This window comes from Ursus americanus, chromosome 10, assembly GCF_024610735.1.
Source record: "Ursus americanus isolate L20-20 chromosome 10, mUrsAme1.1.p, whole genome shotgun sequence".
NCBI classification, from domain to species: Eukaryota; Metazoa; Chordata; class Mammalia; order Carnivora; family Ursidae; genus Ursus; species Ursus americanus.
Window position 1 is genome coordinate 54,355,447 of NC_142136.1, and position 54,293 is coordinate 54,409,739.

Consider the following 54,293-nt stretch of genomic DNA (forward strand, 5'->3'; position numbering starts at 1 on the left):
CTCCGCTATAAGCTCACCCTGCCCCTGTTTATCACTTATCACACCTGACGGTGTATTGAACTTGATCAGCGGAGCACAAAGCCTGTCTTATTTAGAGGCGTATTTCTAAAACCTTGCACGATATTAGGTGCTCAGTGCGTGTTGGCAAATGAAGCTATTAATAAGTTATGCTACATTCTAACAGAACTTTCAAAAGGAAACATCCAGAGACATCTCATAAAGGGAACATTTTATTTGGAGAGATCTTGAGCATTATTTTATCTTCATTTTCCGTTAAGGCAGTAACAGTCTTCCTCGAGGCAGGTGGGGGAGAATCAGCTGAGGCTACATTAAGTTCAGTCTAAGATGAAGCCAACTACTTTGTATTCAGATGCAGCAGAAATACAGATTATGGGCTAGGAGAGGCCACATATTGGCGTCTTGAACCTGCTGCCAAGGAATAAATCCAGGGCGAGGCACTTCAATTGCTTTGAAAAATGGCTAAGTTCCATTACATGCCATCCCTGAAGAAGATACCTCGTTGATGAGCCCTTTTACCGTAATGGTGGGAGTCTAGTGTTGGTTCACAATGCTCTGTTGCTTCTCAGCCTTCCGTAGGTTTTCATGGAAATTGTATCATCTATTAGGGCTGCTCAAATTTACACTGCTCCTCTGGTGTTGTTTCAGAATTCTTTAAATGTCATATGTATATGTGTGTATGTTTGTGTGTGTATGTGTGGCAGAGGGTGTGGTGGGGGTGCTGTTCATTGGCACATACTGCCCCCTTGATCTTGGGGGTGGCATAAAGCTTCTACACTACCAAAAAAGTAAACATTGATAGTATGACCTTGCAGCAATCAGATGTACTAAGATCTAAGAGCAAATGAGAGCAGAGCCGAATTGCTTCCAGTCCCCAGACAGCCACACCATGACAAGGAGATCTAATATGCAGGGCTAAATGCATGGAGAGGCAGCACCCAGGAGGATAGATGCTTTGTTGTGGCTCCACACTGCCCCTTAGTGGTGTGATGCTCAATTACACCCTCCTTGGATGTAACGGGCCTAGTTAAGAATCTCTCTGAAGGCACAGTATTCAAGATGTTAGACCTGGTCTGAGCCCAAATCCTAGAGTTAAAAAACAGAAGCTTCCTATTGGCTGATAAAACCAAAACTTACGACATTTGGGGCTCTTGTTCTGAGGAGAGGCTCTGATGATGTCTTACTTCTGTAAGTCACCAGAGACTCTTGGGACCCCAACAGCCTGACTAATCTGTCAGATGCTCCAAAGGGCCCAGACACGAGGGAGGGCAGCAGAGGTGGGCCACGGAGAAGGCACAGTCCTGAGAGAGCGTAAAGCGAAGCCACAGGAGACAGAGTTAGGAGAAGGGGAACAGAAGAAGAGGCTTATAACAGATCAAAGCTGGCCTCCAGAAACAGGTTTTAGGACTGGTTTGATGATTCCTCCCCCTCCTGGCTCTCACCTTGAACAAAAAAGGCAACCAAATTAGGCCAGTCTGAAATATTGTTAAAATTAATAACACCACAGCTTCTACACTTGACTAATGGCAAAAGAAGGAAGGATGCCTGGAAGGTAAGTTTTTTTTTTTCCTCTAGATTTTCAAAGAAGCAATAAATTCAACAATAAAAAAGATTTGTAAGAGATTGGGTTTTGTTTGTTTGCAAAGAATGAAGCATTTTTGTTAAATACAGGAGAGGCTACCTGGCTGAACAAACATAGACTTTTTGGAATCCTGTATAATGTCACCACGTTGAAAACTTTGGAATGGCTTGAATCGTCCCCATGCTTCCTGTAGGCATCCCATGCTGAGCAGTCAGGAGTGGGTGTGTTGCCTCCCCATTGGGATTTACACCCTCTTCATTCCTTTCCCCATGAGGCAAGCGAACACTGTCATGACCATTTTGGGGTTCACTTCGACCAGGTCTTCTGGAAGGGCATACACTCTGGCACCAATTTTTCGGGCCATAGAGATGGCATATCTAAAAGGGAGAAAAGAGGAAGAATGAGGAGAGCCTGAGCAACAAAGTGTGAAGGGGACCCCTCAGGATCATAGTTATTGTCGTTGCACGTACCACACACCACATACCCTATACTAGATACTACACAGAACTCACTCTTGGGATAGCCGGGGTCGGTCACGGCATCCTCCCACATCTGCAGGCCGATCTTGGCTCAAAAAGCTCCTGACTCTTTCAGACTTGGTGTCTAGACTCATGACAATTACCACATTTATTATCTCTCTTTAGAGACCCCCTTAGCTCTTGCCACTTTGGATGCCTTCACCAAGTGTATTCTCTTGGGCTGTAGAGCGGCAGAAAAAAGTCACAGACGTGAACAAGAACATGTGCTGGGAAAAGTTGGCAGACTCCGTTTCCACCATAGAAACATTTCCACAAGGAAGAAAAGAGGGGTCATGCATCTGCCATACTTCGGTTTTATTCTTTGTTCCAATCCAGTCCTTGCCCACATAGGCATGTATTTATTTATGTTACTGTAGTACTAGAAGAGCCAGAGTTTCATATTATACGTTTTTCACATAAGGTTATTATAGCTCCACTGGAACATTTTGCTCAATTTTTAATTATATGAAGATAATTTTTATGACTTGTAATCTATTTTCAAATGAACCCACACTACTACCTGGCAATTCTTTTATTCACCTCATTTATTATCTAGCAACCTCTTAGAACCACTATTCCAGAGATTCTCCATTCTACCCAAGGCCCCATTACTCCCTCTGCCCTGTAAACTAACTTTATTCTTCCTCTGTTGATCATATTAAATGAAGAGCATCAGCCATTCTTTCTCCTTGCCCATTTCTTGATCACTTCCTCTTTATTAATTATTAAGGAAATAAAAATGTACTTTTCTATAATAAAATATAGAGGGAAGTTGTTGAAAATTAGAAATAAGAGCTTCAAAAAAATCATGCAAATCTTGCCACCAAAACATAACCATTTTTAGCATTTCGTGTAATTCCTTTTATCCATTTTTTCTAAGGAATTTTGCATCATGCCCTTAGAGACTAGTGCGTGGGAGGCTGGGCCCTGATGCCAGACTTTGAACCTCAGCTGAACTACTTAGTAATTGTAAGACCTTGGGCTCTGTAAACTAACTTAAGGAACTTTAAGTTCTTTAAACCTAATCACATTCCCCCTTCAACAACTAGGCCCAAGTTTTTTTGTTTTTTTTTTGTTTTTTATTTCTGGGTCTTCATACAATTCCTCCCTCTACCGGGAGTATTCTTTCTGCCTCCTTCACCCGTCTACCTCTACCTCCTTCTTACTTGTCCTTTCAATTCATCTCATCTTAGATGTTATTTGCTCTGTAGAGCTTCGTTTCCCTTCCTGCCCCTTCCATAGCACCCTGAATCCCCCATCTATCCCATCCATCCGTTGTAATTACCATTTATAATTCCAGCACACAAGGAATACAGCCCCCCACACACTCCCAAATTGGGAACAGAAAGAAGAATACTATTGAGGTTATATATATACAGGGCTGCTGGGTATCATTCAACTTGTTAATTCTGGAACTTTCTGATGGATTGAATTGTGTCCCCCCCACCCCATAAAAGATATATGGAAGCCCTATCCCCTAGTAACTCAGATTACGACCTTGTTTGGAAAGAAAGTTGTTTCAGGTGTAATAGGTTAAGAGGAGGCCATGCTGGAGTAGGGAGGGGCCCTAATCCAATGTGACTAGTGACCATAAAAGAAGAGAAGAGACCCAGACACACACACAGAAGGAAGACAGCCATGTAAAGTCACAGACACACAGGGGAGGTCATGTGGAGAAGGAGGCAGAGACTGGAGTGATGCATCTATAAGCCAAGGGCTGCGGGCCATCACCAGAAGCTGGGAGAGGGGCAAGGGAGAGTCTCCCTCACAGCTGCAGAAGGAACCACCCTGCCAACATCTCAGTCTTGTGCTTATAGCCTCCACAACCGTGAGAGAATACATTTCTGCTGTTTTAAGCTGCCCTGTTTGTGGTATTTGGTTATGACAAGCCTAGAAAATAATACAACCTGCTCCAAGAAAGGCACCACTCCAGAGAATAGGGCAGCAAACTTTCCGTAAAAAAACAGGAAGTAAATATTTTAGGCTTTGTGGGCTCTGTCACAACGACTCAACTCTGCCCTTCTAGCAGGAAGCAGCTAGAGAAAATATATAAATGAATAGGCATGGCTATTCCAATAAAACTTTATTTATAAAAGCAGATTACCATCCAAATTTGGCTCATAGACTGAAGTCTGCTGACCTGCACTCTACAGGGTAAAGCTGCCCTCAAGCAGCTGCTCCCAGGCTGGTAAAGACCCTGGTCTTGAACTCCAGTCCTGCCCAGTCACATCCATGGATAGTCACCAATGGGGTGTTTATATATGGGCCTGGCATGTACTTTATTCAGGAAGTCTCGCAGAGATTACAACTAGGAAATGGGTTTTATGAAAGTATAGGCTTGCTTATCAACGGGAAGAATATTCTAAATGTTCTTTATCTTGCTCCCATTCTAACACTAGGAGTCTTAAGCTCCTATTGTACAATATCTAAAGTAATGATGATGGGACACAGTAAGTAAGGAGAAGAAAAAGCAATGAGTGCAATAAACCATTTGCACAAAGGCACAAGCAATAGACTTTATAGCTATCCATTGCCAGTTGGGCCCTCCCCTTCCCGGGCTCAGATTTATTTACATACTTTGCATTGTTGAGTTTCTCTTCATCATTCAGGTTTTCTGTCTTCAGAAGGTCATAGTTGATGGAACCTGGTTGAATGGCATCAATGAGATCCAGAACAGGCAGACTTGTGCTAATCTTCGGGTCCTGCACAGAGAGAAAGAGTTAGTTTCATCAGTATGCCCCCAAGTTACTTCTGTTCAGCTCAAGGGAAGTGGGTGGCTCTCTCCTCTTAAGTACATAAGATACACAGCCTGGTCTGGGAAATGCCACAGCCTTCCACACGGGGTTTCAAGTCAAATTTCCACACGGGGTTTCCACACGTAGTTTCAGTAGGTAGGGGCGTCACCCACTTCCTCGTGGCTCTGTAAGTGGAGGAAACCCACTGCCTGCCAACAGGCAGGGAGGGAGTCATTCTACATAGTGAGTGGAAGGAAGTTTGTAAGACATCCCAGAGCTGACTGGCAGGGATCATGATGAAGACGCAGCTGGGCAGGAGCTCCAGCACATGCGCCTTTCCTGGAGACCTCAGGGAAAGAGTAGAGTCCGTAGGTCCAAGGAGGCGGTTACGGCAGATGTGTGATTAAAGGCAAGGACAGTAACTAGTACCTGTCGGTGCCTCATGGCTTGCCCAGCACTTCTCATGGGTCACCTCACTTGTCACCACCAGCCTCAGGTCTAGGCATCGCATCTTAATGGACAGTGAGGAAAGGGAGTTTCTGAGGTTAAGTGACTTACAGGTAAGGGGTGGAGCTGGCATTTGAACCTAGGTACTCCGACTTAAGATCCTGGGCTCTTTCTTTGGCATTGTAAACATTCTCATGTTCACACCTAGAGCTGTGACTGCTCCCATCTGCTCTCCCCTCTCCTGGGCACCTGTGAGTGTGCGCATGGAGAGGCGACGGCACGTGACCCTCTGAGCACAGTCAAATCCAAACACTGCACACCTTGAGGGTCCAAATCAGAATGCATTCTTAGCAAGAAACAAGCTACAGGACCCCTGCAAGATGCTAGGTCTCTAGCATTGGTCCTCTGGAGAAGAGGAATGATATTTTAAAAAATAGAATGGGTCCATTTTTATTTACTCCTTGGTAACGTGAGGACTATTACAAAATTAAAATCAATAGGTCATCGTAATCCAATTTCCAACATTAGCCTAAGCTTCTACCTCCATAGAACCTTTTGAAGAGCCACAAAGGAAGCGAAATGGAGAGAACTGAGTTTGGCCTCCTCGCCTGCTTTCTGCCCACACTCTTGTCAAAGCGCTGACAGGCAGAACTGGCTTGCAACTGGCAGCATTCATAGACGAGGAGGGGACCAGGACTAGTTCCAAAATGGCTAATCAAGAGTGAGTTGTGTTCATTTTTTTTTTAAGGGTTTCACTTAAAAGGAATGTGGGGCTAATTGACATTTTCCTTTTTTTTTTTTTTTTCTTAATCGATTCTATAATGACTTTGTCAGAAGACAGGAGAAATTAGCCCAGAGCGACACAAGGAGTAAAAGAGCTGTCAAACGTTTTCCAGAGTGAGTCCCCACGAGAACACCCACAAAGCCACAGGGCGACATAATGGGCTGCAGTGGCAGCTGTTTTACAGAGAGATTGCACCCCTGGGCTATCAACCCGATTGCTACACATAATGCTTCAGTGACCTATAGATACACGCTGCTCTGTAACCTCACCTCGCAGGTAAAGGCGCTTTCTGCTCACTGATGGATCATCTCCTGCAATTACTAGCTGTAACCTCAATCACTTGAGCTCCAGTTTCCTTACCTATAAAATGAGGTAAACAATAAAGCTGCCTTCACAATGTCTGTGAGAGGACATGAGGCATTACACACAAGGAGCCCCTGGTGCTCAGGGCACATTCCATATTCAGAGTGCTCCCAGATTTGGCCTGTTGTCTGCTTTTATAAATAAAGTTTTATTGGAACACAGCCATGCCCATTCATTTATATATTTTCTACAGCTGCTTGCTGGCTACAACAGTAGAGTCCAGTCGCTATGACAAAGTCTGCCCTTCCAAATCTTTTTTTGGAAGAACTTGCTCACGCCTCTCACCAGCCTCTGCTCCTATCTCTGCTCAGCTCTCCAGACTGAAGGGTAAGCTGGAGGAGAGACAGAGATGGCCATTATCTGTGACGAGCTCACAGGGAGTGGACGCTCCTGGTACAGCGCAACTCAGAAATACTGTCTGCTCTTTTTGGTGGGGTGAAATTTCAATTTTTTTCCCTTGATTTTGAAGCAGAAGTCTGAATCATGACAAACTGCCCCAGAAATCATGTTAATACAAACTCTGAAGGGATCCCTCCCCTTAATTCCTGACCTTTAAACCCCCCCAAAACATAGTTAAGACAGCACAGACATTATGACATGAATCAAGTGCTCAAGTCCCTAGAGGAAGGACCCAGCTAATGTACGAAACATGAGTTAAGAAATTTAATACAGTATAATGCTGTTTTTAATAAAAATGGGATTTGGATACAAGTACACAACTGCTTTTCCCCAAAAAACACCACATGGGGGATCTTTTAGCATTTTACATTCCACCAACATTATAATAATCTGAATCATGAAGCTGTGTTCATTTTAAAAATATTATCATATTTTATGTTACTTGGAAGAAAAATGCCTACAATAATGTGTTAAAAATGATGGGTTTTTAAAATTAATTATTACGGGAGAAAGTGACAAGAAATTTGTCAATGAAATGGCCTGTGAACACCAAAACAATAATGGGTCATTCAAGCAAAATCAAAATTGGAGGGGGAGCCTCAGACAACTCACACTGAAGGTCACTTCAAAATAGAGTGAAAACAATAAAGATAAGCATAGAGCTCGGGGGGCTGTGAGCCGCAGACTAAGACTTTTACCTTGAAACTAGAGATGGATGAACTTTTCATCGCTTCCTTCAATGTTTCATTCACCCAGTTGACAATAATGTCATCGTTGACCTTCTGCCCGCCTCCAATTTCTTCAAGAATATTCAGTGTGTACCTGAACAAAAGCAAGAACGATTTCCGGAAAAAAGTTGCTAAGGAATTCAATAACACAGAAAGTAGCCCGGTAGAAATGTTCTTTTCTTTCTAGGTATGCCTCGGAAGACAGCCTGGACACCATCACGTTTGTGGGAAAAAAGAAAATAAAAACATGATTTCTTTTTAGAATAGAACTTCAAATGTAGCTGTATGGTTATTATTGTGAGATGCAGAGCAAATACCTCCCCCTAAGCACTGTCATGGCTCTGGGTAGGAAGGGAAAACAGAAGAGAGGGAAAGGAAAGCAAAGCAAAGGATTCAAGCCAGTGAGACTTTCCTTAAAGGAACCATAAAGATGGAGGGATAAGTCAATGTACGAAAAACCCAAGGTGCCAACATAATAAATGAAAAATATAGAAGAGTTTCCTTCTTATACCATAAAAGTAGAAATATTAGGAATACACAGACCAAAGTTCATCTTTAGTCTGAGCACTTAAGAATCACCTTAGATGCATACTGTTGTAAGAATTGGGTTTTTGGGGACAAGATTTAAAAGATGCCTCAAGCTCTAGTAAATGAGAGAGTAGAGTGGTAGTTGCAATAAACAGAACAATTTCTCCCACGGAAAGCAAGGAGAAAGTCAAGATGAGAAATGCTTAGTCTGGGCCCAGAGATGGGACCAAAGGCTAAGGAATTAATGGGTATGAATGGGATAAGGCTCGGGTAGATTTTCAAAATAATCCTATCCTGGAAAAAGGCACTCATTTTGATCAGTTCAGAGAGATGATGTTTTATGGCATCACTGGCTTCTTGTCTCCTGATGGTAAGCATGGGTATTGAGTTACGAGGATTTACCGTAACAGGGGAGCATTTCCGTCTGGTGAACGTGGTGAGAAAAGGCAGGTGAGTGCACACTTCATCCATCCTGTCTATGTACAGCCTCATGGGACAAATGGAGTTTGGTCTGCTGGAGGCTCCACTCTTCTCAGGGGTGAATTCCCACTTCCCTTTGTCAGGACGCCCATACTGCTTTGTTGACAGTATAGGGGCCAAGGGCATAAAAATTATTTTGAGTTGAAAGCAATCAAAACCCAGCAGATTCGGGAAAAGCTCTTTACCTCCCTCCAGACCTGCCAAAAAGAATTTAGATAGAGGACCTACTCCAGGAAGAGAGCTATCAACATAGGTAATTGCATTCTACTATGAATGAGGTATGGTAGACGGGGGGACCTGTTTGATCAAAGGCCTGCTTGTTCAAAGTCCTCTATGTCCCATGTTTCTGAGTGGCCCACCAAACACCCGTTTACCAAACATTTACTCTTTTCATCTTCCTGTGAATTACATTCCTTTCCTTTGAAGTCCCAGACACTGCCCCTTCTCCTTTGTCCGGAATGATGTACAACTTCATTTTGCCTGACCATCTTTGGAATTTCCATGTCTGTGTGGATTCCTGTTCATACAAAATTATATTTGATTTTCTCCGATTAATCTGTCTCATGTCAATTTGATTCTCATGCCGGCTAGAAGGACCCTGAAAGGCAGAGTAAATTCTTCCTCCCTGACAACACTCTCAAGTGGACAGACGCTAAGGAAGAAACCGGTAGACACAGGCTCACCTCGATACAAAAGTCTATCTGTGCAAACACAAAAAGCCACTGAGGAACAGGGAAACTGAGAGACATACAGAAAATCATGGAGGCAGGTGGCTGCATGCAGGGGTCTGAGTACAGCCCCTGATGGTGGCACAGAGTTCCGGTGAGTACAAAATTGCCCGTCCCCCACCTCAAGGGAGATGTGGCGGTTTAAATGGAATCGTATACCCCCCCGTAAGTACAATGGTAAAAACAAAGGGAAGAAAGGATAGAATTAGGTTAGAGTCTCAGCTGTGGACAGTCCACTAAGCACTCACTGCAGATTCTAAATTTTTAAGCAAAAATCAGTTTGGCCCATGTCTACCTAGGATTTTCCTTGTGAGATAATCACTCTATACCATCAAACACGTTTTGGGGCAACAGTGCTTTTATTAACTGGAACCTCCAGACAGGATCCCAGTATCACTGGTGCTTGCAAACTGCACTGGGCTGAAAAACCGTCTGTCACAGTGAAAGGGTGTCCGGAGCCCTCGCTTCAGCCAGTGCCTGATTCAACAGAAGAGGATGGATGAGGTGTGCGTGCGCAGCGCTGGAGGGGCTGCGATTATTACTTGCTTGCTTTCCTGCCTTCCAATGCTTGTTTGATTTATTTAACATGTGACCCAGAGGGACAAACCGTGGTGCTTTGTTTTGCAAGGACCTAACCCAGATTCACCATCCACAGCCTCTTTGATTTGGGGTGAATTCCTCATTTGCCTGCCTCTTTGTTCATTTGCTGGAGTCTGACGTTGCTGTCCGTTGGCAGCTTACTTGCTTCCAGCTTTTGTCTCCAAATTAATACATACACAATTTGCCAGCTTTCTAATCTGAGAACGATTTCCAGGCTATTGAAGGGGAAAGGGAGGTTTAAGCACATATCTCTCATTTGTTCTTAGAAGGGGGGGAAATGACATGCCATTTATTGTCCAGATAAATGACCAAATTAGCACATCCATGCAATCCAATGAAATAAATTCCAGCTAGAACTAGCTCTAAATTTAATAGATCTGTTAATGTGTGGCACAGAGAGAAAAAAGATCCCCTCTGGTGGCATTTACATAATTATCAGTCATTCCACCGCCTTCAACAGTAATGTATTTCTCTGTCCACTTTCTTATATGCACCATTCTTGAGTAAGCACTCATGAGAAATGTGATTTATTAGCCAGGTGGGGATAAGCAGCTGCAGTCTAGACCTTACTGTATATATATATATATACCAGCCATCAAGTACAACATTGGGCCATGTTTCTATAAGATATACAGAACAAAGATATTACAAGGTGATTTTCAGGTATTATGAAACTCAAAATGGCATAGAGTTGGCCTGAGTTTTTTTTTTTATCATTAAAAGAGAAAATATCAAAGATTATCTCATATTGAAACCCAAAAGTCAACTTACCCATTCCAACTAAAAAGATTTGTTTTGCTTTTTAAAGCAATCAGTAGCCCAAGTCAGTCTATTAAGAATTAAAAACACACATGAAAGACAATAAAGAATAGGTCACACATGTTTCTGAAAACATGCTGGTGCGGCAGCCCTTAGGGACTTTCAGTGACATTCTTTCTAGATGCATGCAGCAAGACAGAAGATGGAGCTGAAGTTTCTTTAGCTCCGGAGTTTTCTGTGCCAGAAGAGCCTTGTGACATCTGCCTTTAAACTTCAAGGAGGCCCCAGTTTAGAGATGGGGAGTAGAGTACTGTACTTGGTAAAGCAAGTGTGAATCAGGTAGCAAACTCCATTATGATCACATTACTTGGAAACACTAACACACTTACTTTGAGGACCATCATGAATATCAGGACCTAGAGGCAATGACTTGGGAATAAAGCTTAAGTGCCTAGAGACACTACACACTTTGGCTTTGCCATTCACTTGTGAGCCATCATGTCATGTGACATGTGATTTCTGGAACTTCCTTCCAGGTAGAAAATGAATGAAGTCACAGTAACATAGGTTCTAATAAAGGGATGTAAGATTTCTGCCAGGTCAAGGCCACCAGTATAGGGGGAAGAGTAAAGCATTTAAAAGTAAACTATTTTACACTTAAAGGTTTGCTATCTTAAATTCTTCCCAAGCTCATGCTTTTGCACCAAAAATTGTTCACTTTTCTTATATTTTCTATTTATATACTACATTCTACCTTGTTCAAACAGCATTGCCACATGGTTCTCACATTAATCAAGTTTATATTCAACTCTAAAAGTTATCTAAAACTGTCTCATGAAGAACTAGCAGGAAATTCTGCTTCTGGCCATGGTGTGGTAACAGGGACCAACCTTACTCTTCTGCCTTAAACACCCGAACACAATTAAAACACATGAAACAATGGTGCTCAGATACTGGACAAAGTAAGCACAAAACAGTGGTCCCTGAAAGAAGCAAAACAAACCTGATGAGGCCTAAGACTGTCCCAGCTTATTGTGTGAAGAGTTTCCCGGCTGCAGTGCAGAGAGAGAGAACCCAAGCAGAGCATAGCAGTACCCCTGAGTTGACAGGACAGGATTGAGAATTCAAGGAAGCCAAGGTGCTAGAAATTTGTAGGGCAGAATACCAGAGAGGAGAGAGCTGCCTGGAGAGGAAAGAGTCATCTAGAAAGAAAGCTCCAGACATCTTCAGAGGGTCTGCCGTAAGTCTTTAGCTGAGTATTACTCAATGCATGTGTGTGAGCAAACTACCAGAGACTGGGACAAGAACTATCAGAAACAAATGGGCAGAATGATTCTCTGAACACACACAGCACTGGAAATAATTTGGTTCCCACCAGAGCAGAAAAATCTCATGATACCTGGAGCATCAAGTTCAGTACTCAGAGGAGATTATCTCAATATTGAGAGACAAAATTAGCTCAAGACTAATTAAACTTTTAATAAGCCTCAAAAGAATCGGACTGTATTTAAGTAACTTAACTGCATCCCAGGACAAAATTCGAGAATATTTAAAGGAATACAGAAATCTCAGCACACAGCAAGGTGAAATTCACAATGCCTCACATACAATAAAAAATTAGTAGGCATGCAAAGAAGCAGTAAAATATGACCCATAATGAGGATAAAAGTCAATTAATAAGAAACAGACCCAGAAATAACAGCCATATAATTATGTTCTATATGTTCAAGAAGCTAGAGGAAAGAGACACGGGAGACACTGAAAGACCCAACTCAAATTTTTATACTTGAAAACTGTAATGTCTGAGATTAAAAAAAGAAAACATATACACTGGATGGGATTAATGTAAGATTAGACATGACAGAAAAAGAGATTAGTGAACTTGAAGACAAAGCGACAGAAATTATCCCAAATGAAACATAGAAAAAAATGAAACAGAGGGGAAAAATGAATAGAGTGTCAATGAACCTTGGGACAACTTCAAATGACCAAATATCTGTGTACCTGGAGTCCCCCCAGAACAAACTGGGGTGCGTGGTACAGGAACTATGTTTGAGGAAATAAAGACCAAAAGTTTTCCACATTTGGTGAACACTACAAACCCTCAGATTCAAGAAGTTCAACAAACCTCAAGCATGAGAAAGACCAAAGCCCATTATAATCTACTTGCTTAAAACCAGTGATAAAGAGAAAATCTGAAAGTAAGCCAGAGAAAAAAAAAGACATTATATACCAAGGAGCAAAGGTAAGAATGACAACAGATTTATCATTGGAAACAATGCAAGCCAGAAGGCTAAGAACACTATCCTTAAAGAACTGTAAGAAAAAAACTATCGATCTAGAATTCCACAGAGAAAATATCTTTCAAAAATGAAAAATGAAATAAAGACTTTTTAGACATCTAGAAGCTGAAATGCTTCCTCCCCAGTAGATCTGCACTGTTAGGAATATTTCAGATAGAAGGCAAATGATAATCAGCAGAAATCTGGATCCACACCATGGAAAGGTAAGCACCGGAAATGGCAAATAGGTAAGTATAGCACACATAGCACACTTCCCCCATATTTGGAAAGCCTCTTTAAAGGATAATTGACTGTGATTTACACATATGAAAAACAAAACGTTGGAAAAGGATATGTCATGCTAAAATTAAATCCAGAGAAAGCTCGAGTGGCTATATTTACATCAGAAAAAGTAGATTTCAAAGAAAATATTACAAGGAATAAAGAGGGTCACACCATAATGAAAACAGGGTGATTCGTTAAGAGGACAAAAGCATCTAAAATGTTTAGGAATCTAAAAAAAAAGTTTCAAAATATCCAAAAGAAAACTTAAAGACCTGAAAGGAAAAAATAATAATAAAAATAACAGGAAAATAGCAAAACATTCCTTTGGTTTCAAGTTTAGCTTAAAATACCATTTTGCTGGTTTAAATCACATTCCTGAATATATGCTAGTATTTTTCCAAGTCAATAATATACTCAATAAAAACTCATTTCCTTGAGTTATGTTACCTTCTCATTAACTGCCAAATCAAGGCTAATGTTAGAGTGCGGTTTCCTTCATTGAGATCTTGTCCCCCGATGCCAACGAGGGAGAACTTAGCTTGATTCTTCCCCAACTCCACTGCATAGTTACAATTTTCAAGCTGTTAATGAGCAAGAAGGAAAACATTCTAAAGTCATCATCTCTATGATGAGAAATAACGGATAATAAAAATAAAGACACAAAACGAAATAAATATTGTCGGACTGCATGATCTCTCAACTCTTGCCTGGTTCTGCAATGCTAAGATTCTAAACTAGTCAAAGAATTTACATCTTTTTTTTTAATAGAACCCCTCACTTCCACCAAAACATATTCATAGTGTACTGTAAGTATAAAACCAAAATGAATTTATCATTATGAACACTGTCATGGCTATATCATACTCCAGAAATAGAGGGCCATGCTTAGTGACCTGTCCATGATATTCCTAAAACAGCTGAATTCATGGAGATTGATTGTCATGGAAAATCTGGATTCTCCATCCTACATGCACATAATGGGCTGACATGTGGACAGTATTCCCGTAGCTACACTTGGATCATTAACAGCCAAAGGGACAAGGATTGGTGAGAAATATGTGTGCCAACCCCATCGCTGCTTTTACAGAACAATGTGTTCCCACTGTGTGGACATTAGACAAACTATTCGTACAAGTCAAACTGTCAGTGCAAAGCTCTAATTCTTTAGGAAATTAGAATAAGGATCCTGCTGGTGGAAAAGCGACCCTGTGGCTCTGCTTGTTCTAATTACCTTAATTAGAATTTTTACATCATAATGTTTAAAGACATCCAACATGGAATTATAAATAAGTAATCAACTGAAATAACAGACTCACTTTAATGCAACCATTCAGGCTTCTGATTGCTGTGCTATAATTTAATCCCTGGATAAACATTACTTATCTAAGTTTGGCCTCCTAATAAAGTATTCACAGGGTGCACCTGCAGGCTTGTGACTTCACCTGCCTGTTGGGACATCTGGAGAGTCACTGTTTACCTTCTTCATGTTGCCCCCCAGTTTGGGGTATGGTGGTTTGTTTACTCTGTTCCAATCAACAGGGACTTTAATCTTTTCATAGAGCTGGAAGATGACCAGGGCATCTGATAAGTCACTGAACAAAAACAAACACAAAAGAATTCTCAGATAGCCACCATTTATTAAGGGCCTACCGTGGGCAGGCACTTCCTTACACATCAGCGCAAGGAATATTTGCAACAGCCCAACAGAACTGGTATCAGTAGCTCCATCTGTAAAGGTAAAGAAACTCTGACTCAGAGAAATTGAAGAAACTTACGCAAGGTCTCTCCCAGGTGTGACGACCTATGCCCCTGGAGCAGGAGAAAGGTGCCTCCAGGAAAAGAAATATGGCTCCAACAAATGGCATAGGAGACACGTCACCATAAACTCAACATTTTTTTTTGTTTGTTTGGCCTGCTTAGGAGCAGATCACAGGCTTACAACGTGTAGTAAATCTGTCCTTTTGCTGGGTTATGATTTTGTACTGAACACACAGCAAGGATGGTGTACAGAAGGGAGTTTCCCAGCTGAAGAGTCAACACCTGCAGCTCCATTTGGCATGAGCCCCCTTCTCGTCAAGGTGCATGCATTTGTGAAGAGAATTGCACACCATACAGATATTTGAAATCCTGGGGATCTTCCAAAGTCTCAGTGTCTCCCATTAAAAATGAGTCCCCACGTGTTCTTACCTGTACAAGTGATTGACTCGAGGGTTAACGCCCAAGGAATTCATCCAGTTCCTAAATGTCCGCTCTTCTCTCGTCTCACCTAAATTAATGAAGACCCGTTATCTTTCAGGCCCCTAGAAAATATGCCTTTTTTATGATCAAAGTTTAACTATAGAGGCTATAATAAAAATTGAACTTAGAATGAAAAAGCTTAATTCAATAAACCTTAATGGATTTGGAGGATTGTTATTCTGTGTTCGTTTTTTCTTTTCCAATTCAATGAGTGTTTCTATGCCAGTGTTTCTATTAGTAAGGCACAAGCTCCTGTGTGGGGAAGCAATTCAGAGTTGGCCCCCAAAAGCTTACATTCTTTCAGGAAAAACAAGACTTTCAGGCATCTAAGTGAGATCATGCAAGCCCCAGGGCTAACACATGAGGTAAACACATTTGCTAGTTGAATTGACATAGGAGAGAGAACAGTTTGGGAGGGAGTAGAGTTTGAGCTTCACCTTCTAGGGCTAGAAAAACCTGGACCAGAAGGAAAAAAGAGGAGAGGACTCGAGGGAACAGGAAGTGGTGGGAAGAGGAGACAGCATACACAGGGGCATAAAGGGAGCGACAGGCAAGGTCTGTATTAAAACCATTAGGAACTCATTTTTCAGGGATCTGTGTGATACGCGGAGATAAGGCCGCTTGGTGGCTGGAACCAAAATTGGGGCTCTCTGAATGCCAGCCACCAGATTTGGGTTGATACATTAGACAATGCCGGTCATTATAGGTTCTTTTTTTATTACGACAATAAATTCTTGCGCAAGGCAGAGATATAATGAAGGTGATAGTGTGATGTGCCTGGCAGCCGTGTGTAAAACTACTGAAAGGCAATAATTTAAATTAAACACGCAGAGGGGATGGTGTGTGCCACCCACGCATGGGCACGTTCGAATGCTTGATAAATGGAGGAACAGGCCCCTAAGACCTATTGAAATGGTTGGTGTATGATTTAATAAGAGTCCACAAAGCAGGAAGGAAAAAATCACAATCTAAAAGCTGTTCTGCAGGAAGAATTATTAGTATTTACTAATTCAGGAGATCTAGGGGTGAAGAAGAGGAGGAAAATATCAAAGTGGGACCTGGGGTTTTGGTGACTGAAGAAAAAAAAAGTGGTATGATTAATGAAAATGGAGAGTGTCTAAAGGAGATGGGTGGCAGGGGGGAGGGCTGAAAGGCACGACAGGGAGGAGAAATGATCAATTCTGTTTTGCATATGCTGAATTTTAAGTGATAGCAAAGGAACCAAATGGGGATGTTCTAGAGGCAGCTGCAAGTGGGTGATTAGAGGGGTTGATGTATATACTTGGTTGTCAACAAAATGCCTGGACCCCTGGCCACAATTTATCAAATGATACAAATGTAGCCCTGTTGGAATACGGACTGCGTTTTGCACTTCCAGTTCGGGTAAAGCATTGCAGGGAGAAAAAAAAAAAGATCAATCAATACTTTAAATCTGGATTTCCTTTCTTTAGCGATATTCATTTAATATTAATTTTGTCTTGATTTCTTTTGTCTCAACATTGAAACTAATTCATGATGGAAAAAAAGAAGTAACTGATGATAGTTACACGCTTTTCATCCGATGTTAGGGCTCTAACCCCCAAATACAACTTAACTCTGCCCCACCCCACCTCCCAAATCCAAATCCAAGAAACAACCCAAAACCTCACTAAGCACCACTTAGCATGAAGTTAAATATTTTTAGATGATGAGTGGCCGCAAGCTTTTGCACGAGGAATTAACACTCAGTCCATTAGGTACATAAATTAGGTTTTTGGAACTCGGGATTTATTTCGCCCGATAATTAAATGCATTGTCTTCCCTAAAACATTTAATTCTGATAACGGATGAAGCTTATGTATAATGGATGTGATATAATGGTATTTGATTATTCCTGCTTGGCTGTAATTGACTTGATTAATCTATTTATTCTCTTTGTTATATACCAGAGAATTGATGACCTGTTTGCAAATCTTCCCCAACATGTAAGGGGTTTATATTTGCTTAGCAGGTCATTTCAGACTGCCCTTGAATTAGAATGGTGAATGCTTTTCCGAAGCTCTAAGCAACAGGTTTCCAGTTACCTTCAAGAGCCCCCCAGTCGATGTCCTGGTTCTCTGGTTTGTGCAGGGCAGGGTATCTGTTAAAGAGGTTGGCGATGAAAGCCAAGTTCAACTTGGGGTTCCCTCGGACAACGTCAGTGGCTGTGACAAACTGTCGGCAGCCCAGCCTCTCTGCCTGCTGCAACATGCATTCTGCCCTCTGGATGTCGTCCTTCTCCTGCAAGGAAAAAGGACACGTCAAGGTTGGGCCAAGGCTGTCCATGCAGAAAGGAGGCAGGCGTAATATGAATAAGAAATGGGAATCTTACTGCCAACCTCAGTGTTCAACCTCAGATCGCCACTTAATCATAACATATGATTACTTATATTTGCCTGAACTGAAATTAGCAAGTAAAAGGTATCTCAGAAATAGAGAAACTGAGTCTCTCATCTCTATACAGAACCATGTCAGATGAATGCTTGGTTGCCCTGTTCTTAAAGAGATTCAGTAGATTCTATAATCTGATCATTTAAGTTGATCTTAATTATTTTCAACGATGAAGCTTCTTTTTTATTATTTGCTTACACAGACTCTGTGAGATTTCATCTACCAAAAGGGTTCGCTTATTGTCATAAATAATACTCCTATTGTCAGCTCATCAAAGACATTTACACCTGTCCGTAAGAACTTCTGATTCCTATAGCCACCTTCCCCACACGGAGTTGGTGTGCGTGTGACTCAAACACAATGAATGTGATCAGTAAGTTGAGCTACATACTGTCATTGATGAATCTATAGCAGCAATTTGGCTTTTGCAGACTTCAGATTGAGGGCCTGATATGTTAAAAGTCTATTCAAATAGTTCTAGAGAATTTCCAGTCATTTTTAAGTAGACTCTTATCAGAACATAAAGTTTTTTTGAAATGTGGTCCACCATTCTTAAAACTCTTACGAGTCTATGAATCCACCAATTTTCAAAACACAGAATTTTAAAGTATTTATTAATATAATGCTTACTAGAAGACACTGCACATTACACAGTTCATGAACTTGTCATTCGGGAATGAGTTGACTTTAATATTAACTCACTGGCTTTAGCTCTAAGGATATCAAATGAGGCACAAGAATGGATAAGGCAACCTTTCAAGGTGAGTATTAAAGTGTTGGCAAAACCAGTTTTAACATCCAGACCCATGTGTGCTGTTTTTAAGAACTCTCAAACCAGGGACTTCTAAGAACTCACACAATCCCACGCAGTTCTTCCTTCCTATTACTCCCCAATGATGTAGGGAGGTAAGGTTGGGGCTGGGTGAATGTTGGAGCCATACTGGATTTAAATCCTTTCTATGACATGTACTGGCTCTGTGGTCATGAGATGCTTACTAGCCTCTCTGACCTTCAGCTTTCTCAACCATCAAATAGTTATTAACACTTAGCTTAGTGATGTTTACAAGGTTTAGAGGCCATGTATGCAATGTGCCTGGCATAGTACCTTGCACATAGTACCAGCAGGTGCGGTGTTGTCTCCATATTACTACCAGAGGAAAAGGACCCCAGCCTTGGATCAAATAACTTCCAATAATCTCTCATATTAAGTAACCCATCTGAGACTCAGTATTTCATTGATAAATTGAGAATTTATTTATTTGTATAAATATCTCACTGATCTCCAGAAATAATACTCAGGCACCTAAAAATAACATAATAATACCTCCTGGTGTCCTTGAGTCTCTTAAATGATGAGACACACAGATGTGCCTAGCATGGTGTGTGGCATTTGACTGGCATTAGTTTCTTTCTTTCCTTAATGTCTATTTTCAGATGCAATTTCCCACGATTATCATCCAAAACCATTAACGATTGTTAACAATTTTAGCAGGGCTTTAAGCAGAGATATGCACTCATGGAACCCCAGAATCAGGGTCACGTGGGGCCGTGGAACTGCCAACACAAAGGCAGCACCACGTTCTCTAAACACAACTTGGGACATGGCCTTACCCTTAGTCCTGACATGTCAATGACAACAGCAGGAATACCTTCTTCATCTCCTTTTGGAGCCACCTGTTCAAGCAGGTGGTAATAAGCTTTTGAGTCCTGCGAGGAATTAAGAAATTACAATTTCAAAACAGCACAGCTAATTACATACTTAGCACGACAATAATTTCCCAAAAGCAAACATATTATATTTCTTATCTGACTGTCACTCAAGAATGCAACTTAATTAACAAAGCTGGAAGCATTCACTAATTTGAATTTTCTATTTCTGTTTACATATTATACTGGACTTTCTTTTTTAAAGGAGTATAACAAATATAGGATATACACAGAAACAACCCAAAGAAGCAAATGCTATTCTGTTGTTCTTAGGGGAGAAAAATAAATCATTTGTAGGTATTAAATTGTATAAAGGAAAATACATATACCTTTATATTGCTGTAGAAGTCAGTCAGCTAAGATTTAATTAAAAAAAAAAGTGACAGAAAAAGGAAGCAGAAGTTTAAAGCAGAGTTTAAAATACATTTAAACGGACAATCAGCAAAAGAAAAATAAGGATTTCCAAGACAGAAGGTTGAAGCATTAACAAGCAATCTCTATGCAACAGGAGATATTAAGATGACAAGCTCATTTAATGTTTATCAAGAAGCTGGAAAAAATGTTTAAATTTAGTAATAGCAGATTGGATACAGATATTGAATTCTCATGTTTTCCTAGATTTACAATTATGTTTATTGATGAAAAGAATTCACAGAATCCTAGTCTTAAAATTATAAATTTGTGCTCATTCAATAAAAGCGTACAGATATTCCAGTAATTTATTTAAATTATTTAAGAGCCTCTTAATTTCTCTTTATGACTGAAAAAATCAGCTGTTCCTCTTTTTGTTTTTAAAACTGGATGGGGCCTGGGAACAGCAGAGGTATGCTCCCCACTTGCGACATTAGAGACATTAAAACAAAAGAAAGCCCGCCACTGATGTTGCACCTGGGGAAACTGATTTTCACCTCTCCCTTCCACCCTCCCCTTCTCTTACTTTTCACCGTAGCTATTTTGAAGTCAGTGAAAGTTCTGTGCAGGTGTTGGGCACAAATCAAATCTGCCTACCACGTGTTACATCTGCTTAGCTCTGCTAAGTCTCCTCTCATTTTATCTGACCCTAATAAACCTTTCTCACTCGCTCCAGGGCGGGTGTTCTCCCCATGTTTGCTGACTTTGTGTGATTTGAGGGCACTTCCCAAAGCTGCCAGATGCTCAGACATCCGTCACAGCACTGACCTTGGGCAGGATGCAGCTGTCCCCTGGTGACAGACACCACCCCTGTCTATGCTCAGCTTGCCAGCCACTATGGTTATTATTCTAAAGAACACAGCTTTTTAGTGATGAGAAATTCAGATAAATTTTATGGCTCAGATGAAGAAGCCTCATTCTAGCTGAAAAGCTTGAAAATTTTGGCTGAAACAGGTACAGAGCCTAACTGTTGAGCACCAAGGAAGATAACGAGACTGTCCAGCTCCTGTTAAATCCTCATTTGGTTGGTGGTGCTACGCCATCAATAACCAGTGAACGTGGTGCAGTTAGAAAAATGCATTTGGCATCATTAGCTTAGGTGCTAAGGAATGGGAGACTTCCCATCTAGAAGCTTCCGTCTAACTAGCACCATGCCTGGCAGCCATTGAGTCCATAGCAGGGGGAAGCTGTCACTCAAAGGAATATAAGCCTGGGTGACTCTTGGTGAGTCTTGTGACCTTTCCTCTGACGCTCTTTGGAGAAGATTTCTTTTTAACTTTCGAGAAAGTGGAGACTGAAAAGTTTTTCTCATGCCGCATCCCAGTGTCTCACACGGCTCCTTAGGCTCCTTCTGCCTTGGCGCATCTGTCCTCAGTGCCAACAGCTATCTTTCACCTTGACATGGAACTTTTCACCAACTGGAAAACCACAGGGCATGCTTCCCTCAGCCTTTCCCCCCTTTGGATCTCTGCTGTAGTGCCTGCCCTTCTACCTGCCCTGGGGGACATGCTCATTGCAGATGGTTTCCCGAATCATTATCTTTTAAAAAACCACTCTGGCTTCTACAAATGAAAACCTTCCAAGAAAGTCACCGGTTGTTTTAGGGAGGCAGTATGTACGTGCTCCAGTACAGGGACCTTGGAGGCTGACTGCTGGGTTGGAATCCTGACCCCGTTCCCCAGCTATGTGAACCTGAACAAATTACTTAAATTCTCTTCTACTTCAGTTTCCTTACCTGTAAAATGAGAAAATCATAATCTTTATCTCAGAGGTTTATTGTGAGGATTAAATGAGCCAAAACACATAGAAAGCAGGTAGAACAGTGCCTGGTATGCAGTAGACCCCGTGTTTGGTATTCTTAGTATCATTAAGAGGAATCCTCACTTAATTTTTTTAAAGGATTCCCATCTGATGCTCCCATCAGATGCTCCCTGATTTTTGATAAAATCGGAAGGACATCACAGTCTCTCTTCCTTGAAAAGCAATCTGACCTCTTGCCCTTCCTCCCTCTACTTACTGTCGCCAGTAACTCCAGGGGAGGCCCATCTCCCTTTGATGCTGCGGTGGCTAGGACTTTGGACAGATCTGCATGGGGCCCAGAGCCAGAGCTGCACGGGGACCCATGAGAGGAGCGAGCAGCTCCCACAGCACCAGCCACCCTCTAACGAACTCTAGAGCTTCTGAAGTGACATAGCCGAGGCTTTGTCTTTTCTCCATGAATGCCCCAATTCCCCTTCTGTGCTGTGGCGAGCTGTGTTCAGATGGCACTCCTACCTTGATGTCAGTACTGAAGTTGCTGATTTTGTTGCAGCCTGCATTCTCCAGGTGGTAATTAGCCCACCTCAGCAGGAGCTCCTCGGGGGAGAGTTTCATCAAGTCCTCCAGACTCTCCCCTTCTCTCAAGAGAGCAATCAGAGCTGAAGAAGGACAAAAGCAGAAGAAAAACAAATACAGGGGATATTTGAAGGGATTAGTTAGAACTTCAATTGAGCTCTGCTGGAAAGCTGACATAGAATGTTATTTCTCTGGGGTAACGGTACTTATAACCCTTCCTATGGAATAAACACTTTATCATCATTCCCTAAAAAGAAAGGTATTGAGAGCTTATCTATTATCCTCATTTTTCAGGTGGGGAAGACAAGTCACCAGCGAATCTCAGTGCTATGCTTAAGAATACCTATAACCAAGATGAGTAGGCTCGGAATGCTCCGTGGGCTGTGTCAGACCACATTTCACCATATGACAACAGTTCTGCTTTTAAGAGATCAATTTTGTAATAATGACAATTGTCTCCTTGTCTATTCCCCATAGGTGTTTTATATTTCAAATGCTTACTTGCATAATTACAGCATCTCAAAAAGTGTAATCAACTCTTTCCTCTATTTTTCCCAGCTGAATAAAAATGTTTTGCTCAGCTAGAAGGTTTAAATTTAGTTGAGGTCATAATTTGTAAATCGATATTCTTTCTCATGGGTTCTAAGTTTCCTATTTGCTTTTTCTCCTCTATATTATGTTTAATATCTATATTTGGTTTAAAAATGGCAACCCAGGGTTCTTCGCTGGTTATTGTGATTTGGAGACATAAATTAAAAGTATATATAACTAAAGATTAGAATTTGGCTACAGATTTCATATTGCTGGGCTCTGTCCTGGAAAGCTAAAAGGTAACCCTGGTTTTTTGTTTTGTTTTGTTTTGTTGTATGATTCTTATCACAATCCACTCCTTTTGTCTAAACAATGGGGCTGTAATTGTTTAAATGCAGATAGGATGCAGAGAGCAGACAGGATAAGAATGACAGCTACAATATTTAGTTGCAAACTTTGAAACCCTACATGTAATCTTCCATAGTCTTGGTAAGAAATAGATCAACTTTCTTCTAACCTGGTGCTATCACTTCAGTATATGGATGTGAACCGCTTCATTAAATACAAGTTAAAATTTGTTACAAAGTATCTAGAGGCAAAGTGAACCCAGAAAAGCTCTTGAGGTTGAATCCCAGACAGCTAGACTTGAGCTGTAGGTTCCAAACAGGCATTATTATTAGTCTGTGGTCTTAAAAAGCTTTTGCTCTGTCATTTAAAAAAGTCTGGTCAGTGTGCATAGAAACCGTTACATTAATGCAAAGGATTCGATGTAACTATAGTTTTCAAAAATTGAGGATTTTGAGCTTGACTATTCCTGACGTCTTCCCCCCACAGCCCCAACACATGCATTAATAGAAAGCCATGTCACTAATAACACTTGTGGCTTTGCTCATACCTTCATTTCTACTGAGTTCGATATCAGCAAACAATCCAATCTTGATGACTTGCCACAAAAGTCCCAGGACCAGGTAAGGCTTCCCCTCCTTTAAGTCCTCTGCCCCGATGTTAACCACATGGCATCCAATGGCTGAGGCAGAATTCAGAGCCAGGTTCAAATTCTCCTGAGGGAGAAAAAGTGTACACATGTTGTTTTTGACTTTGTAGATGTCAAATAATGATTCCGGGATGACAACACTGCTTTGCTTCTGGAAAGTTCACAGGTCTAGAGGCATGGTCTTCACTAAATTTTAACACTGAGAGAAGACAGTGAGTAACAACTGAAAGAAAAAATCTGGTAACCCAGATACTGGGCTTATGCAGTGACTGGTCAATCAAACCGGCACCCTGAGTCGAAAGCCCATCTTGGCCTGGATGAAACTAATGAGTCTTACAGTTTTCCACTTTGCCCTGTGATGGAGCCCACACAAACATCCCCATCAGCCAGACATAAAGGGGTACCTTTGAGGGTAGTCATTGTCTTGTCATTGGCTATCATTAACCGCACAATTGTTGATGTAAATCAAAGTCATAAAGAAGAGTAACAAAACAGCTTTTTGACTTTCAGATTGGGTATTAAGAGAATGACAAAGACACAAATCAAATTCATAGAAAAGATAGAGTGGTTTTTACTGAGACAATTCATTGAGTATCCATAATGTCTACGGACCTTAAGTATACACACACTTATACACACACAAACAGGCACACACATATAGACTACATGTCCTTATAACTAACAACAATGTATATAATGTGTATACAACTCGCACACAGTCTAGATTCAGTCTAGAATCTATATACTGTTCTTGGGCCCACAAAGGAGAAGATACCAGAGGCAGCAATGTAAAGAAGTTGTTTTTAGGACACAGGCCACCAGTGAACTGGAAAGGGGATTATCAGAAAAGTGGGTTTTTGCCCTAGTGGAGAGCTCAAATGATGAACGAAAAATATCGTTTCTATTTATGGCCAATCTTAAAATACAACATCAAGATTAAATTTAACATTAAGTGCATTCATATAGGTTTAATCAGTTTTCTCATGCTGGTTACCAAATCCCTTTTAGAAGTACACAGCACTGCTTACGATCACACAGCATACTATATTGTTCGTGATTTAAGGAGGGAGACATGCTTTCTGAGCAAGAGAATTACAATAGTGTTGAAACACTGGAACGTAACACAGAAATACAGCTTACTTACTCCTGGTTACTGTTCCAGTTAATCAACAAATTGAAGGCAAAAAAACCAAGTTATATTTATCACACTGGTGGCTCTGGCCAACCCACTGTGAGGCTGCCAGGGAACTTCCCGTTTGTAGCCCCCTCACTTCTTACAAAGGCTTATCTTTTCAGCTAACATGCTGTGGATTTGGCATCAGCTCAAAGATAAACTGCTAGGGAAAATGGAGTTAAAACTTTAGCCAATGTGAATTTTATTCATAAATGGCCAAAACAAACAAAGAATTCCCTCCAACTACTAACACCCCACCAACATTTCGCCTCCCAGTTTCCCTGTCATATTAATAAAAGATAAAACAAAACTGTCTCCCTCTGTCCCCACGAGTCATGACGAACCACCGGCCGCAGTGCAGAGTTTGGGAATCATGCCCGAGCACCTGGAAAAGGCTGGCTCTGCCTTTCCAGGGCTCATTCATTCCAAGCACAATCTTACAGTTTGGTAACAGAGAGAAGACATACCTGAATGGTGAAAGGGGTGAGTTTCTTTTTGTTGATTGTCCTTTCATCAATTGTGTCTGGTACTGATAGGTTGATCATTTTACTGAAAAAAGAAACAATTAAATTAAAGAAAGCTGCCTTCAGAAAACAGAGTCCAGTGACACTGAATTTAAATGCTAGCAATACCAGCAGCAAGTAAGACAACAATATAATCTGTGTGATTCAGTGTTTAGATATAAAATCAGTTATGCAGCTCTGATTAGATTCAAACTCTCTATGGGAAAGGCTAATGTTGAAATCACACTAATATACTGAGGCAGGAAATAAAGACCCCACTTTATTCATGTGTTTAAGAAGCTGCAAAATCACCCTGGTGTCCTTAGCATATTAGGAAATTCTGGGTAGAAAGCCAAGGCAAGTCCTCCATAAGTACTTTACTTTCTCAGCTGGGAAAATTGTATATAAATGACTATATATACACTATAAAAATGACTACCTGTATACTTCCGAGCTTATAGAATGTCTAAATTTCTGACACCTGGTGGAACTCTATTAACTAAGTTAAAATGTTTTATATCCTGCTGTAGTCACTGTTGCATCAGTACTTGAGAAATTTCACCCATTAAGTGTCTAATACATTGATCAGATGTCGAAAGTAAGCAATTATTATTCATGAAAAACTGCTTTTACTCATTTAAGTTTAACCTCCAATGGGGCATAAAAAATAAATGTCCTTAGGTCACCTCCAACTTATTTACAGAAAGGAAGTTGAAAAAGCAAATCCAAAGAAACAACAAATTCAAACAATAGTAAACTTGACTGTGGCTATTTGTTTTTAATGAGAAATCAGCATTAACCTTTTATCCGAACAATGTTTAAGCAACTACCTTTTTTGTGGTGTTCTTTAAAGATGTATTTCCATAGCTTTGTCGTGTGTGTGTGTGTGTGTGTGTGTGTGTGTACATATACATAAACAAAAGACACTTCATTGCTATTCAGGCAAAACAAACTCATAAATCATTATTTGAAAAATCTGAAACTGTTGGTGAGCTAGAAGCTGTAGGAAATGGCATGAGGGAGGGGTGACTTTAGAAAGCAGAAGGTAACCTTGCTCTTGAAAAGCTTATGGTGCAATTATAGAGACAAAATATATGGATATGAAAAGTTACCTAACAGTCCAAAAGAAGAGCATTATAATGGCTCCCAAGGTACTACAAATATATGCTTTGGGAATCCAGTGAAGGGAGAGACCCCTGGGGGATTGGAATAGACCAGAAACTGTTCGGGTAGATGGATTTCTATAGGAGAAGATGCGGAAGGAAAGGGTATTCTTAAGAAGAAAAATAAAAGGCAAGGCCTTTTAGGAGAAGATGCTTCTTCTTAAGAAGAAAAATAAAAGGCAAGGCCATAGTTGCAGTTATGAGCAGGACGTGGATGGGGAGGGGTAATATGGTTGCTGATGCATTCAGTTATTCACACAGCCATTCACTCAGTATCCTGGGTGGGTACCTGAGTCATGGGGGTCCTTGGGAGGTAAAACTAGAAGGAGATTGAGAGAAGATGATGGAGTGCACTGGATGCCAACCTAAGGAACTAGGACTCGATCCTGAGGCTACAGTTATTTATTTATTTATTTATTTATTTATTTATTTATTTATTTATATTAATTATATTTTTGGCAGTTGAAAGTTTTTAAAATGAAATCTCAGAGTGAACTCTAATACAAAAAATACCAAAAGCAGAATTGTTCTGCTCAGAGCAGGAAAGAAGGGGTTCTAAGTCTTGTTCACCCACCCTTCCCTTCAACTCTTGTGCCCACCTGAGACTGAGGATTTCAAGCCTCTTCACGAATACCATGTCTGACAGTGATATCAGAAGCTGCTAAAGCCAGGGATTCAGAAGCATTTCAAAGACAGCATCATGACCATCTGTGGATCGAGGTCTTCCGCAGACAGAAAACATTCCTCTTTCTCCCGGTGTCCTCAGCATAAGTGCATGTTTGTATGTACCACTCAAAGTCCCTTTGCTTAAGGACGCGTATTGGGTTTCTTCAATTATCATGCTGCTATTATCAATCTATCTATTCTCATGGTTGGTCATGTTCAGGTGAAGCCAGGTGGCATATATTCCAGAAATAATTGCTTTGGGCCTTATATTATTGCATCTTTATCTGTATTTATTTGTCTCTATGCTGCACATCCCCCTCCTCCAACCAAACAATAACAGTTTTACATTTCTCATTATAAGATGCTTTTGAAATTAGTTTGCTTTCCAAGGACCTGCCAAGTAAGAGTCCAGAAAGCATTTGGGGTCCAGCTGAGCACCAAAGGAAGCTGGCCTAGGATAAACACAATGAATTGTTGGTATTGCCGAAAATTCCAGGAAAAACCTTTGGAAACCGAGAAGGAAGTGTTATTTACCAAAGGACAATGCCATCCCCAACGGCACTGAAGAGATCATTTGTGTTTGGATTCATTGGAATAACATGTCGACAGTCAGGGTCATTCTCCAGGGCTTTATTTATCCAGTTGACAAAGGCATACTTCTCTTCCTCTGCAAATAAAATGATAAAAATGACTTACTTGCAAAGTGAAAATAGCTTTGTCGTGTGCGTGTGTGTGTGTGTGTGTGTGTGTGTGTGTAAACAAAATTATACACATGGATCTCAGATTGTCATGCCCAGGAGAGACACTGAGATATTATCTGGTCCCCTATCCTGTCACCTCACATTTTTTGACATTAAAAAGAATCTCTTGGATTCTTGGGGAATAGGATGAGAATCTCTATTCACTACAAGTCATAAAATATATGGCAGGCAGATTTAGAAATTATATATATACAATTTTATATTATAATCATTATATATATTATACGTAATTTTATATATATTATATGTAACTATCATATAACTACCTATATATATAATGAAGATATATTTTATTTATATTTAGATATAATTTAAATATGAATGTGATCTAATGCTTATAGGATTAAACTCAGGCTGCCTTAAGCCCAGTCAATTTAAATGTGGGATGATCACAGATAATTCCTGGAGTATCTTTGAGTTCCTTTATACAATCATAATGAAATTGCTATGAAATAAAATCTTTTGTGATATAATCTTTCTTTCCTATCAGTAAAGCTGAGAGAAGTTGATTTTGGAAGTTTTAATAAAACCTCAAGTTATGCCTTACAGTCTAGCCCTGTGTTTCCTAAATTGTGTGTCACTGAAAACAGTAGCATCCCTCAGAAGAATCTTAAGTCACAAAAGTTTCAGAAGCACTGCATGACACATGACTGTCTTGAAGATTCATAAGACATCTTTTTTTTTTTTAAGATTTTATTTATTTATTCGACAGGATAGAGACAGCCAGCGAGAGAGGGAACACAAGCAGGGGGAGTGGGAGAGGAAGAAGCAGGCTCATAGTGGAGGAGCCTGATGTGGGGCTCGATCCCAGAATGCCGGGATCACGCCCTGAGCTGAAGGCAGACGCTTAACCGCTGTGCCACCCAGGCGCCCCCTCATAAGACATCTTTATATAATTTCTGTCTTCAACAGTAAAAGGTTAAACATTGTCTTCACAATCACAGACTGTACTTAACCATGAACTCATCTTTACGATCAGCTAACGTTTTGAAGAACTCAGCTTGGAATTTGTTGGATTACCATCCTGTAAGGCTGTTGGATGGCAGCCTTCAGAAGAAATATACAACTTCCTTCCAAATCAGTGAAAACACAGTTTTTTTAATCAATCAGCAGGCATTGAGAAAAATCACGAAGTTTAGGAGATAGAAGCCTGAGTAGTTCATTTTATCCATAAGACTTACAAAGGAGTTCTGGCAGCCTTGATGTATTTTTTTAAATGCCATTGAGATTATTTGGTATTGGACTCTACCTAGAATTAGGATTGCTCCTCCTAATTTATGGCCCTGGAACTGACCCACCAACCACAGGACAACAGGCAGTAGTCAATAAACTTGTGTTGGCTTAGGTCTGAATAGCAGGTTTAGAATCTGTAACCCCGGAAGGCACAGATCCCTTCCATATGGCTTCCTTTCCCACTACCCCGCCAGTCTCCCCTCATGCCAGCACCCTCCCCACTTCCACTGTGCACCCACTGGGACAGCCTACCTGAATAGGAGTGCTGGGTGCCGACGCTAGACTGCTCCGATGTACCACCGATCGCACAGATCCCTTCCTTCTTGTTGATTGCCTTTCTAAAGGTCTTGGCAACCTCTGTGCTTTTTAGGCCATGAAAAACCTGCCAAAATGTAATGTACCTTTAGAAATCCAATCTGTGATCAAGAAAACCACAAAGGGAAAAATATGTAATGTTGAAGCAAGGAGGGTGGGAATATATTTCTGGATTTTTCAAATTAAAGTCCCAGGTTTCAAATGCATCTCCTTGTATTCTGCATCGTACTCACCTTGATAAACTCATCAAAACTGATCCTCCCATCCTGGTCTAGATCACCGGTAGCCATCAGGTTTTCTGTGATTTCTCTCACTCTGTACCCAGGCAGAGGCAAGCAAGCAGCCTTGAACAAGTCATTCAACTCATTGCAGCTGATGTACCCATTGCCATCGGTATCTGCAAGACAAGTGACCACCAGAAGTCTCAGGGCAATTCAGGTAACAGGATGAAGAGGTGAGGGAAGGGGAGATGGGAGGGGAGTGTGCTGGAGAGGCAATCATTCAGGGGCCACAGCCCAACCCCATGCAAGAGCCAGAATCTCATGAGCGCCCTGTTTCTATGAGAGATGGGCATTAGTGGCACTTCCAACATACATGAGTCATCATGTCACAACAGAGATTCTGGGAGAAGAATCTGAAGAGACTTATAGGAACAGATGGGAAAATAAATCACAGGCTTAGAGATACAAAGAAAAATTGTGGAATAGTAGAAAAACAAAGGAAACCAAAGAAAGCAGATAAAATAAAAATAGGAGAAAAGCTGCAGGTGTGAAAGGGTCCATTCCATGTTTTGATAGAGAAAGAAGTACTTTTCTTAAAGTAGACCTTTCAAAATTAAGTTCCCCCAGTTCCTCTGGCCAATACCATTGTGTTCCTTCCACTTGCATTATTTTGCTTATGTTACCATTTCATCGAATCTGTCCTGAAGCTACTTGGTAAAGAGGAGAATTATCTGACTTGGTAAAGAGTAGACTGTGGTCTACTCACCAACTTTGGCAAAAGCTTCTCTGAGCTCCATCATTTCTTCATCGGACACTGATCCTCTGGCCATTTTTATTGCTTTAGGCAACAGATCTGCAGAAGGAAAAGAACATAAGGAATGACTTCTGTGTGTCTTAATTCTTAAAGTACCACATGAAGCAGCAATCTCCATTTATTAAATGAAGAAATATCCCTGTGCATCCCTCATGATTTATAACTATCTTCCCAATATGCAAGAAACCGCCTTATTTTTAACCCTCTATGCAGTGGTCTCCAATTGGCTCTCACCACTTTCTCCCTCCCTGTGTATACGGACTGCTCCTCACATCAGGAGGCAGAGCTGATTTCTCTTCCCTTGAATCTGGGCTGATCTTTCGTCTGCTTTGACCACTGAGAAAGCAGCAGAAGCCATATCTGAGACTGGAAACTTCTGGCTTCTTCCTTTTGGAATACCCATTCTTAGGATTTTCCCTCTTGGAAACCAAGCACCATGCTGTGAGACGTCCAAGCCACATGAAGAAGCCAATGACTAGATGCTTTGGTTAGCAGTCCCTGCTGGGCTCTCAGCTGACAGCCAGCATCAGGCGCCAGTGGAGTAGGCCACTTTAGATGTCCCAGCTGATTTGAGACCTGGGATGTCCACAGTCCCAGTCAAATCACGCAGAGCTGGAAAACCACCCAGCTGTTCCCAGTCAACAAACAGAATCAAGAGATACGATAAAATGATTGTTGCTTTAAATCACTAAGCCTTGGAGTAGTGTGTTACATGGTAATATACAACTATAACACTTAATTTTTACATAAATGTCTTTTTTAGCAATGATGTCATGTTCACATTGAAAATTAATATGTTTGGCCAAGCCAACAGATAACTTTTACAACTTCAAAGGGAGTTTTCAAAGTTTTCTAAATATTTAGAGAAGGAGGAAGGGAACCTGACCATCTAGTAATTCATATACGGGAATCTGAGGGACTTTGTAGGTGTTCTTGTTTCGAAAGGCTAGTCTTGCTGAGAAACTTAATGCTAGCGCTGGAGTTACTTTCCCTGTGCTTTACTGCTGCCCTCTAGTGGGTAGAAAAAAATGAAACAGAAAACAGATTAATAGTCTCCCCGCCCCTAGCTAATTCACACCAGAATATTTCAAATTGGAGTTCCACTAAGGCTTACTGGATTTCCTGGTGGGGAAGGGATGAATGAGTAGGGTGGGAGTGTGGATGATGGGGTATTCTTACATGTAATTATAATTTGAGCATTTTAATGAAGTTATTGATTTTTAAAAATATATTTGTTGCAGGATATTGTTTGAAGTGAATTTCCTTTTCTGTATATTCACAGCATTCTCTAGGGCTGTGCTTGTCCTCAGTGGCAACCAACAACCACAGAAAAACAACAGTTTTAACACGGACACCTATAGCCCCAAAATGCCTTATGCTCAATTTTGCAAACCCACATCTATTATCCACCGAGTATTTTGTCATGTACATGCAACAGTGGCTGCAAACTTTGGTTCCCCCCCAAATCCTTTGTTAACAGAGGCTTAACACGTAGATAAAAGCGAACAAGTAAAAAGAAGAACTCTGAGATGTTCATTTGGGTTGAAAATCCCAAATGTCCCCCTGCCACTAGCCCCCTTCCTGTCACCTTATATACCTGTAGGAACTCAAGGGAGCATGACTTCAAAGTCATGGAATTAGATACTGTTTCTATTTCAATTCCTCTACAAATATGTTTTATTATCAATAAAAATTTTATTATTTACCTGATGTATCTAAAAAGTTTCACTGGGTTCTCTGAAGGAAGGTAAAACTGTGTAGAGCTTAACCGTACAAACACCAGTTACACGGCGCAGTGACCCTTGGGGACAGGAAATGGCTAGCTGACTTTCTTGCCTTCTTCACTCCCCTCATTTTCTTTTTTGTCCCTTTTCCTGTCTCCCTCCTTTTTTCTTTTTTCATTCTTTCCTTCCATCCATCCTTCCTTCCTTCCTTCCCCCCCTCGCCAATCCTTGTCCCAAGAACAATTTGAGTCGGGTTACACAACTACTTGCAGAACTAAGAATTAAATGAATAAAAGCATATGATTGTTTTTGTTTTTTTAAATATCTTTTTTAAAAGATTTTATTTATTTGAGAGAGAGAGTAAAAGAGAGAGAATGAGCAGGAGGGAGGGGTAGAGGGAGAGGGAGAAGCAGACTCTGCTCTGGGCAGGGAGCCCCCGATGCAGGGCACAATCCCAGGACCCTGAGATCTTGACCTGAGCCAAAGGCAGACACTTAACCGATTAAGCCACCTAGGTGCCCCCAAATCATGCAATTGTTAAGGAGAAGTAAGCATGGGCAAAATAAGATAATGGCAGGGAGCAGGTTTACTCCTCCAAATGCAGAGTAAGACTGCACATTTTGCTAGAAGTGGCTGAAAATCTAGCTCCAAGTTTTCTAGAGGCTAATGCCTCTGACAAAGGAAAATGTCATCAGTTACATAATTCACTCTATCTATATAAGCCAAACCAACCAATTGATTTAGGGCCACAGAACTGAGGTCAGATAGCAATCCCTTTGCCCAGGCCTCAAGGAGAGGACGCTTGTGGGATGCAGTAAACACAAGCTTGGTGGTTATTATAATGTCCCTCAGTGAAATCTGATGGCACACATACATATATTCCCATTTTGTAGAACATGAAACAGAAGCTCAGAGAAGTTAGGACACATATCTCAGACCACAAAGCCAGGGAGAGAGCAACCAGGATTCCAATTCTCAAGTCTTTTCTCTTCTCTCATGCTATCTGGTCAGGTTCACTCCCTTCACACTTGTGTTAGGTATTCACGTTGTCCACTCGCTTGCTCACTCAGCAATTATTCATTAGCCATCTAATATGTATACTCTATTGGAGGTTTAAAAACCTGTAACACAGAGAGCCTACCTAGGCATCTTAGCTTAGGAAGATCTTGCTTTCACATGTTAGGAAAGCAAGGCTTCTGGGTTAAGAAATTAGTACATTAACTTTGTACCCTTTACTAAATCCTTGGATTCATTTGGCCAGACTCTCCCATATGCCTTTACAAATATTCCCTATAGATATGAAGAGAAGGCTCTTCTCCATCCTGTTTTAGCAAGATCTTTGATAAAATCTGGTCTAAAGCCTTAGAGCTGGCTGGACTTTCTTGCTTTTAAGTGTCTTAACACTTCTTGGTTCATAGATGTTCATGGGATGACAAGAGAAATTCATTCATTTACAAATATTTTCTGAATGTCTATACAAGCCAGGTGCTGCTCCTCATTTCAGGTGAGGGACAGCTACACTGACCTCGCTCCCTGAGAGCATGAAGCCATGTTAAAGGTAAGGGGAATGAATGGGATCTCTGAGGCTGAACTTACTCCTCTCCATTGACATAGAGTTTTAGGTTGTAGAGCATGGTAAGAGACGATGAAAAACACAAGTAAAGGTAAAGAAAAGACATTTAAGGGTCAGGAGCAGGGCCAAGGAAGAAACAAAAGAGTTATAGTATTAGGTGAGAAAGAAAATCTAAAGATCATGGTGCAGTGAAAAAGTAGAGAAAATGTTTTAGCATAGAAATTGCATGGCCCATGCAAATTAAAGACCTAGAAAGGGGGGTAAAAAAGCATTACTTTAAAACCATGTGATTTTTAAACCATGGTAAGTAAGTCAAGATGAAAAGCCTGAGCATCTGGAGAACTGTATTTTTCTGAGATTTATAAATGGGGAAATCAACTTGGAGAAGCTACATATAGTGAGACAGCGTCACATTTTAAAAATCCAAAATCTTTCAGTGATTAAAAGTGAAAGGAAAATTTATTTGAAAGGGTGACTTGGATGGGGCACCTGAGTGGCTCAGTTAAGCATCCAATTCTTGGTTTTGGCTCAGGTCATGATCTCAGGGCTCATGTGATGGAGCCCCACATCGAGCCCCATGCATTGGGGGTCCATGCTTAGTGGGCAGTCTGCTTGACCTTCTCTGCCTCCCCCTGCCCCTTTTGCACTCTTAAATAAATTAATAAAAACATACATACATATAAACTTTAAAAAGGTGAATTGGAGAAGGAATAGTCAACAGCCCAAACTATCGTCCCTCTGTGTTGTTTTGGGCGCAAGCATGAACAGCTATCTGGAGAGGGTCTCATTTACTATCAGAATGAGCAGAAGTCCTGGAAACACAAGTCAATTTTTAGAGGCAGAAGGAACTTAAGAAATAATTTATTACAACTCCTTCATTTTATAGATAAGAAAACTAAAGTTTTGATGAGATGAAATGCTTTGTCTATGTACACATTCTCAAAGCAAGGCTGGAGTTTTATTTATTTTTTATTTTTTAAAGATTTTATTTATTTATTTGACAGAGAGAGACAGGCAGCGAGAGAGGGAACACAAGCAGAGGGAGTGGGAGAGGAAGAAGCAGGCTCCTAGTGGAGAAGCCCGATGTGGGGCTCGATCCCAGAACGCCGGGATCACGCCCTGAGCCGAAGGCAGACGCTGAACGACTGCGCCACCCAGGCGCCCCAAGGCTGGAGTTTTAAATGTGGTTGCTGGTGAGCAGGGCAGGAAGAGGATGGAGGTATACTTCATAGGGCCATTAAGGTCCATAACCGAGAAGCAACCCTTTAACTAATTGAACCAAACGTGCAAATGGCAGCATGTTCACAAAACAGGGAAGCAGGAAGAAGAGGTGATTAAAAACATGCAGATCAGACCATTTCTAAAGGATACTGCTGGGGTTAGAATCAAAGATTAGGCACTTTACACAGTCTATTAATATGTTTGCCTGGAAAAAACATACCCACTTCATGCACATTCAAAGGTACGAGTTATGGTACTCGTAGTCAGATTCATAAGGATCATAGGTTAGGGTTTCAGTTTGCAAATTACCAGTACCACGTTGGCGGCTGTCTCTAGAGAGCTCGCTGCTGTAATGGGATGTGCTGAGCCATTTAGCGCCTGCGAGCAGTGGCTGAGGAAGGCATGTTCCTTCCCGGTTCCACTCTACTGCTCCTGCGTTTTGTGCAGCCCCCCCCTTTTTTTTTTCCAGTTTTACTGAGAAATCATTGACATGCCTCACTGTGTAAGTTTAAGGTGTACAGCATGATTGTTTGATTTACGTATAATCAGAAGGGGTTCAACTCACGTCCCTTTTCTCATACAGATACAATAAAAAGTAAAGAAAGAAGAATAAAGGGAAAATTTTTTCTTCCTGTGGCGACAATTCCTAGGATTTACTCTCAACAGTTCTATATACCACACAGCAGCGCTAGCTGTATACATCACATCCCTGGGGCCTGTTTATCTTATAACTGGCAGTTTGTACCTTTTGACCACCTTCCTCTGATTTCCCCTCCCACACCACCCACTTCTAGTAACCGCGAGTCTGATTTCTTCTTCCATAAGTTTAGTGTTAGTTGTTCTGTTAATTTTTTTTAGATGCCACATATAAGTGAGATCAGACAGTATGTGTCTTTCTGTCTGACCTATTTCACTTAGTATAATGCCTTCAAAGTCCATCCATGTTGTTGCAAATGGCAGGATTTCCTCCTTTTACAGCTGAATAATATTCCATTGTATATTCTTCATCCCTTATGAATGCCCTCCCAGAAACCATTTTAAGGTCTCTTGCAAGTCAGTGGCAAATTTTGGAACCCTGCTTTGAATCACTGCCCAAATCATAAATCTAAGAAGACAGACTCAAATCATTCATCTAAGTCACATTTGGCTGCTAGTTTTCCTGTAAGCACTTAAATTTATTAAATCAATAGCAATAAAATCTCAAGACATTTGGCCAAAGAAACTACTGGTTGTTCACTTTTATAAGATTATTTCTAAAGTCCCAAGAATACGAAATAACCCCCCTAATTGCAAAAGCCACAAAACCTGCTCACTTCTTTAGGTCAGTGAGTATTAAGTCTCAGCTTAGAGGAGGTTGGTATTTTCCAGATCAGTAGTGAAAGAGAATTTCTGATAATGCCTACTTAGAATAAAAGCACCTGACTCAACTTCCCTAAAGTTGGAATACCGAAACTATTTGTAGGAGGTTACTACAGAACACAGCACTGTGGCATTTACAGAACGAAATACATTCTCTAAAAATAAATGCAAAAATGTCAGCTGGATTTTCTCTGAGGAGTTTCCTAACTGATAATGAAAGGCAGCAGAAAGGATAGGAGGTGACCTGCCCAGAGTAAGATGCTCACAGACTTTCTGAGAGGGGGTAGTGGTGGGCTGGTCAGTATTTTGGTTCGATAAATTGGTGCCCAGTTACATAACCGCCAGGATCAGGGAGCCATCTGTAACCTGGCATCACATTGCCTAGGGACTCTTTTGAATGTGTCCTACTTTTCCTGCAACTTGACACAGTGGGTAAAGTAAAACTGGAAACTCAGGACCCAGATCCTAGCTCTACCTCGATAATTTCAATATGTAGACAGGAGAAAACTACACAACTTCCAAACACTTGAATGAACAGTTAATAATCGAAAACAACATGTAATCAAGAACATCATTAATACTGCCGTCTTGAGTGCTAAACTACGCGGCCTGAAGAAGAGGAACGTAAAATATACAGGAGTCCGAAGCAAAATAAAATACCCCTAAGTTTTTAAGAAGTCATCAGGATAAACTTCTGAGACAAGGAAGTAGCTTTGCTTAGGTAATTCTGTCCCTTTCATGTTACAAAGTAGCCCACTGTAGGGGATCTAACCACCAGTAATTTACTCCATGGATACAGATATTCCAAAGTTTCACATAAAGGATGATTCTGAAAATGTTTTCTAAAAATGATTTTGTTTTTAAGAAGCCAAATAATGATAAATAGCCTCAAATATAGACAACCATTAAAAAGAGCTCTTATGAATTCTTCTGTCAAGTCAAAATCTCCTTTGGATTGGCTTTTTTCTCCCTGCAAATACACTGATTTGCCCAAGGGCTGCTCCAGAACACAGAACTCGTTTATCTCTGCAGCCTGGAGGTAAAGGGCGCCGACTCCGTGGCTCTGTTCTCTAGCTGTCTTGGGCCCTGTAAACTCCCATGGGAAGCCAGCAGGCGAGATAACGCCCAAACTAGTGAACATGTTGTTCTGGGAGCCTCTGGTCTGATCACGGTTGAGGGCTTTGGAAGCTGTATAAAGCATAGCACACAGGGTTCAGCCTGGCCACCAACCGTGGAGTGCCCATCTCCCCGCCTCCCCCAGCACACCCGTCCCTGATGCCACCTGTTTTCTACCGAGTTGCTCAGAGCCATGACAGATGTGACAGAGAGCAAATCTCTTGCAAGCAGAGGGGATACTCCAGGCTTGGGGTCGTGGAGGCTCTCGATGCTTTGTCACCTCTCTCCTTCCCTAGGGTGTAGACAATGACGCTCCTGGTGTTAACGTCTTGAAAATCTGCAGCTACCTTTCATTCTGCATGCTTCCACAAGGACTTTAAGATCCACACTCTTCCCTACTGAAACTTCAGGGCATCCTTGGATCATTTCAAAAAGCTGAATATTATTACAGACTAGTAGATTACCTACTACTCAATTACTTCAATATCAGACACCATTCATTGTTCATTCATTCATTCTTTCTCATCCTCTATGAGTCTATGTGCAAAGCACCACTATGGTAGCTGGACTATAAGCATGGGGGCCACAAAGTCACAAAGCCTTGGGCTTCGGGGAGCCCACAGTTAAATGTCAGGTTTCAAAAGTGATGGAGAGATCACAGCTCACTTATTGCAAGATGGTTAATACAATGGAAAAAGTTGTGAAGATTGAAAATGAACAAGTGAAATAGGGCTGTGAGGGGGGGAAAGGATTAGCTAAGAGTAAGAAATGAACATAGAAACTGACCAAAAAATAAAAATAGCAAACATCTAAATCAGCCAAAAAGGTATCCAGATAATTTATACACTTGTACACCTCCAAGGAACCATAACCGAAGTAACTGGTGAGGAGTGGGACAAAATGCCCAGCGTGGGGGCCTGGGAGACCTAGGGTACTGCTTGTCTGGAATACCAGGCTCTGATTTGCCTCCTTGGGCCTCTGTTTCCTTATCTATAAATTGAGAGATGAAATCCCTTCCATGTTAGAAGTTCCAAAAGTCTATTCACTAGCTGGTAAGTATATGCACAAGTTAGAGCCCGGAGCAGGTGCATTTCAAATGGGCCTAGAAATAGGGGCAGGGGTCATCAGGAGCTGTGGCAATCACCCCGATGGGCCTTCCCTGGAAGGCACTGCCTCCGAAAAGGACCCAGCATCTCCCAGCCCCTCCTGGCTCCTGCTCTTACCTCAGCAGCAGGTAAATCTCTGTCCTCATGCATTCTCCTCACTGACCAAGGCAGATGCCCACTGCTTGGCTGCTCAGCACAGAGCAGGGAAGTTACCAAAGCGGCACGTGGGACCTGCTTTCTGAGATGTCACTGTGCACAGCTTAAGACATGCTGATCCAGTTCACTCCCAGTTTCTAGGCAAGACTGTATGCAAACTGTCCCAGAAAGAGAGCCATCTACTATTTTCTTAAAAATATCCAAATAAGGAAACCCTATAACCTCTCTGGTGTCTCATATTCCTACGTGTAACCTAAATCTCTTCTGATACGATTAAAGCTTTCTTTCTTGGGCTATTCTCAGAGGGAATGATAGAAGCTGCTCAATTCATAAAAATTCTGTCACATGCCTTAGTGATCGCCACCAAGTGTTTTTAAAAATATTCTTTTAACCTGTTTTTGGGGGGCTTATCTTCCAAATCTTTAATAGCTTTCTTTGCTATATTCTGGGTCTATGCCAACTTCCTTAAATGATGACATAAGAATAACAGAGTCATAGAATGTGGAGGTGAAGGGACCATAGAGATTACCTATCTGGCCACTCTCTTCCTGCCACAGAGGAGTAAAATGACACCCAGTTAGAGGCTGCTGTCACTGGGCCTGGAGTCCATGCCTCCTTATTTTTCCTCTTTCCTTTATAAGTTTTCAAACTTAAGAGGTAATGCTGTTCTTTAAGGAAGACCTGCTTAACATACAATAAGAATATTTCCCCATGATTTCGAATATTTAATAAATAGAATTTCATGTGTTTCCTGAATATGAAGAAGAACTTAATCTAGGTATTGAGAGGGCACTGTCAGGCTAACAAGGTCCTAGGTCCTAAGCTACAAACAACAGGTGCCAAATCCTATGTACACTTTATATTGGTATCTTCTAGGTGATAATGACCAAGGCTAAGCAACTGCATTCTTCTGGGTATTTTTTTCTTAACTTTTTATTGAGGCCCTGATTTTCCTTCACAACCGAAACAGCAAACCACATTAAAACAACTCACCCTGAGGCACAATGTTCAAAAGAGAAAATGCCAAATTCACAGATAAATACTGAAATGACACCTTCAGGCTTCTAAAAACAATCCGCATTAGTTTGGACATTCTGTTCTGGCTGTTGGTTAGGGATCAGTGAACTCTTCCTCCTCTGAGCGCTGGTCCTGACGTGGGCAGGTGGCCTCTGGGTCCACACCCATCTCTTCCAGCAGATTATGAGATCACAAGCTAGAAGTCTAGACCAGAAGTCATCTCACGGCGTTGCCACATGGCAGCTAATCAGGTGAATGCACAAACCCATTAATTGATGGCATACAGGGCTTAAGAAGTCTACTCACCTCCTTTGAGGAGTTAACTATAATATTCTTGTGCACCTGCTAAAAATATCCCTCCTGTGGAAAGGGACAAATGCCTAGAGCAAGCAAGTGAATGCTTTGAATTTCCTGAAACCATTTTGCTGGAAGAATGACTTTGCTGGGTTGATATGGGGACTGAAGAGAGGCTAGTGTCCCTAGGCAGTCTTCGACCTGGCCATGGAATGCCCCCTGCCCCACCACACCAGCCGCCAGCGGGTTTCTGCCTGCACTGGGCCTCTTCAAACTGTTTCTGTAAACCCTGCTGGCTGCCTGTGATGCTTGGCAGTGGGTCTCCAAGTCCAGTGTCTGACTTTGAGCAGAGACCCGATGAAGTGAGAGGAAAGGAACTGTGGAGACAAAGCGGTGACCAAAGGAGGGTAAAACCAGCAGGGATTCTCCAACTCTGTGAACCAGGAGCACCCAGGAAATAGTGAGGAATGGGTGCTAGAGGTCCCCCAGATGTAACTTGCATAGCACTATCTGGACTATGAAATTCACCTCTGGTAATTCTAAATATCTGCTACGAAACAAATGCATATATACATTTCTTCTTTCAATAAATATCTGCCAAATACCTACTCTGTGCATATCCTGGTACCTTAGATTAGATGCTGGCAACACAAAGATTAGATGTGGCCCTGGCATGTTTAGTAGGGGGGAGAGTGGATTCTAGTCACTACAATACAGGGGGAAATTTAGATCCACGGGAAGGGAGAAAAGAGCTCACGCCTGGAGAGCCAAGCATTGCCCCCACAAGAAGTGACATTTGACCTGGATTTCCACAGATGGGGAGATGCTTAGAGATCAGCCAGTTTTTTCCCTTATTTATGAAAGATGATTAATTCTTATTCTCTCCATAGAATGTTCTCTCCATCTATGTTGGAGTCAGAGAAAACAATAGCTAACGGACAAATGGGAAGGCCAGCTAAAGTTTACTGAATGGTTATTCAATGCCAAGTGTTTTATATGCATTATCACATTTCACTTTAGCCACAAACCTATGGAGCATTATTATGATTTCCTCTTTATAGATGAGGGAACTGAGATTTTAATAACGGCCCCAGGGTTGCCTTGCTATGAACTAGGGAAGTCTTAAGCTTACACCAGAGCCTGGAGGTAGGGGACAGCACCAGACACTGCCCCACACTACAGGCCAACGCAATGTAGGTCTTACTGGAGGCACCTTTCCTTGTGCCTGTGACCACTGGATTTCTGTATCTTAAGGTTCTCTGCTCACTTTTGGGGTTACTCAGCTCTGACCTTGTGTTAATGAGGGCACACACACACACAACACACCCTTTGCAAGACTGTACCTATGACTGGGGCTCTTCCTGGGCTCTCTCTTTTGACAAGTACTAAATATCTCCTCTTCAATTCCTCACCATCTTGAGGCAAGAGTTAAGAGCAAGAACCCCACCAGGAGGATCTTGCCCGTTCCTGCCTCTGCCTCCTGCCTCTGATGCACAAGGGATTCTCTTCGTTAGAAGCTCCACACCTGTCATCCAATCACATTTCATAAAGCACTGGCCTTCCTCTAGGTGCTGGAGATGCAAAGATGAATAGTAGGGAATCCTTGCTCTTTCAGGACACCCAGTCCCGTGAAGGAATATGTCTATGCAACTCAGAGGCCACCCTGACCTTCACACTCGAAAGGGGTTATTATCATGGTGCTGTGGGAGCACAGAATGGGAAGCACTTAATTCTGCCCCAGAAGAGAAGGGAAAGCTACCCAAAGAAGGTGATACTAACCTTCACTGAGCTACATCTTAAAGAACCAGTTGGAGTTTTCCAAAAAAGACAAAATGGAAAAGGGCCTTCCATTTCTCCAAACGGTGGTATCCCCCTTATCCATGGGGTATACATTCCAAGACCCCCAGTGGATGCCTGAGACCACAGATAGTACCAAGCCCTATAAATACTATGTTTTCCTTTATATATACACAACTATGATAAAGCTTAATTTATAAATTAGGCACAGTAAGAGACTAGCAATAGTAACTAATAAAACAATTTTACCAATATTCTGCAATAAAATGTATGTGAATGTGGTCTCGCTCTCAAAATACCTTATTGTACTGTACTTGCCCTTCCTGTGAAGCTGTGCAATGATAAAATGCCAATGTGATGAGATCAAGTGAGGTGAATGTTGTAGGCACCGTGATGTAGCCATAGGCTACTGTTGACCTTTGACCTTCTGAAAATATGTCAGAAGGAGGATATTCTGCTTCAGGACCACAGCTGACCATGGGTAACTGAAACTGTGGAATGTGAAACCATGGATAAGGGGGGACTACTGTATAAGAGAAAATAGCCCTGCAAAGTGAGAAGACAAGCAGAGGATCACCAAGGAAGCTGTTGGGGGTTTGGCAAGATTGGCCCAGGAGGCAGCTCCCAGAAGAATTGGGGGAAGTGCCAGCATGGTTACCTTCCTCACTAGCTCTTATTTCTAGAAGAAAAACCTCGGTGGTCTAGGCTGTCCTTGCTAACTTCAGTCACAATGCTTACAGCATCCCCTCTGGGTAATACAAACACTCCACAACCCCCTCAAGCAACAAGCCATTTTGGTTTGTTTGTATGGACATAGCTTCCTCCCTATATCACCATCTCCCATCTAGAAAATACAGCCCTGCAAAGTGAGGAGGGAACTGGACGTGCTACAAAATGGGAAATGGGGGCCCGGAAAAGTGAAGTTGCTCCCCAAAGTCTCACAGTGAGTCAGTCATTGATCTGAAAAGAGAAGTAGAGCCTGGAGAATGCTAGTTTGGTCTAGCCAAGTTATGGGAAAAACAGAAGTCCACTAGCATTTAAACAACCTAACAGATTAAAAAACAACAACAACAACAACAACAAAACCCTTCAGATGCAAAGTCCATGAGCTGTGCTTTATATCTTAGGTATGTAGTTGGAGAGGAAAACAAGGAGAGGGGGTTCTTCTCCCACGCCTTTTAAGAATGGCATATGCTCCATTCTCCTATTGCTACCACAGGAGCTGCCTTTCACCCAGTCCAGGCCAGCAAAAAGGCATATCAGGCATGCCACAAAGCTCATCCAAATGCTAATGATCTTATCTTCCTCTGGGAAATTATATGTATAATTGTATATCTGTAAGAAACTAGGGGCGCCTGGGTGGCACAGCGGTTAAGCGTCTGCCTTCGGCTCAGGGCGTGATCCCGGCGTTATGGGATCGAGCCCCACATCAGGCTCCTCTGCTATGAGCCTGCTTCTTCCTCTCCCGCTCCCCCTGCTTGTGTTCCCTCTCTCGCTGGCTGTCTCTATCTCTGTCAAATAAATAAAATCTTTAAAAAAGAAAAAAAGAAACTAGGAAGTAACACGGTATGATGAAAAAAGGATGAGTTTCTATGCAACTGCTTCTTGCTATGTGTTTCTGTATACATTCCTTAAATTTTCTGAGCCTTAGTTTCTTCATGTGTTCATTTGTAAAAAAGGGATATTGGTAATGCAATTTACAGGGCTCACTCCATAGGGCTGGGTTAGAATTCAATGAGATAAAGGGTTTAAATTGTATACAACAGTGCTTGGCAAAGGAAGGAGAGGAAGGAGAAGAAGGAGTAGAAGGAGAGAAGGGGAGGGAGGGAGGGAGGGAGGGAGGAAGGAAGGGAAGGAAGGAGTTAAGAAATGAAGGGGAAAATTAAAAAAAAGAACTTTCACAAAATTACCTTGGAGAACAAACTCAATTTCCACTATAAATTATATAAAATATTATGTAGAGTCACCACCTAAAATCCACACTTAACTGTATGTATGTTGTATGTGTGTGTGTGTGCGTGCATATAAATCTAGATTTCACATCTATGTTCTATCTTCAAGTGTCCTTAGTTTGGCTTGTTTGGGCTCATTTACTACATTTCTCATCCAGAGTCCTTGAAGTGAGTTTCAAAAGGTATTGCAGAAGCGATGGATGCCACAGACGAGAAGCCAATGGTTTTGGTATTGGCTGATCTCAGGTCGGGTGGTCAAGGGGCTCTGGGCTTAGCCTCGCCTGAAATACTGATGGTGGAAAGTACCTCCTAACAGTTGAGGAAGTGTGACCAGAAGAGGAAAATGTACAGCAATCTTAAAAGCCTGACCACATCCACCATGAGTCACAAAAAGGAACGAGACCTATGGGTATGTGTGAGCAGGACCATCAGCCCATGCCTCCTCAGTCTCAGGGGTGCACCAGCACCCGGGGACTGATTCTGTCCGCCTGGACTCTACTTCTATCCACTCTCCACTCCCTCATTCTCCAGGCATCTTCTCTATTACTGTTGGAGCCGGAAAAATACTGAGACAATGTGCAGTCCACGTTTCTATATTAGCAATGACAACAGAAGCTTCTATTTATTCTTAATATTAGGACCTCATTTTCTATAAGTTCCTTGGGGTAGTTGTTCTAGAATCTCTAACGATAATGTCACTCTCATAAAAAAACAAAATGAGGACTAACAGATACACGGGGGCAGGAAATTTGTATTAATTTGATGGGCTATACTCATCCTCACTCTGTTGGAAGCCATGGTTTGGCTGGCAAATATTTACCAACACCAACTGGCAATGGGATTTGCAATTACATTTCTTTTATCAAAATTTTAAAACACCTTTAGGAACCTGTGACTATAAAATGGGAAAGAGGCAGGGTGTAAATCTTGGTTCTGGCACTTACTGGCTCTGGGACCTCAGATGTAACCTTCCCCGAACCTCAGTTTGGTCATCTCTTATAATAGGACCACATCAACCTTATCTGGCTTTGGTGTGAAAATGTAAGAGTAAATATACGCCAAGGGTTTAGCATGATGCTTACTAAAAATAGCAAGGGCCCGGTCAGCCTGCAGTGATGTGTGCAGTGGAGTGAAATGTGCACAATGGTTGATGGCAGGGGGAAGTGGAAGAGGAAAATAAGCCCAAGAACAGACCCACGAAACACACTGTACTTTCCCCTATTTCACAGATGAAGAAACTGAGGCCTGCTTAGGCTCCACACTTCGTAAAAGGCTAGAAAATGCATCCACACTTGCTCTCCCTCTGTATACCAATACCATGTTTCACGCACAGAAACGAGTCAGACTCACAAAGTATAAAAAACATTATAGGGGAAACGACAGTCAGACTCACAAAGTATAAAAAACATTAGAGGGACGCCTGGGTGGCTCCGTCGGTTAAGCATCTACCTTCAGCTCAGGTCATGATCTCAGGGTCCCAGGATCGAGCCCCACATTGGGCTCTCTGCCTCTCCTTCTCCCTCTGCCCCTCCCACTCTGCTTGTGCTCTCTCTCTCTCAAATAAATACATAAAATCTTAATTAAGAAAAAACCTAACATATACATTGTTAAATATATTCTACATTATATACATTTATATGATTACCAGACAAAGTATCATAATTGCCTTTCTCTGTGGTCGTAGGAAAGAAACAAAGAATCAAGGATATTTTGATGAAAAAAATCTTAATTTGAAAGAATGAGGGAAGGGGTGCCTGGGTTGCTCAGTGGTTTAAGTGTCTGCCTTCGGCTCAGGTCATGATCCCAGGGACCCAGGATGGAGCCCCATGTAGTCAGGCTCCCTGACCAGCAGGGAGTCTGCTACTCCCTCTCCCTCTGCCTGCTGCTCCCCCTGCTTGTGCGCTCTCTCTCAGTCAAATAAATAAATAAAATCTTTAAAAAGAAAAGAAATGAAATGAAACAAAAAGAAATAACGAGAGAAGGGAAAAATCTGAAAAATGTCTCAGAGACGACCATAGTATTCTATCTTTCCAAAGGGAAAATTTTTTTCATGTTTATAAAGCATTGGAAACAACAGGGAAAGTCCGTTTCACATTTTTAAGATGAAGAAGGAGGGCTCAGTAACGCCGAACAACATAGACAGCGCTCATTGTGTTCATACTTCCACTTTGCACATATTACCCAGAGTTCCCCTAAAGGACCCTGCTGGTGAAAATAACATGAGCTGATGATCCAAGGAGGTGTAGAGGACCCACGCTTTAAAATGGTACACCAGAGGTTAACAAAGACACGACCTGATTCTAAATTTTGCCTGAGAAATGGTGAAAGGAAGAAGATATAAATGTTATACAAATACATCTGTGAGCCTCTTTACTTCATATATTCGGATACACGGCTTGCATAAATCTGGGTGCCGACTACCCAGCTGAGGGATCAAAATGCAGGCTGTTGTTTAAATGCAAAGTAATTATTCCATTAATTCACTTCCCTCTTGAAAGTACAACCAGAGAAAGAAGGAAAACAAATTATCCAGGAGATTGCAATTCACATGCATAATTAATTTGCCTGCCGAATTTTGTGCCTTGGCTTTTCTGCCTGTGGAGAACATAATCTCTTTTCCACTTCAGCTCAGCCACTCAGGAAAATGTGTGTGTGTGTGTGTGTGTGTGCATGTGTGTGTGTGTGTGTGAGAGAGAGAGAGAGAGAGATAAGACATCAGGCTAGAAAAAGAGATAGAGATACACAGAGAGAGAGAACATGCATCCGTCATACAACTGGTGCTGGACTAAAACAAGAATCAAGGCTGCAACCACAGTACTGTGGCTTTGCTAGTTGCTCAATTTAACATTTTTAGCTTGTCTTTCCCCCAGAAAAAAATGAATGACCACATTTGAGAAACAAGCCTCCTTTTATAAATGGGGCTGATGCACAGGTGTGGCTCTGAAGTCGACCCTAACTTATTTTAACTTTTAAAGTGGGTCACTTTCCCCCCTCTATTTTTCAACTCACAATTAAAACAATCTTTCATTCTTTCACAGTTTGTAGGACACCTATGTTTGGCCATTACTGTAGAATTATGGGTATATGTGCTTCAGAGTAAATACTAAATTATTTAATTTATTATGTGTCTATCAGTCACAACAGTCAGAAAATGTGAATACCATTTGACTGAAAGTATTCCAACCTTCTCAGACTAAGAACTTTTCAAAGCTTTTGAGGACAGAAATCATGTTTTGTGACCCATGTAGAGATCTATAAATTGGTAAAAACTATAAATACTCAGTCAAGTGCACAGAGGTGCTGGGTAAATACTGATAATGATGATAGACAAAGAAGAAGTCTGTTTGGTAAAATCAATTATAATATAGATGCACTTATTGGGATAAATTATGATTATTTGAGCTCAAGAGCTTAGGTACATTTAAGCACCATGGTCTGCTGCCTGTTTATTCCAGGAGAACATTATTTCTCCTGGAAGTCAGCAGTTATACAAAAGTGATTCAACTGTGGAAAATTAAAGTAATAAAATATTTGAATGTATTAACTTGTCTTCAGAAATGAAGATAACACCAGTAACCACCTCACAAGATTATAGTGATGACTAAATGCATCAGTATGGTTAAAAACACTTAGGAAAATACTCAGTCCAAACTGAGTAGTACGTAAGTGTTAACTATCATTATTAGGGTGAGAAGTTGAAATTCTTCCACCCCCCCCCCATCGCTGCTTGCTGTGTCTTACAAGATGGAGAGATGATGAAATTACAGGGAAGACTGATGTAATCACTCAAAGTGGCAAACCAAAACAACGGGGACAGTCTGATAGTTTAAGGAAGTTGATTCAGGAGGAACTCAGGAAAGCCACAGGAGATGCCATCTGGGCAGCCCCGTGTTTGCAGCAGCTGGAGGGAGACGCCCCAAGAATGTGGATATCTAATCTGGTGGCAACTTCTCAGAACTTCAAAATGGAAACAGTGTGAAACATGGTTTCTTTTAAAACTTAAAGTTTTTAAAAATTTTTAACATTTATTTATTTATTTTAGAGAAAGAGCAAGAGGACAAGGGGAGAGACAGAGAGAGTAGGAGAGAGAGAATCCCAGGCAGACTTTCTACTGAGCGGAGAGCCTGATGGGGCTTGATCCCATGACCCTGAGATCACAACCTCAGCTGAAATCAAATGTTGGACGCTTAACCCACTGAGCCACCCAGGTGGCCCGAAACATGAACAATTATGATTTAGGTGAATTGCCATCTGGCAAAATAGGGAAACTTGAAACTCTTGGAATCTGCTGACAATGGTTAGTTTTATACTTCGGTGGAGCTCTAATTCTAATTTTTATGCCCGTAGGGTTCAATATGCAGATGGCATAGCCTTATTTCAGTTGATGATTTCTGGGGGTTGGGAAACTAGCTGACAAAAAAACCCTAAAGAGACCATTAGACTAATATAAATAATGTCACTCTGCTATAAAATCTGCTATTAGTCATAAAATCCAGTACCTTCACAATCTTACTTTATAAATTGTAACTCTTCATTAATATAATACATGAGCAAGTTTCTCAATTTTATTTCACCTAAACTAATATAAAAATTTGTTTGCCCTTGGGGCTCCTGGGTGGCTCAGTCATTAAGCCTCTGCCTTTGGCTCAGGGGGTGATCCTGGCGCTCTGGGATCGAGCCCCACATCAGGCTCCTCCGCTGGAAGCCTGCTTCTTCCTCTCCCACTCCCCCTGCTTGTGTTCCCTCTCTCGCTGGCTGTCTCTCTCTCTGTCAAATAAATATATAAAATCTTTTTAAAAAAATTTTTTTGTTTGCACTTTCTCCTGTATACATAAAGGGCCTTTATTTTGTAGGTAACAAGGAGAAGTTGACTTGAGAACTTTCTAGACTAATCCAAAGTAAATAAGCAAAAGGTAATGATATCTGTTCCTGTGTTTTCTGTCATCAAAGAAGCCCATTATCGGTGCAAGAGTTTCTGTAAAGGTAGTTGAGTTTTAGCTCAAAGAATGTTTTTAGAGTAAAATAATGAGATTATAATTTTGTCTGTTTGCTGTAGTCATTGGACAATTTCTTAAATACCTTGAACTCAATGTCCATTTAATGCTTTGAGGTTAAAATGAAGAATAGTGTTTTGGCAAAGAGGAAGCATGGTAGAATGCAAAATATTGTATGATTACTGTAGCTTCCTTCACAGCAGTCACTGGGGGAACTCAGTAAATATTCAGTTAATAAGTGAAGTCAAAGAAAAGACTTCCGTGCATATCTTAAGGAGCTGAGAGAAAATACTTGAGACAACTTTTCAATTCAGTCAATGTCATTAGCACGTCCCATGTGCTAGGAGAGCTAGAGAAGGAGCTGAGGCTGTCAGCAAACAAGGACTTGGCGCTGAAACAGTATGATTACTGCTATACTTACTCTAAGATCAAAGCACTAAGCAGGGACACACAGAAGAAACTGTTAGTGGGGGCAAGGAAGACGGGGGAAGGGTCCAGTAGGATCCTTTAAGAAAGACCTCAAAAAGGACACGTTTCTTGATGTGTGCCTTGAAAACTGACCGTAAGTTTTACAAAGAAAAGAAGAAAGCAATTGGAGCAATAGTTGTAGCAAAAAGAAGTGAAAGAGCATGGAACTTTCTGGCAGCTTGTGGTCTTGTGCACCCAGAACGCGGCCAAGAGAGGATGGGGAGAGTCAGAGCAGAAGGAAGTGACAAGAAATAAGGTTGGGGAAGTGGTTGAGGCAAGATGGTGAAGGCACAATTCTTTAGTAAAATTCTTTAGTAAAATTATACATTAGTAAAATTCTTCAGTAAAATTATACATTAATTAAAAGAGAATACTTCTTTATTTTACTATTATATGAAACCCACAACGATATCTCCTACTTATAAAAATAAAAATGCTTCTGGGTTTATTGCAAATTTTTTTCTCTTCTTTCTCCCTCTGTCTTTCTCTTTCTCCCCCTCCCTCCCTTAAAATTGTGAATGCCAAGATCTCTTCAGTCAGCTTCAGAAATAAAAGCCTCTAATGATCTATATCTGGGAAAAATAGGCTGGTGTGGAAGAGGGGATCTAGAACAGACAGCTGCTTATAGAAAAGCAATACGGAGCTGAAAACCCTGGCTATCTACCGTCCCTCGACCCTCCAAATGCCCAGTGACCTTTGGCCAGTTCCTTCCATGGTGAGTCCACTCCTCAGGTCTAAGGGCAGTTAAGAGAACTACGTGAGATAAACCATAAAGAGTGGCTGCACCATTGTCAGTACATATAAATAGTATAATATAATAATGCTATTATTACTTGTCTTCTTTAAGTAGGTAATTTTGAATGAGACTTTACTTGTTGGCCTCCTCCCCTTCGTCAAAGGGATCAGAAAAGGAATACAAATGATATTAAAATACTGAAATTGTTTGCTGAATTACCAATTGTTTCAAGACGTACTCTCCTTTACAAACTAAAGGAGACAAAATTTAAAATGTGACAAAGAAAAGCATCAGTGAGATAGCTAATGCCAAGTCCCACCACAGCAGTGCTGGTTCAAACGGCAAGAGCCAGAAGATTTTTCCCTGATGTTACTGGGGGTGAGCTGGAATGAAGAGAAATGGGTATTTTATAATCTATCAGGTTGACACTTTAACAGTCTAAACTTGATTTAATCAAGAGACACTTTTTTTCCTCTATTTTGAATTAACTTTTTCGTATTCCATTTTATCTCCTCCCAAAGTAAGGAAAATGCGGACATACCTTCACATTCTAATTTATTTTGTTCTCATTAATATTTTTACTGGAAATAAGAGCATTTTTAAAAATTTGTTCTTTTCTGGGATTCAGGTCCTCCTCCCCCAATTCCACATTCTTGCTAGTTTGAAACCATTAGGAAAGATGTGTAAAACAATATGGACGGCCACATTTGGCAACTTTCAGAAATTCACAGTTATAGGCACACAACTAATTCTATTCAAATTTGCCCGTGCAGATGTTCTTTGAAAATTTTTATTTAATAGAAACCAGTTTATGATCAATTTATGTAAATTTAAAATTAATACATGGCAAATAAACCACCATTATCGACTGAGTTTTTCTTTTTAAGTTGTCCTGAGGAAATAACTTTAGAACACAAGTTGCTCTACTGAATAAGAAAAACTGGGTTTTGATAAGCATCCTGATAAATTAATCCATTTCCAGCCCAAATGGCTTTTTATGTCTATCATCTGTCGATGGATCTTAATCTGTTGGATAAGGATAATTAAATGAAGGTTGATGCTATAAGATCCAAAGTCTATGACTGAACAGAACTTCTAGAGTAAATATCCCACATCAACTCCGTCAGCATTTCTGTTGTAGACAGAAGCCCTTCATCCAGACTTCAACAGTCATTTGTTTGGTCATAAGCCTAACCAATAGTTCAGACAATTCTGCAAAAGCAGTACAATTAAACAAGGAAAATTGCTTTTATTTTTACAGACTAAATGAAGAAGAGGCGCCTCGGATGCCTTGTGGTTATCAAACACACCCATTAAAAACCGTTGGCGCCAAATACCCAGTAACACACTCAGTAACGTATGACTCGAGATGTTAATATATCCACTCAAGTACTGTAAAGAAACTTTTTAGAAAAACGGAACCACAGGAGCTAAAATTAAACTACTGCTAGGCCAACGAGCAGCGCAATCTAAGTGATCAATATGCACTTTCCTGAAAACATTTTAAGGTAATAAAATCACAGTAAATAGCCTCCCTGAAATGGAGCAAGAGACATAAATCAAAACACGGTTTGCTTTGAAAGGTGGGGAAAAAACCAGGAATCATTGTTTTGGGGGTGATAGCTGTGGGGAACTGGAGAAGCAGCCACCCCAGAGAACTGAGAGGTCCCACAGTTAAACCGTGGCCTGGCTCACACAGGGCTCGGGTAACAGGTGCTCAGATCTTGGTCCCCTGAAGGCAGAACCCACAATCCACAGAAACAGAGCCGGCCAACAAGCAAAACATCATAAGCACTTAGAAACGACAAAAAGACATTAAGAAAATTTACCTTGTAGAAAAACTGTCCTCAGTGGTACTGGCGTGGGACCAGAAACCCCCTTCTTTCTGATCTGCAGAACAACTTTGTCAAACCCGGGTGTGCAGTCACAAGGCAGGAAGTGACTAGAATGACAAATCATCGGCCAGGAAAGAAATAGATTTTGTCTTTATAAGGACATTTTACCTAACTTTTTTTTCCCCCTTTCATGTCTCCTCCCCCACAGGAATCACCTGACAGAACAGGTCACACAAATTCATAAGCTTCTTACCACTTCCTCTTTATAAAGCATTTTTTCGCTTCTTCCCTCTTTCTTCTCTAGCTGTCTCTTAGGCTCTGGGCTACTTAAACCTGTCTGATTTCAGATAACAAGGCAAGGTCAGCCTGTTACCTTTCCTACTCGCTCTGACCCCCGGCTGCAAAAGCATAGCCCAGGTGCCTGGCTACTTAACAGCAAAGACAAACAAATGATTGGCTTTCAGTGGAGTAGCCAGGGGGAAAGGCGGCAGGTACACCTGAGGCAAACTAAAAGGGATTTCCTTGGGAAAGCCCCGCCCCAGCCGAAACCTAACCTCTCTTAAGTGTCCCTGAACAATGATCTTATTGGAGCAAACAAAACAAAATGGTCTCTTTAAGGGGAAGGGCCTAAAAAAAGAAAGGCCACTATATTATTTACTCATTCTTTTATTTATAGAACATCTATGTGCTAGGGATCTCTTTAACCCAATTAAAGATTTCAATTATTTAGGCGCCTCCTATAAAGAGCACCGGTAGATCACGCAGGCAGCTGCTAGAGTTAAATGGGTAGCTAGATTCCTTCATACAGACCAGATTTATTTTTTGAATGCACATTTTATAAAAGGAGCAGGAGAATTAAAAAAAAAAAAAAAGCTCTATTCTATCTCTAAACCCTGGATGCTGTTCTTGAGGGCAAATTCCCATTTTCAAAAGTTAAGTGCTCAAATGCTTATGGCCTTGCGGAAGCTGTGAAGGTTGTGTTAGTGCCCGAGTCATGTTAACTAAACACGAAGCGCCATCTCCAGATTGCCCCCAAACTGTGTGCGGCTCCAACAGTCAGCTACTGAGGAATAAGGATTATGGCTACACTTCAATCTGATGATAACTTGATAGTGCTTGGTCATTCTAGATGCTTCTGTAGTTGCCGGGGGCCTGGGACCCCACCAGTGGATTCTGGTTGGGGAGCTGCCCTTATACTTCATTTGCCTCTTTGATTTCTCCTCTAGAAAGTTCCTGCTTCTGACCTCAAATGTTAAACAAAGGTATTTCTGATTTATCTACTTCATTAACCCATGGTATGGCAACTTCTTGGTCAGAACCACATAGAGGCCATCTTGAAGAAGAGGGTGGATGGTGTCATGAAAGAGATGGTGGAGATTCAGTCCATTCTGGAAGTGGCTCGCCTCCAGAGAACTATCAGCCCTCTTGTGACTCCCAAGGAAGACTGAGAGGTAAATCAGACGGCACGGTACGGTAAATAAAACAGTACCTGTTTTCTCCATTGAATAATGACTCCCAACTAATAGAATGCAGAGGGGTTTCAAGAAGCACCTAAATTCTTTCGGGACACCAAAGGAATCCCTGTACATCATTGTGACCGTACCAGTCACACTACAAAGCAGCCAAATGCTACTGGTTGCTACTCTGGTGGGAACAATCACCATTCTGGGCCCTGCAGTCAGACTCTCAGGATTATGTCCTGATGGCTTAAGGATGAAAACCTGTGAAATGTGGAGCCCCCTAATCTGGTTCTAGTCCCAGGTTGGAATGATGAAGGGAATGAAGACCCAGGAGTAACACGTCATAAAGGGAAACAGAGACTCATTTCATTTACCTGGGAGGAGGAGAGCAGCTGCATCCTGTAGCTACTGGTGCCTGGTCATCAGAGGTCTGAGGAGTCTGTGAGGGAGAGCAAGATATATTTGCGCATTAGTTCAACAAGCATTCAAGTGCCTGTTTGTAGGCACTGGTGATTCAGAGATGGATAAGGTACAAGCACTGTTCTCAAGGAGCACATAGTCTAGTAGGGAAGAAAAACATTCATGTAAATGAATGCCACCTGTTAGGAAATGGGGTGAAAAGGGCCGTGGAACACTGAGGCTGACGCAGATGTGAGCAGAGCTGACACAGGAAGAAGGTGAAACACATGTGGTGAGGACGAGCCATCAGAAGAAGGATTCAGAATTCCAGACAACATCTAGTTTCTAGAAGATGAAAGCCATTGAATTGTGCCAC

General features: G+C 41.3%; 1 protein-coding gene across 3 annotated transcripts; it reads right to left on the bottom strand.

Annotated features, from left to right (window-relative positions):
- Positions 1 to 217: 217 nt before the first annotated feature.
- Positions 218 to 53,952, bottom strand: LCP1 (lymphocyte cytosolic protein 1). Of its 3 annotated transcripts, none has more exons than XM_045796793.2 (17): positions 53,893 to 53,952; positions 52,053 to 52,165; positions 30,663 to 30,749; positions 29,909 to 30,072; positions 29,613 to 29,742; positions 27,901 to 28,033; positions 25,502 to 25,583; positions 23,762 to 23,927; positions 22,276 to 22,418; positions 19,495 to 19,590; positions 17,538 to 17,733; positions 15,424 to 15,502; positions 14,714 to 14,828; positions 13,684 to 13,817; positions 7,545 to 7,668; positions 4,696 to 4,820; positions 218 to 1,977 (listed from the first exon to the last, which is right to left on the bottom strand). In XM_045796793.2, the coding sequence occupies exons 3-17, from the start codon at positions 30,724 to 30,726 to the stop codon at positions 1,845 to 1,847; spliced, it is 1,884 nt and encodes a 627-aa protein (XP_045652749.1). In that variant the 5' UTR covers positions 30,727 to 30,749; positions 52,053 to 52,165; positions 53,893 to 53,952; the 3' UTR covers positions 218 to 1,844. The 3 variants fall into 3 exon arrangements, with proteins under 3 accessions (XP_045652749.1, XP_087721266.1, XP_045652747.1); XM_087865140.1 differs by lacking the exon at positions 53,893 to 53,952 and adding an exon at positions 52,312 to 52,464; XM_045796791.2 differs by lacking the exon at positions 53,893 to 53,952 and having other exon boundaries at positions 52,053 to 52,205.
- Positions 53,953 to 54,293: the final 341 nt, after the last annotated feature.

Coding starts and splice junctions, on each gene's coding strand:
- LCP1 (XM_045796791.2), bottom strand. CDS start 52,182: ATGATTTGTCATTCTAGTCACTTCCTGCCTTGTGACTGCACACCCGGG. Junction 30,750..52,052: donor GAGGACAGTTTTTCTACAAG/GTAAATTTTCTT, acceptor TTCCTTCTGCAG/ATCTGTTGCCTAAAGCAATA. Junction 19,591..22,275: donor ACTTCAGTACTGACATCAAG/GTAGGAGTGCCA, acceptor AATTCCTCGCAG/GACTCAAAAGCTTATTACCA.